The sequence below is a fragment of the Catharus ustulatus genome, chromosome 1 (genome assembly GCF_009819885.2).
Source record: "Catharus ustulatus isolate bCatUst1 chromosome 1, bCatUst1.pri.v2, whole genome shotgun sequence".
Classification (NCBI taxonomy): Eukaryota; Metazoa; Chordata; class Aves; order Passeriformes; family Turdidae; genus Catharus; species Catharus ustulatus.
This window is the reverse complement of record NC_046221.1, coordinates 105765078-105836323: the sequence shown is the minus strand read 5'-3', so window position 1 is coordinate 105836323 and position 71246 is coordinate 105765078. Positions and strand designations below refer to the sequence as shown.

The following is a 71246-nucleotide window of genomic DNA, read 5'->3' as shown; positions in this document are numbered from 1 at the left end:
AAAGAGCTTACCTTTTTATGTTGATCAATGACAAAAAAACAAAACTGCAACACAGATATACTTCCCCGTCCCTCTGACAGACGTGTGATTTGCTGCCAGAGATGATGCTATTTTCTTTGCTATATTGCTGCTGCTGCTGCTGTTGCTGCTGTTTTAAGTGGTTTGGTGTGTGAGCTTTCTGAAACAACATGGTGTGTGTAGGATCTTGTGGGTGACAAAGCTGTCTCTTTTCTTCCTTTCTCTCCTTGGTTTGTGCTTGTCTGCTGTGGTAGGTTTACTAATAAATTAAATATGTCCTTATTAGATATAATTTTGAGGAGGTTTGCATGTCCATAGTTTGTAAGCAACTAAGGTGCCTCATTTTCAAGTCTGAGCAGATAGGAATCCCCTTGCACTCAAGAGGGCCTGATCCAAAGCCTGCTGAAGTTGGTAGGAAGACTCTTGCCAACTTCAGGGGGCTTTGCATCAGGCCTTGCACTCCCACCTTTGTTGTGCCTCACTTATAATGGTGCTTTTTCAGTTGTCTGTCTTTTTTTCTGGTTTGGGTTGTTTTTGTTTTTTTTTTTTCTTTGTATGGTGCTGTGTATAACTTGAATATATTATGCACATATCCTACCCAATGGGTAGAACAAACAAACATACAAAATCAAATAGATGTTGTTAATACTGTAAGATAGTGTACAGATGATACCAATTTTAACATAAAAAATGGCATAGACTTTGTGAATGCCAATCTGTGCTTGGTCCTTTTTTTGTAAGAAAGTTTGCAAATTAATGCATACAAATGACAAAAAGTCTATGTATTTTATTTTCCTATTAAATATCAATATAATATCATAAGGGACAAAGGTTAAACAAATCCTTTTTGACAAGCCTGTGTATAGCAATTAGTCGTTTGATGCAACTTTGCTGTGAAGATTTCTTTTTTTTCTTTTTAATTTGTCACTTTAAAAAAAAGGAAAAAACCACAAAACAAACAAAACCTCCACAGCTTTAACCTTGCGACTAGATGCTTCTTGTTTTGGTTGTTGCTTTGCTATTGCTGAGTTGGACCAGTATTGAAGTCCAGTATATCTGCTGGACTTCTCCAGCAGATACATTATTTATTACTCTCCTTGCTTACCTTTTTTATTCCCTTAAACTTAGAAATGGGCTAAAACTTTTCAAACCTTTTTAATCACATCCTAGATTTGAAGTGAAGCTCAGACAGGTGGGAACTGACCCAAACCATCCCTGCAAAGTCAAAACTAGGCCAATGAGAGTTCTGTGACAGCAGCCAACCCTTGCTCTGTGCCCATGACTGGTGCACCATGCTGCCACTACAGACTGCCCATGGGCTTGGGGTGTGGATGGACTCACTGGTGACCTGTGCTCTGATTGCAGAGTGGTCAAGAATGGCTGCAGTTGCTGTGTGCAGGGTTTGAGTGGGAGCTTTGAGTAGGCAACTCTGCTGCTGTGTTGGCTTCTGACAGCAATGGCTTAACCCAGGTTCATATTTAAGATTACAGGGAAATGCTTAGACCTGTTCAAACCCTACCCGGGAAGTGGTGTGGGAAGTAATTTGACACTTCAGCTTCCTGCCAGGCTCCCTTGGCAGTTTGGTTCTCCCCCGGTGTCTCCCTGTGTTTGGCGTTCCATTCCCGTGCTCCTGCACACTCTTTGGTAAAGCAAATACCTCAGGAAAACTCAACATGAAGTTCTAGTGTAGGGACTTGCAGATGCTGTACTTATTTTTCTAAACTGTTTGTTCTAACTATCCCAGGACAGTAGGTGATAAAAAAGTTTATCAGTCCAAGACAGACTTGTCCTCACAGATGGATACCAACTAATCGTTCATAGATACTCCTGTCTGTATGTAGCTTTTTTATACTTGCCAGGCTTTAACCACAGATGTAAGGTAGCAAGGTGTTTGGAGATGTTTGAGATGGCGTTTTGGTTTGGTTTTTCAGATGATTAGCAAAGCGCTGTGCTAAAACTCAGGGGGCCTTACCCAGGGCCATTGAAGTCAGTGGTGGGGCTTCCTCTGGTTTGAGTGGGCTTTCAACCCAGTCCGTCATGCTGGGGGATGGTGCCTTGGGGCACACTCCTTCACTGCTTCTCTGTCAACCTGAAGCATCTACACCTTTGTCTGTAAATATCTTTTTAAAAGCCCTCACAGGAGTCCTGTGTCTGAATGTTGATCATGGTTGTTTTGGGTTTTTTTGTTTTGAAGAAGTGTGTTAAATTTTTTATGGCCAGTTCTGCATCATCATGCCCTTACAGGTAGCTTGTATCATCACATCCTTCTATATGTTGAGCTGTTCTGTCAGTAGGCGTGTACCGTAGGTATATATGCATATTTTCGTGGTTGTCACTTGTTAATTCATTTATTGTTTGTCAGGGCATGGAGTAATTGTTGTGGAAGTGTGCCTTGCCTGGCCACCTTCACATTTCTGTTTGCACTGCAGTACCACTTCTGTGCATGAAGGAAGAAAAGCATACAACCCCGGGCCTTCACTAGGAAGACTGTGAGAGTAAACCTCCTGCTAGAGGATTCTAGAGTAGGATTTATCATAACAAAACATGCATATTGAGTGGACCAAACACAAATATGTCTCCTTTTAGAACTTGCTTTGAAGCTGCAGTGGAAAGAGCAGACTATCTATTAGGTGTATTCACAGCTGTGTTCACGCTTTTCCATTTACCACAAAGCACAGCAGGCAGCCAAGATTTTCAAAGGACTATGAGCAGAAGTTACGAGAGCCTCAGGCATCATAGACCTGGACAGCAAAAATAATAATAACAGTAATTTTTAAAAAAATCACTTTAGTATTCTTTAACAAAGCTTTTCTACTCATAATATAAAGACTACATAAGTGTCGATAAGGGTTTTATCTTTGTATAACTCTCAACTGCCCAATGCTGCTGTGCTCAGAGCATTTCATGATGGTATGTACATCAGTCAGGCTGTTACACTCAAAATTAACCATCTAATGCCTGTTTTTAGAGTGTTACCCTTTCTTTGTTGTTTCTTGCTAGTTAATTTACAGTGTAAAATGCTTTATTGCTGTATGGATTTTAATTTTTTTTTTGTATTTCCAGCATAGTGACTTTCAAGATCACATTTTAAACACATCTCTTATTTTTGTCCATTTTCTTTCAAGCTATTCTGAAATATGTACAGCACTATCAACAATATTTAATCTTTCTTTTAAAATTTATTGTTGTAAAACAATGCTATTAAAAACAGTACGTCTTTTTACAACTGTATTGGAATTTCTCAATAGCTGTTCATGTGATGCTATGACAAACCTGGCTTGCTTTATTTTTTATTTTTTTAAATTTTATTTTCTGTTTAACACAATTAATTTGTTGCTTATTTTCCACTGTAACTCCCAGTTATATACAGAAAAAGATTTCAACTGTTGTGTATCTGACTCTTTTAATTGAGCAAATGGTGATGTCCTAGTTTTTAGACCTAAGGTCTGTTTATTGCAATACTTTTAAAGGAAGATGTTGCTCTAAGTGCTGTTGTTAGTTTTAAATACAGATTTTATGCTTGTTCTTAATATGCTGTGGTTAAACCATGGCACAAAATTATTAAAAATTATTAAATGCATTTGTCTCCTGTTGGATTTATTTTCCCTTTGAAGTGAAAAGAACAAAAAAGCATGGAACACTAGAGTGGCCTTGGTAAAATGAATACTTGTCTTTTTCCTTTGCTGTTTTGCTGCTGGCAGCCAGGTAGCAGATCTTTAAGGAATGTGAGTGGACTAAATGCTGGAAGCATCATGTGAGGACCCCGGGAAGTGGGTGTCTGGTGAGGGTTTAGGATCAGCGTTCTGACCCTCACACTGGTGATTAATGCTGGGATGGTTCTGGGCGTTTCTGCCCTGCCTCTGCAACAGGATGGGCTGTACAGGAGACAGCCTGCCACACGCTGCAGTTAAGTCTGGGCACTTAATCTGAGCCAGCTCGTGGTTTGAATTCCTTTAAGATAACAACCCCACCTCAATCTCATTTCAGGCCCTGCTGTTGGTGGTGGCCTCTGGCACAGCAGTGCTGACTAACCAGCGGGGGAATAAGCAGTGCCCCCAAAGCATTGAGCTGCAGAAACTCTTCAAAAAATGAAGATGCAAAATATGGCTTGTGGGAGGGAGATTCACAACCTATTTTAAGAAAGCTGGGATGTGCTTTGGCCAGTGCTTAAAACGAGCAGTTGTGGTCCAGTAATGGGGTGAAGAGAGGGATGTTACTGTTAATGAGAAACCAGATGGGAGGGTCCCGTGAAATGCTCAAAGACTCGTCTTTGGTGATACAGATCTTTGCAAGGCAGATCAAATTATTCCTGGCTGGCACCTGCCACTTTGCCATACTAAAGCTTAATAAAACTGGGAAAGAGCAGGTAATTTCTGTTCATAAGTGTATAAAGTGATGCTTTATTTAGCATGATTATTAATAACAGTTATCCTGTGCTTGCTGGAGTTTGATGTCTGTGTTGCTGCAATGTGGTGCTGAACTTGATACTTCAAACCTGGGGATTTCTTGCAGGTCTTTTCCAGGAAGATGTCTGCTGTGGGGTCCACCTCACTGCTGACACCCTGCTATGGAGCTGCCTTTATGTTCCACTCAGAGAGGAGCCAGGAGCATTCTCCTTGCTGCTGTTCTTTTCAAAAGCCTTAGTCCTTTAAATGTTACAGTACTTATTTTGAGGTCAAAAGTAACCATATTTTTTCCTATAACCACCCTGAGTTTGCTCTCCTCTATCTACAGCATTTTAATTCCTCTTTAGTATTTCGAAAATTGCTTGTTCCTTAGTCCTTATCTCCAAGCTTCTGCTCCTCCTCTACTGTCTGAACCCTGAATCCCTAGAAACTGCGTTTTTTGAGCCTGCTTTGATCTTTTACTTAATCTGATTTTAATTGTATTTCTATTTGGTTTATAATATGCCATTCTGTTTGATTGTGTTTTACTATCCCTGCCAATGGTTGCAACTCAGCTGTAAATGGGATGTCTCATCTCAGTAGGGTTACTTTTTTTCTGCTGAAAGATTAATACAGTGGCTGCTGCAGTCCTGTGAAACCTCTAGGTCTGGCTTGCAGGCTCCCAGCAGTATTGTGTCTCATTACAAACACCCTGTTTTTAACATTGCAAACCCTTTTCTTCCAAAGACCCCTCTGTAATGAGACTTCGTTACTTAGACAAAAATTAATTAGGCTTCTCTCATTATCACTGTTTTGATCAGTTGTGCTCTAAGTGAGTTCTAATTAAAATGCACATTTTAAAACCCTTATTGCTGAATCCTCTTCTAATAGCTCACTTCTACTGTGGCGATGCCCTGCTTTCTGTGCAGTTTGCATTGTGCTGCTTTTGCAGAACTCTGGCATTGACTAAGAAAGCTAAAAACTTGCATGATTTTTGTTTTTGCTTGTTTTCTACATTTTTTTTCAGACTCGCTGCCAAATGATTGCTCCTGAGAGCCTGAGAATGGGGATTAGAGCTGAAAAACTGAGTTCTTTACATGTGGTAAAATTGATGAGCTGAGTTTCTCAGTGTCCTGTATAGTCAGTAACCCTACTTGTCCCCACAATGTTCCAAAACATAACGGGGAAGCTATATACTGCAGTTGTTACTATTTAATTGCAAATTTCTGCTTGCCTTAGATGTTCCAAGTTGCCTTAAATACATTATTTATTTTGGCAGGACTGCATGATCCATCCCAGGGATACTCTCCACATCCTAAGCCAGTGGATGCTCTTCTATGGCTAGAGGGGGACATTTAAAGGCTGGTGCTCCTTAATAAAGGGGCTAATCTGTAAATCAGATAAAATATTTTGTATCCTTCAATGGTTTCCACTGTGAAGTGTGTTGGAGAACAGCAGCAGAAAGGTGCTAAAAGTATTTTAAAGATGAGGAAACACACATGAAGAAGTACATGCCAGGTTTCAGCGCAGCCTATGGCAATGCTGGGAATAACCTTTCCCTTGCCACCCTTCCCAGTTCTTCCACTTACGAGGTATAGTTTCCCTCTGCTCGCTTCCAACACATCCCACTGTCTTGTACAGAGCTATTTTCTGTTTGGCAGGGCTTTGAGCAAGCAGCCAGGACACGGCCACCCCTTGTTCAGAGAAAGAGGGCATCTTTTTCATGGAGGCCAAAATGCCACCCTCGAGCCTCCATCAGTGCCAACACCAGATCATTCCAGCTTAATTTAACATTTGCAGACATTATAGTGATTGACAGTTGAGTTGAGTGGAAAATTCCAGTTTAATCCTGCTCTGTGTGCCACAGACATGGGCTCAGACAGCTTGACCTACATTTAACCCTGGGCAGCAAGAAATTCTAAGGGGAAAAGAAAAAAGTAGTTTTCATCTCAAAGCAGTGAGAACATTCCCACTTATTACACATCCCTGTGTATATGCATACACGTGTAATTGTGTTACAGCACTGTGAATATTTCATGAGCTGAGCCAAGTTTGCCCTGGTTGGCTTTACTGGGTGAAGAAGACATGTAAGTCAAATGTAAAAGCACAAGTGTTCTTGCATAGCTGTTCAGCAGGGTTTATGGCAACAGCAAAAGGGATAGGAGCTAGTTATTTCCTGACAATGGGGTTAGGATTGTAAGTGCTATAAAATTTGCTTATGCTGCAAACTTTATATCTCTTGGGGGAAAAGTTGATGAGCTGGTAACTTCAACTATTGTATTGTCAGGAAAAGCCTAACAGGTAAGGCTTGACTGAGGGACTGCAGAGTCAGTCTGGTTTCTTTGAGCCCCCTCCTTCTGCAGATCAAAGGTGCTGATAGTGACTGACTGTATTTGTTTTGGGAAGTTAACTGGTGCAGTACTGGGTGTCACAGCTTTTCAGCGAGAGGTGCATTGGCAAACATGAAAAGCCCTGTGGCTGAGTGATAACTGCATTAACTACTCAGCATGCAAGCCCTCTCACCTTCTGCAGTCATGCTGTATATTATCCCTATAGATAATACGCATGCTATCTGCTAGGGCAAACAGGCACTTTACTATAAAATTGTGCTTTGTCAGGGAAATGGCATCAGGTGCACTAACATCACCATCTGACAGTCCCTGTCTGCAGTCAAATTGTACTCGAGAGTAAAGTATGCAGCTGTAGCTTGAGTGCTGCTTGTGCACTGGTACTTCTTTTTCTTGAAGGAGATTGCCTGTGTGTGGGTACATGCTGTGCAGAGGTGTGAGGGCTAGTGCACAGCAATAGAAAATACACTGTAAGTACATTAGGCAGAACTTTGAGTATAAAATGACACTGTGTTCTCTTTATTTTCATGGCTTTTCTAATCAAATCCAGGATAAAAATTAAATTCAGTTATTTGGCTAACCACACTAGTCATCAGTTAGCCAAGGCTGAGAATTTCCCTTTTTCCACTACAATGCAGCCATAGGTCTCCTTCTGCATTAAAACACAGCTGCCACATGTGAGAGGTATCGGGGGGCCACAGCTGTGTGCAGGCACCTGCTTTTGGGGGAAAGGTGCTCCAAGGCTGTTCTCAGGCAGTGCCTGGATGAAGAGTTCGTGCAAAAGCACTGGTGGAAGTGCTTGACAGGTCCAGCTGAGAGTACTTGGTGCCATTTACTGCAGAGTCTATTCAGCTGAAGGGTAAGTACAGCATCACTGCTCATCTCTGCCTTCTCATATCCTCTCAGATGCACGTCCTTACAAGGTCTGGCAACTCTTTCTGCACCTATGAACAAATCCATGTGAAATGGTAACAAAAAAAAAGAGATGTGTGGTAAACTTGGAGCTTGTGTCTTTAGAACCTAATGGTGGAGCTGGATTTTGTCTCCTCTGCTTTGTGACCCCAGAGGGGAGGCCAGATCAAGGCAGTGTTCACAAGGAACCTGTGCTGTCGCTCTGTGCCTGCTTCAGGTCATTAAGGCAGCCCACTGAAATTAGCAGTGCTGGATCTATTCCACTACCAGCCTCCCAGCAGTACAGTTTTGATTCATATTAAATGTAGGATCCCAACTGTATTCCTGATGGATTCAGCATAGCATTTCAAGTGGAAAACATCAGTTTTGTGACTTAATTGAGTTTGAGAGGAGGACACCAGGATATTCGATACTTGACTGGCAATGGAGTTGACTCAAGAACTGTAGCATGTTTGGGCATTATTCCTGAACAAGCCTGAATATCCTCCCCTGTGTTCCCTCCTCTGTGATTGTCCAATCAATTCATCAAACTCAAGCCCAAACTTAACACTACATGTTACCCTGCAGGCTTTTGAAATCAAGATGTATTCTTTCTACTTAAGAAGATCATAAAAATAGGCAGCTAATTGCCAGGGGATAATTACAATTCTCTAATTATTATTGTTGCTGATGGTAAGTGATGAACGAGGGTGAATGTGAAGCAATGCCCTAAGCTGACACCCTGAAGGGGACACAATCAGAGGAATTTGTTTCAAGTTTGGCTCCAGCACCATCTTGAGTCACTATTTTTGCTCTGGCCTGTTACTGGATCACAGCTTTGGCTCCAACCCTACTCAAAAGGCTCAGCTGCACCTTCAGCTTGGGCACCAATTTCTACTGTGACTGGCTCTGGTCCTTGTTCAGGCCACTATTTTGAATGGCCCCATTTTCACTATTGCTTCATTTCCAACCATTGCTTAAACCACGATTTCAGCTCCTCTTGGACTGAGACTTCAGCTGTTCCCCTGCTAGGCTCTGACTTTGGTTTTGGGCCCATCTTGGGCCATGATTTTGATTCTGGCTCCTGCTCAGGATGTGAATTCAGCTTTGGCCCAATATTGAGCTGCCATTTCTGCCCAGCTCCATCTTGGTCTACAGCTTTTTCTCCTGCCTGTTTCAGACCAATACTTGGGTGCCAGTCCAGCATTGGTTTGGCTCTGGCTGTATATCGCTCTTTGAGCTGGGTTCCAGTCCTTGCTCCTTAGCTCTGTCTCTTCATCTCCAGCTTGGTATCAGGCTTCAGCTCTGGATCCTGGCTGGGCTGTGATTTTGGCTCTGGTCCCATCAGGCTGTGACTGCAGGTTTGACCTCTGTTCAGGCTGTGAGTAGAGATCAGGAGCCATCCTGGGCCTCTGCCATGTCTCCAGCCCCATCTTTGGCAATGGTCACAGCTCCAGAACACATCCTGAGCCACAGCTTTGATTCTGGTCCCATCTTGGGTCATGAGCTTGTCCCCAGCCTGATACAGGGCTCTGACTCCAGCTCAGGCTCAGGTCTACTGCTCTGCCCCTGCTCTGTCCTTGACTCTGCTCTGCCCTTCTCTGTTGTGACTTTGGGTCCTGCCTGATATCAGGCAGCAACTTTGGCTCTGGTCCCTGCTTGGGCTGTGACTGGTGCCAGACTGAGCTGTCAACCTCAGCTTTCTAGAGATATTGGAGTGAGACTTTATCTTCTCCTATCTATGGCAGCAATTTGAGCTCTGTCTCACCTCAGGCTGCTACTGAAGCTCTGGCTCAATACTGGGTTGAGTTTTTTGCTTCAGCCTTATCTTTGGCCATACCTTTGGCTCTGGCCATTGTTCAGGTGGCTGCTTTGGGTCTGCCCAGGCTTTGGGTCTGACCTCTCCTCAGGAGGCTGCTCTGACTTGGCCACTGTTTGGGCCATGGCTTTGGCTCTGGCCCCATCTTGGCTTGTGACTTTGTCTCCAGCCACATTTTCATCTGCAACTTTGGCTTAAGCTGTTACTCAGGCCAAAAATTTGGCTTAACATCCATCTTGGGCTCCTACTTTGTCTCCAGCCTGATCTCTGATTGCAGTTTTGGTTCTGGATTTGTATTGGGCTCTGACATAATCTCTGGCCCGATATTGGCCAGATGCTTTGCCAACAGCTTGATGGAAGATCACAGCTTTGGCTCTAGCCCTGACTGGAGGCTATTACAGCTCTCATTTGGGCTGCTGCTTCAGCTTCAGTCCTGTGTCAAGCTGTGACTTTGGCCACCTCACCATCTGCATCTTTGTCTCTGCTTTGATGCTCAGTTGCAACTTTGCCTTTGGTTCCTGCTTGGTTCACGACTTCTGCTTTCGCCCATTCAACTTTTGCTTCTTGGGCAGTGATTTCAGCTCTGTTCCCTGTTCAATGACTGGTGGCTACTTTTGAGCCATGTCTTCAGCTCCTGTCCACTGTGAGGCCATGAGTTTGGCTCAGTTTTTGGATCAGGGCTGCAACTCTGGTCCCTGCTCCAGGCCCTGTGAGGATCATGGCTTCTGCTCCAGTCCCATATTGAGCTGTGCCTTTGGCTCTGGCCCCATTTCAAGGCATGAGTCTGGTTCCAGCCCTATATCAGACTGTGATTTTAGTTCCACCCCATCCTGAGCTGTAACATCAGTGGTGGTGCCATTTTTGCTGCATCTTTTTCTCTTGGTCAATCTCAGACCATGTCTGTGGCTCTGGTCCCTATTTGGGTTGCTGATTTGTTCCTTGTCATTTCTTGGGCTGTTAGTTTGCCTCTAGGGGAAATCTTGGGTCATGATTTCAGCTCTGGCCCCATCTCTAGATGTGACTTGAGCTCCATTGCAATTTCAGGCCATGGTTTCAGTTGCAGACACATCTTGGGTCTCTGAGATAAATCTGGCCTAATACCAGATTGCTACTTCAGCTTCAGACCTGTTTGGTCTGTGACTGTGGCTAGGGCTGGACAGCAGGTTGTGGCTGTGGTTGCAGCCCCATGCTGGTCTGTGGCTTCATCTCAGTGGCATTTCTGGGCAGGATTTCAACTCTGGCCCAATATTTGGCTGTGACTGATGGCTGGAGAGGCTACCTAGGACAGAAGCTAGACAGAGTAAGAGAAATAAAGTAGGTATTTATTAAAAGATGACCAAAGGATTCACCTTGGGCAGTACAAGAGCCTGGTTGAGGCCACACTCAATATGGATGATGGGTCACGAGTTTTCACACTTCAATAAGTTTGGTCCATTTACACGTTGGGGTTAATTGTCCAATTACAGCTTCAGGTTATGAAGTCTCATCCTTCCATTTTGCACTCCCCCTCCAATTCACTTTTGTTTATACATTTTGGGGCCTGAAGCTGCAATGGTGACCTTGGTTCACAGGCTGGAAAAGGATTGTTTTGTCTAACTAAACTGTGGAGAGAACTTGCTAACACTCTATATAAAGTTCAGCATTATATACTAATGCAGTGCAGAATCCGAAAGTTATGAGAGCTAAAACTTACAGCATCAGCCTCAGGTCTGGCCCTGTCGTGGACTACTACTTGCCTCCAACTCAACTTTGGCTCTGGTTCATGCTCAGACAGTGAGCACCACAGCACTCTGGGCAGAAATGTAGGCTCTGGCCCCTATCTCTGGGCACAGCTTTGGTTCCAGCCCATCTTGGGTTATGAATTTTTTGGCTCTGGCAGTACCTCAGCTGTTTTGTCCTGATACTGGGCCATGATTTTTGTTCCAGTTCCAGTAGGGATGTTATCTTGACTCTGGGCCCACCTTTAGCTACAATTCTGGCATTGGACAGTGCTTGGGCTTTGATTTTGTCTCTTCCCCATCTTGAGCCACAACTTAGGCCCCAGCCAAGTAGTAACTTGTTATGTTGGCTCTGGCTCTGCATTGGTTTGCAACTTCAGCTCCAGTCCCATCTTGGGATATGATTTCAGATCTGCCCCCTGCTTGGACCTTAACATCTACTCCAGTTCCATCCTGGGGCCCCAGTTTTGACACAGGTTCCTTGCTTTGATCACAGCATGTACAGTAATTTCACGACTATAAGGCACACCAGATTATAAGGCACACTTCCGTGTGTCGGCAAATTTCCAAACTTTTGCTGATATATAAGGTGCACTGAACTGTAAGGCGCACTTTTTTTCTTGCAGCAAGGATCCGCTGCTGGCTCCCCCCATGTGGTTGCTGGCTGCAGCCCCGCCTCCACCCGGCAGCCGCAGCACCGCGGGCCCCCCTGCACCCAGCAGCTGCGGCCCCACGGCCCCGCCCCCACCCAGCAGCCGTGGCACTGCCGGGTCCCCCTGCGACTCGCAGCTCACACTTCCGGGTTGGCAAATTTCCGAACTTTGTCCATATATAAGGCGCACCGGACTATAAGGTGCACTTCCGGGTTCGGGCCAAAATTTTAGTCAAAAGGGTGCGCCTTGTAGTCGTGAAATTACTGTACTCTTGACACATCCTGGGATGCCCAACTGTGGGCCCAGCCTGCTCAGGCTTTCAGCTGAGCACTGTCCCAGTTTCAGGTCCAGCCCCATTGCAGGTTGTGACTTGGGGATGCTGGGCAGCAGTGTTACATGTGGGGCAGGGAGCAGACAGCAGCTGGGGAGGTTGCCAAAGCAGCCATTTCCCTGCTGTACGTGTAGTGGTGGATGTCTTAGACCTGGTCTCACCAGATTTCTGAAGCTCTGCAGAGGTGGAGGGACCCACATCCCCACCCACCCTCTAATGCCTGAAGGGACAGCCCTTTCCCACGGGGATGTTGAGCTGTGAGAGGTGAAAAGGCAAGCAAGCCCTGTTAGCCTTGACTGAATGGTCCTGCGGGCAATGGAAGGTGCTGCTGGCACCAAGGCCTCCTGGCACTCACTGGGCACCGCCTTGCTGGGGTCACTCGTGGGCTGCCTCAGGGCCTCCTGGTGCTGTGGCCAAACTGCTTTCCCAGGCCATGGTACCTGCTCCCCTGTTCCTTCTCTGCTGCTGCAGGCACTCACTGATGCTGCTCCACCTTAAGGGACACTGCTGCCACATGAGTGTGCTGGCTTGGGTACCAGAAGGAGACCCTGTGCTGTCCCCAAGTGCCCCATGCTTGCCCCAGCCTGCCAGCACAGTGCAGGCACACTGCCTCTGCAAAGGGTGGTGGCCCCTGGCTTCCAGCCATGCAGACTCATGCTAAGTCAGACTCTCACTAAACAAGAACTTCACTTTAGTATCATGGCAAGAAATTTATGAAATACAGGATGAAAGTCAACTTTAGCCTAGTTAAAACTGCAGCGTAGCTGGGTACCTGCTGGGCACCAAGTGGCCTCACATTCATCCCCTGGGTGCCCCATGAACCTCCCCAGGTGCTCTCTGCACTAATGAGGCAGAGGTTCCATGTAGGGCCAGTTTGAGAAAAGGTTACCAGTACAACCAAGCATGTGACTAATTGTCACAAAAGCTCTCCAGGTCAGACTTCCAAAGTCTTGAAGATTTCCCCTCTTGATTTGTAAAAATTGATCCACATAACTCTGTACTTTGTTAAGTGACATGCTGGGTGGAGGATGTGGCTCTCCCAGAAACTCCTTAAGCTTCTCCATGCTGCAAAACTGACCACCTACACAGAGGAGGCACTTTGCAAGAGTCACTGTGAGCTGTTTCTGTAGCTGCAGAAATGATCACACTGGACAGTCAACTCCAAGTCAATCAGCTTTTGTACTTAGCATTAGCAGAGATGGATCATATAAACACTGGAGTGGTCACAGGTCAGCTGGACAAAGGGACGGGCAAGAAGAGGTGATGATAATGAACAAGTTCTAACATACCTAAGGACTAAAAATGCATCCTAGGACACCAAGGTGTCCCTGTGCAATCCCTGCCATGTGTAAAGAGATGGCTTCTGTGAGTCACACTGAAAGGGCCCCACATATGGCCCCCAGAAGACCCTCAGAAGAATGTGTGCATGAGGACAGTAAGTGAGGAAAAGTGCACTAAAATAGAAAAACAAAATAGCATCTATTAACTTAGTCCTACAGTAGTACTTAGCAAAATAAGAGTTCACAGAATTTTTTTTTTCATAATATTTATCAGAAACATGGCACTTAACATCTTCAGGTCACTGAATAGACAATGATTATTCCTCACAACATCCCTGTGAGGTAGGCATTAGATTGCAGTTACTACTTTACATGTGGGCAGAGGCAGAGAAGTATGCAATCAATCCTGCACAATTAAGTTAATGAAGTTCAACTCACTTAAACAGGGAGAAGCCCTCAGTGACTTGAATGAAAACAGGATAGTGGGGCAGAGCTGATACTTCATCAGCTATATTTTTTCACTCCAGTCAATTGCAATGCTCAGGGTCCAACTCTGTTGCTTTCCCATATCCCCCTGCAAAAAAGCACCTTTGTTAGACAACTTACACATGCTGAGTTGCTCCAAAGTGAGATCTGTAGTAGAAATAGGAAAAGCACACTTCAATTTAGCCTACGTTTGAATAAAACCGAGAGAACTTTGCCTGCCCAGCCAAATAGAAGAGTTTCGACTTTAGTTCTTTATGACATCTGAGAGAGCATTTCAGCCTTCAGGTATGAATAAGTGTTTGCTTGACTTCATCTGGGGAAAAAAAGTTTGGTAGACTGTGATCACTGTCTCAGAAATCATGCTTATTTTAGTCAAATTGTTTTACTGAGGTCTGAGGGAAGAGGAGGAACTTTGGGATTTAACTCTAACTTTCCATGTGTTTAAAAAGCCCCTTAGTATAGCAATTTCTCAAATAAACTTCTCTTTCAAATATGAAATAGAGCACGTTTGTAAACTTTAAAACAATGAACAAATCCTAGTGTTTAATATACAATTATTGATTAATTTCATTTAATGACTTTGTACTGTAAATCAACTTCAGGAAACAAAGTATACTTGACAGTATGGCTACTGTGATTAACTCATCTTCCTATAGCTTTCAGTTGAGATTTCTGAAGAGATGCACTGTCCAAGAAAGATTCATAGTCTCTGTAAACCTGTAAACCACTGCAGCCTGGCAGAAGCCAAGGAAACCATTGTAAATTAACTCCTGCTGAGTAGCTGATCCACCAGTTCCTTCATGTGCAGTATCAGTGACAATGGTCTGCTCCAAATTGAGAGATGATCACGATTGAAGAGGCTTGGGTCCACGTACTCTAAAAACCTAAACATGCTGCTCTTCCCAACAGAGAAATCTTCATTCTCATTTAATGGAAGGCTCAGTCTAGTGGAACCATGGCTGTGCACTGTGATGGGAGGAAAACAGGAGTAGTGGCTTTTGGCAGAAATTGCCTTCATTTCGAGGAGGAGGGTGTTGAAAGAAACAGAGAGAAGAGTAATTGTTAACATTATTACCAAGGGACATGTTAACTTCTACTCTGAGATTCACTTTTCCTTCTGTAAATTGAAACTTTGTCACAACCTCTTCCCCAAGGAACTTTAACCTTTAAATCCACTTAGCAATTGTAGTCTCCAGACAGAGGGCAAAAGAAAATAAAAGAAAAAAGCTCAGAAGTGCACTTTGCATATCCTGCCTCACAAAGGGTTAAAGTGCTAAGTTTGCATATCCAAAAATTAAGCATCTCTCCTACTCCTTTATTTTTTTAAATGAAACTTTATCTTTGGTTTCTTGTATCTTCTCTGTAATTTTATCCTTTGTTTCCCCCATCTTCTCCGTAATTTTATCCTTTGTTTCCCCCATCTTCTCCGTAATTTTATCCTTTGTTTCCCCCATCTTCTCCGTAATTTTATCCTTTGTTTCCTCCATCTTCTCCGTAATTTTATCCTTTGTTTCCCCCATCCTGTCTTGTAGGTATTCCTTTACTGGTGGTGGTGTGGACATGTAGCCATGCTTACGTAGGTATTTAACAGAGACGGATGTTCCTCCCAAAGTCACAGTGTATCTGGCAGGAGTTGCAATCTTAAAGAAACCAGAGAACACACCACATAGATAAAACAGGAAAATAACATCCAGCAAAAGACATTTTTTTAATGTTGAAAATTCATTTAGACCAATGTCAGATTCTAAAGATATCTTCAATTTATAAGGCAATAACCCAGCGTACAGCGCATCCCCTAGAAATGCACACCTTTTATTTAAAGTATGATTTTGTCAGAGCCAGCAAGAGCATTAGTCTTCCCTTAAAAAAACAGAACAACACACAAACCTTCCCTGGGCAGTTTGTAGGATGAGAATTTGGCATCTAGATGCAATTCAGAACAGACTTCTGAACACTGCCCAATCTCCCAGCTCTAACAACATCTTTATATTTAACCATATTTATTTATTGATCTCTTTCAGGTACAGGAAAAACTGGAAAGAGTTGTACTTTCACATTCTATTTGGGAAAGTAACCCCTTTGAAAACAGGCAAGAAGCACATCACTTTTGGAAACAAAACAAATGAGTGGCACGTACAGCAAATACTGTACCTTATTTTTGAATGACCTGACATGCTTCAAGTTTCCCTAACACAGACTTTGCACATATAAAGCAATAAAAGGAAACCCAAACCTGAATATAATTGATTTAAATGGACAATGAAAATACTTGAGAGTGATGTACAACTCAGGGGAAGACAAAAATCCATCGAGGATAAAAATAAACTGCACTTTTATCTGGAATTCAATGAGGTGTTTAGATTTTCCCTCTTTGTCCCTGCTAATTATGTCAGGGATACAGAAGAATAACTTAATAACTTAACTGTCATCTCAGAGGGCTGCAATAGCTCTGCAGCAAAAAAGTTATTTTAGAAATACAGATAGACTCTTGTAGGAACACAGAACACGTATCAACTTGCATGGGACTATTTTTATCACAAAATGAATTCTTAAGTACATGTAACTATCGAAGAAAACTGATTAATTCTTTCTGCTGTAAATAAGTAAACTCTGTTCAGTTCACCAGGCAAGACCTAGAGCTTATTTACAAACTATAATTATACTTACTTTATACAATGCATATGCAGTTAGTGCATTTCCACTCTGGGAATTTTTCAGGATGTCTACTACGCTGTCTGGTAAGCCAATCAACTCTAGGAATGGAACAACATTCACCCCACTATAAAAGAAAAAAACATTGGCAACTTGAATGGGAACTTGAAACCTGAACAGTAATTTGGAGAACTATTTCTTTATTACACAAACTTCGTAATTTGAGAACAAAATGTTTTTTACCTAAGCAATATACTTACAGGATTTATGTTTCTGACCATAGGAAAATTAATGTTCTTTGTAGCATTTCAAAAAGTGACCCATTTACATTATCCCTGTTAGGTGGAATAGTTTCTAACTTACCTGTATCCCAGTTTATGTTTGGAGGTAAGTAGAGGTAATGGTGGTAAGACAGCCACTCAGGCTCCAGTTGTGCACATTCAATTTCATGCTCTTTTGCCTAAAATTACCTTTTTTTTCCTTTTAAAATTTCAGACAGTGTTCATTCACTTCTAAATATATCAAACATGGAATGTGGCAAAAGAAAAGGAAGCAACATGTTACATGGACAAGATTTCAGGGGCTTTGTGTTCAGTGGTTCTACTGTGTCAATATAAGGCGTCAAGATGGGTGGAAGGACCTCCTATCACGATTTCTTTCTACTTGAAATCCAGGCAAACACCAAAGGAGGAAAGAATGCTCATCTTTATGTTACAGAAGAAAGCTACACACAGTTATAGAAGACCTGAGTTTCTAATATTTAGAGATTTTGGATTATCCATAACTAACACTTGCATTCTTCTGAGCATGCAATCACTTTAGCATCAGGAACATGAGCAGGCAGTGACGAACCAACAGTTACTAGAACCTGCAGTCTGAAGGCCTATTCCCAGAGTAGGAAATGGAGACCTAGTAGGAGCTGAAAAACAGCACTAACTGTGCCATTTCATAAACCACTGCTGTTTAGTCTTGTATGATCAGTCATTCTGAAAGTTATTTTTCCACTTCAAAAGGGTGCTGTTCCTGTGGCATAACAAACTGAAGCTTTGTTGTAATTAGTTTAATTAGTTTCTAGTTGAGTATTTCAGTTGTTTTCATCTGCCAAATACCTACTTTAGCAGCAGGCTTTAGAGTTTCAAGAAAAGTAATCTTCACTCAACCTGAAATGTCTGGATGTAAGCACCAACCTGAATTCATCCAAAGCAAAATATTTTTATAGCTCAAGACCTTTATTCCTCTGACATGAGCTAAATTTAGAATGACATTTGGATCTATAGCTCCCAGAAAGGGCAATTATGCCAGCTGGTTAGAGTAACTAAAACAAACACTTGTGCAGTAAGGCATTCTGATGTCAGAGTTCCACCCTTGCCACCACAAACCGTCGTTGTTTCATACCTTCTATTATTAAATATACAACACAAGCAGTCCAGAGATAAACATTTGCTCATATTTAGCAAACTATTTCCAGATAAATAAAACTTCTTTCATCTGAACTAGCAAACTAGCAGCTCATAACTGATGTAGCAGCTTTTTCTGATAAAAGGCATCTTCCAGAATGGTATTTAGCACATGCTATGACTAAAAGAAACTAAAATTAGAATACTTAGTTAATATATTTTTTTAACCACACAAATATTTAATTTCCAATTAAAAAGTATGGTCTACAGTAGCTTTTTCAGTGGATGGTAGGAAAGACAGGAAACAGAAACAAAAAAGGAAGGGATACACACAGACTGTGAACAGCTAAGTGAGTTAAATCCATGAAGTGAAAATCCAGTTATGAGGAAGGACTAGGGATGAAGCAGGGAGGAAGTGGTAAAATACCCTGAACTCCAAGGGCAAAAATAAAGAAAAGGCCTATAAAGATCTTAACTTGCCACTCATAATCAGGATTCCAAATCCCTATCTTTACCTTTTGAGAGGTTACTAATAATTTCAATGCTGTTTACATCCATGCATCATTTTGGAGAGATGAGCATTCCTTTAAATGTTAGCAACACACCCGGTACACAACAATAACTGCATAGTAACAGTATGTATATGACCCTCTCATGAATCCTATATACTTTCAGTATGAATCTTATGCTTTAGTCAAAAATGTATCCACGTTTCTCTTTTAAATATAAAGGCACTTTCTAACATGCAATAATAATTTATGTTCCTTTCACTAGCAGGTCTCAATTCTACTGCGGTATTGGACACTGCAACAAAATATCAACTTACTTCATGGCTGCATAGTAAAAGGATCCAAACCACACAGTGGAAGTCAGAAGGTGAACTGGAATCATGACTTTCCCATACTGCTTAAAAGTTTTCTTGAATCTCTGAACAAGACTAATTGATTTGTCTTGTAATGGATCTGGTTCTGAAGAATCTGACTCTGCAGGGCTCTGCTTGAGTGCATCAGTGGCCGAAGGCAAAGGACTTCTCTCTTCTGGTGCTTTGTGAGAAGCGTCTGCTGGTTGTGATGAAAAAGCAGTTTTCTTTGAGGCAAAGTGAGCTGCGCCTGCATGAAGACATCGTTTAGGAGGGTCCAGTGCCAGAATCACTTTGCATCCCGCATTAGACAACACAGACTGTCCTTTTAAGCACTGAAAGACACCGGTGCGAGGGAAGAACCAACATGTCCCATGTGCCAGCTGAGATGCCGAATGTAACAGATTCCGCTGCATTTTGATGAAGGTGGATGAAATTTCTATAAAGAAGAAACAAAGGTAAACGAACTGCATGTCAATGGTGTGATTTCTACTTGCTCCAATGCCACTTTAAATTCTCAAATTTTAAATGGCTTTCTATTCTACTTTAAAAAAGTTTTCCTCATCTTTCTTTGCAGAAATGGTTACTTTCCAGAATTAAGGAAATAATTCTCTAATTTCTTCAGCATTCTGAACTAAAACAGCCCCTTCACTTAACATACTCTGCTCCTCACTGCTAAAGTGATCACTCTAATCCCAGAAAACATTCTTAGGAGTTTGGTACTATCTGCTGCTTTTATCTACATAACCTGGCAAAGCCATTGAAAAGTTACCCTTAAACTTCACTTATAGTAGCATCTGATAACTTGAGCAATACTTTGAGCATACATAAATGCATTATAAATTCACTGAAGTACAGTAATTTCACGACCATAAGGCGCACCGGACTATAAGGCACACCCCCCAGGAGTCAGCAAAATTCGCAACTTTGTAGATCAGATAAGGTGCACCGGACTATAAGGCACACTTTTTTTTTGCCGCGAAGATCCGTGCCGCGTGCAACAAAGTAACGAATTAGTAACGGAATCCCGCCATGGTGGAGTTTACTGGCATGTGCTTAGATTGGAAACATTTTAACAGACTGGTGTAGCCTTTAAATGCAGTCCCAAGCGCCCTCCCCGTGCGCAGGGCCCGACACTCCCGCCCGCCCCTGGCTGGCGAGGCGGGGCTTGGGGCGGCAGTGGCTCGCGGCTGCTGCAGTTCGGGGCGGCCACGGCTCACATTTCGGGGTTGCTGCGGTTCAGGGCGGCTCAGGACTGTCTGTGGTTCGGGGCGGCACAGCACTGCCCGCTCCCTCTCTCCTTATGTGGCTGCTGCTGGCTGGGGGCTGGGCAGTGCCGCCCAGCCCGCACGGCGACTGCTGGCTGGGGGCTGCCTGCTCCTGCCCCCCCTTGCAGCTCGGCGCTCCCGTGGCACCGCCCCACCTCGCGGTTCGGCTCACGGCTCGTGCTTTTTTTTTGCAGCGAGGAACTGCGCTGCATGCAACAAAGTAAAAAATTACTGGCAGGGGCTCAGTTTGCAAACATTTTTCACAGATTGGTGTAGCCTTTAAACGCAGCCCCAGGTGCCCTCCCAGTGCTGCGTGTCCCGGCACTCTGGCCCGCCCCTGGCTGGTGGGGCTCCTGGCTCCCACTGCGCAGCGGCTGCAGCTGCTGCGGGCCCAGGCACTCCCACCTGGCACTGGTTGGCACAGTTTGACTTCTTCTTCCTCCTGCGCCTGGGCCAGGACTGGCGCCGGCCAGCTTCTCATTCCACCCAGCGCCAGCCGCCTTCGCATTCTGCCCGGCACTGCCCGGCTTCTGGTTCCTCCCCTGCCCCGCACCACCGGGCTTCTCATCCCTCCCCTGCCCGGCACTGCCCAGCTTCTAGTTCTGCCCTCGCCCGGGCTTCTCGTCCCTCCCCCGCCCGGCACTGCCCGGCTTCTGGTTCCTCCCCTGCCCGGCACCGCCGGGCTTCTTGTCCCTCCCCCGCCCGGCACTGCCCGGCTTCTGGTTCCGCCCTTGCCCGGGCTTCTCGTCCCTCCCGCACCCGGCACCACCGGGCTTCTCGTCCCTCCCCCGCCTGGCGCAGCCCAGCTTCTCGTTCCTCCCATGGCTGCAGCGGCCGCGCCGCCGTCGATTTCTCCCGGCCACAGGGGCCACACTGCCGCCACTCTCCCCCGGTCGCCCGAGTCACGCCACTGCTGCCCCGATGCCGCCGCCGGGCGGGCTCTGCTCAGCTAGGGGCTGTTGCGGGCTCGCACTTCTCGTTCCCCCCGCAACCGGGCCGGGGCCACCCGGTTTCTCATTTCCCCCACGCCCGGGCTGGGGCCAGCACTGCCCGGCTTCTCGTTCCCCTCGCGCCTGGGGTGGCGCCGCCCGGCTTCTTGTTCCGCCTGGGTCAGGGCCGGCGCCCCCTCCCTCTCTGCGTGGCTCCTGCTGGCTGCGGCCGCCCGCTCCCGTTCCCCCTCGCGACTCGGCGCTCCCGCAGCACCACCCCCTCATTGTGGCTCACACTTCCAGTTTGGCAAATTTCACAACTTTGTAGATCAGATAAGGCGCACTGGACTATAAGGCGCACTTCCGGGTTCGGGGAAAAATTTTAGTCAAAAGGGTGCGCCTTATAGTCGTGAAATTACTGTAATTGCAATTAAAATTTATTTTTGGTGTCAGTGCATTCTTAGTTTCGGTAAAATTTTTCATGTTCTATGCTATTTTCAGGAGAAGCTCATACAATTGAAAAAAAAACCCCAATATAAATTAATATTAATAATCAAGCAATAGCCCAAATAGTAACAAATGTAACTTAACAGTCTGCCAGTAACATCTGTCAGGACTAGGGAAGGCACTATTAAATGTCATATATTAACATGAGCAAAACTGAACTGCGATTTTCCAAATGTTGCAATGCAAAGAATATTTTAAAATGGTGGAATAACCCAGTTAACTTTATGATTTTGAATACTTACCAGTTACTCCTGAAAGTTTGAAATAACTATTGAGAGCTTCCCCACCAAGAAGAAAGGAACTTAATTTTGCATGCATAAACATCAAGAAGTAATTTTTATCCCCCCAAAATGTATGCTTTAAAATTATAAAATACTCTCTTCTTTCCTTTATTCAATGGTTACAAGTTATAGAACTAACAAACATTTATTCCTTTCAAAAAAAAAACCCTAATGCTAATTGATGTAACAACTGTCACTTCAGTTACATTAAAAGTTTTGTGTATTACTAAAGCTTTTCCATTTTTAATTGTCACAATTCTTTATCCAAACTAGAAATATTTCAAATTTAATTGAAGCATCATATCTACTTTCCCTTCACCTGTAGCCTTAGATATATGCCAGGTGCTTTAGCAGTTAATTTTTCTAGGCTGCAGAAAATGATCAATACTTCCCAACACAGGAAGAAGTTAAAAAAAACAAAAAAAAGTGAAACCATACATACCTTTTATTACTTTCTAGCTATAGTAAGGTTTGTATCTTCAAAAAGTTGCAACTCTTCCACTAGCTCCCCACGTTTCAAATACACGTCTTGAACACATTGATGCCCCTGCTAAAGTGAAAAAAGGGCATATTTAGAGAAATAGCAACAACAGCAAAATAGTCCTATGAAGATTTATTTCTGGTCAGCCTGAAACCTTGCAACTGAAGAAGTTATTGGTGTAAATTCCCTTTTGAATACTGACATGCTAATGGGAGATTATTTTCTGTGTAATTTTAGAAGTTCTTCAACTGTGAATTACTGTTCTCTTCTGAGAAAGTTTCACAATCCAACTGCATCTGTTGGAACATTCCTGTCTGTATGTTTTCTAGGTAGTTTGATGCTACTGTTGTACTTGAATTAATGGCAATTACTAGAATTACAATGTTTGATGTGGGGAAAAGAGGAATTCCCAAGTTTCAAACTCACTGGGAACCTCTGCACTATTTGCGACAAACAGACACACACTTTTGTTGAACTCCTACTAACAAGAGGTACTGCATCGACAGAGAAAAAGGAACTTGTGTCTCTGTATAGGGAAGCAGTTACTCCGTCCTGTTGAGTTACAAACTTGGTGGGAGTCAAGAAGTGCTGCTGCTGCTCATGGAGCATTAAATCAGCTACAGGTACTGGCCCTCTGTGGCTCAGTTTTCTGTAAGACTTCACTGGAAGCAGCAACTGCTTGTAATATCTCTGGTTTTACGAGAAGCAGAGATTCTTGCTTACTTCCGAAATCCAAATGCTTCTCAAAACAAGAAGCAGTGAAAACACTCAGCAAAACTCAAGTGTTCAGATGGCACTCTGTCATATGCCAACTACTCAACTGATTTACAGAAATTGTAACAACAAACTTGGAATACGACAACTGCATTCCTTGCCTGTTGCCACTTACAGTTCTTTCCTGAGGGGTAACATTCTCCACAGAGAACTGTTTTCCCCTCTCACTAACAGTACACAGCACTGAGCATCTGCCCTAAGTAGAGTTTCTCAATATCCAGCCACTAGACTCAGCAACAGGCATCCATCCATCTATGGGAATCTGGGGGCTCTTGAGTCAGACTTCTACTGTTCACCAGAACCCTATTGAAAAACTTCTGTTCCAAACAAGCTTTGCAAATTGCCACCATACAGCATGGGGGAAATCATAATTTTGAGTAATTTATATTATTAACAGGACACTGCATTCCAACACCCTTGGGAAGAGATAATTCTTCAGCACAGGACTAAGAAGCTGAACAATAATTTCTTATTTTTTCCATTGCTTGTATTTACAGTAGCACTTCTCAGAGCACCATTCCTACGTTTTACAGTCCAGCACTGTGCAAACACCTCTGACCCACTGCAGTGGCTGCAGAACACTGGGGAAGGAAATGGCTCCATTCTCCTAAGTGTGGATCACCACTGTGTCCAAAGCTCCTCAGGCAGCACATAACACTGTTGTGATCAGTAAACGAGTTTCAAGGCCTTTGCTCACCGAGTTACATGTACCATGTAAGACTGAAAAATAGAATGTCACCAATGGCTTTCGAGCAGAGAAAGTTTTGGGGCTATTACAAGACTTTCCATGCCACTTTTTGTTCCTATATCCTCAGATGGACTTGAAAGTCATTAATTAAATGACTTTCTCCATGACGCATGACCTGGCAGGTCAAAAGGAATGTTATCTAAACTGTGAAAAGGTTTTGCACCTTGTAAGCAGACAATATAGTTCTAGCTGATATTCTGCACAACTCCTTACTATTTATTCCTCCACTTTAAAATGTGGAGAACCACAATAGCTCAATAGATAAAGAAAGGCTAAGATATCACATTTAACATTTTCCTAATGACCGTACTGTATTTCACAGGTATGAGCTTTGCTTATTTAAACGAACAAAGGAGAGATCCTTTGAAGTGTTGGTACATTGAATATTACACTGCTATCCAGAAGCACTGGGATGAGAGAAGTATTATAATGGTTACAGCATGATGTAGGAAAGGCACAAGAATATACAGCATATACTTTGTAATTTCATTTTAAAGAAACAAATATTTTTAAAGGGGTGATGGATGTAGCCACTCAATTGTTATATTTTGGTTACTTGGCTCAATAATCCAAACAAATCTTTAACAGGACAGATAAACTGCACAGTAATTATGGTTGGAGGTCCAAACAAATATTAAACTAGTTGACATGAGATGAATACAGAGAAACTTGTCCCTTAAGACAATTAGTGAAAGGAAGTTCCTAATACCCTGTGTACTCAATAGGCAGCAGGAAGTGTGTCAGCCTATGGATCTGAGACACAAACTTCTTCTCTAAGCATAATATTTCTCAAAGAAATTACTGGAGCTATACAAGCCATACAATTACCTCTGTAACATTAGGTTGTTAAAACCACTCAGATTCTAAGGAAGTCAGGACAGTAACCTGAATGTAACCTGCAGCTAGTGACTTTGGAAAAGTTTCTTCTTCATTTTTCCTGCTCTTGCATCATGCTGCAAAGGTATAGAAAAGGATAAGAAGGTACAAGCTCCAGATACCAAGGTGGGAAAGCACTTGTCTGTGGGGTTAGGGCAGGGGGAAAGGCATTTTAAAGCATCTTAGATTTCTTCATTAGTTTTCTCTTAAAAATGCCACAAAGGAAAAAAATTCCGTCTAAGGACATATATAATAACTCCAAATTCTCTGCTCCAAGAATCCCATGTGGTCAGTGACTGAATAGGTATTACCTACAGAAACCATTAAATGCTACACAAACACTTGTGATACAGTCTCCTCTTTAGCACTATCACATCCCAGCTAACTATTTAGTAGGATCTCCAGTGGACTGTAAACTGAGCTGTAGAGATCTTGGCTGTTCAAGACAAAGTCCTGGCTGGGATTCCAGGACATCCATTTAATTCCTGAAGGCACCCCTGTTTCATGGTGACTGTTAACAAGGCCTCTGACATAAAGGTAGTGCTCTAGGGGCCTCTTAAGGAGCAGTATAGATTAGCTTCTCATTGCAGTGCTGGAGGTTTTGTTTAGGAAACCTCTGCACTTTCTTATAATTCAGATCAGCTTTGGCATAAATCTGATATACTGCAAGAGCATCCTAGCTCTTGCGTTTACTCTACTTTCCAGAGATAATAAGGAAGTAGATATCAGATTTGCTTTTTGTTCCCAAGGGTAACAAAAGTTCAGGAATTTTAAATGCCACAGAGCTGGTTTATGTGACTGTCACAAAGCCATTGGCCTTGGATGTGTGCTAACATTCTATGCCAAAACACTCCAGAGGATCTTCGGAAAACACAGAAGTAACAAACCTGGCCAATGTAGGTATGGTAAAGGTTGCTGTGGATATTTACTGTTGGAAAGAGAAAACATGCCAGAGATAGTGTCAGATGAAACTTTCATCAGGATCATTTACAGAAAAATGGTTGCCCTGTTACAATTAATGTTTTTTGAGTTATCAGGAAAATTAAAATATGAGAAGGAGGGGTCCATAAAAGATGGCAAGAACTTTAGTGTTAAAATAATGGAGAAAACTTTAGTGTTAAGTTCCTTTGTAAAAGAGGTCAGAAAGCATCTGAGGGAATTGAGGGTATAGTGTATGTAGAGAACACTGGATTATTTTCTCAGTTATACCAGAAACACTCTGGACACAATATGTAAATATGGATGATTTTAAAGCATTTTCACTGTTTAAAAAAAGAACATTAATTATACCACAGGAGAGTTCCCAATGAAAATCTATGAGCTTTTTCTTGTCCCAAGGCACCTTTCTATGGAAACAGAGAATTAATTTACATTCTTGTCAGATTTAGTGTAAAATCTAGAAAACTTTGAGGATTGTGTGTGGCAGACAGAGAATTTTGAAAGGAAACAAACAAAAGTTTTCAGAAATACTTTTCAACTCATCTTTCAGATTGCCTAAAAAGCAAATACAGAGATCTCATCCAAGCAGCTCAGTTTAATAAGCACCACCACCATATTGCTTGCTTGTCTTCAGATTTAAATAGTTATTTTCAAGAACTCATTGACAGTATATTAAAAAAAACCCAAACAACCAAAACCAACAGATTTTGCCAAGCTTATACGCCAAAATAAGAAAATAAGAAAACCACAATGAACTGAAAACATATATGGGTGTCCTAAAAATTTGGGAACATATTTTAAAACCATTGTAAGACTAATGAAATACACACAAAGTATTGTTTTTCTTAAATCCAGTGTAAAATAAAACTATAAACCTCTTGGTAACTGCAAAGGGTCGGCACAGCATGGAATCACTAACCACAGATGGGAAAGAGGCAGTGCATAGGGACTTCTTATTCTTTGTATGCACCTTGAGTGCACGAATGAACATTTAGAATTTCTATTTTGACCTTCACTACTTTTGCAGTGTCACTCAAACTCTCTGTTACTCATTCCAAACTAAGAAACTTGCTTATAATTTGAAGTTTGGACATCATTAGCTCTGTAGTTTGATCTACCATTCAGAACTGTCTAAAAATCTAACACTACATTTTAGCTTAAAGTAAGTATTACAAAATAAATCACACTGGAATTTATTTAAAACCTGGTAAAATCATGTTAAAACAAATAAAAAGAGTAAACCCTTGCAGACAAACAACCCTAAAGCATTAGCCCCATCCTACCCCTACACTATTTTTACTTAGTAAATGCTATGCTATAATTTTTTAAATTGATCATATTATTACAATTCAATACTGCTAAGCGGAGATAAGCCAACAACTTCGTTATCCTTATTTTACCTAAACTACTCTTCTTGCTAAAACACCCTGAGCAAAATCAACAGTCCTTACACACCAAGTAATCTACACTGCTACAATCTTCTAATACTCAAATATTAAAAAAGACACAAAGAAGTAGTTTTAGGAAGAATAAAAGATATTGCAGACGTATAAAGTATGCACACTGATTCAGAAGACAAATAAAGCAGGAGAATGTAATGCAATGCCTGTGTGTTGAATTATACATCTGGAATGCTAAACAGGAGCCTTAACAGCTGATCTGCACAGAGTCAGTATGTCCATGGCAACTCCATTTTCCTCTCTGATGGAAAGTATCAGATCTTAAGACTGCATGTAGCTGACCATTATATGAAAATGTGAATGTTCTCTCTCAAATGTTTCTAAAAGAAAGGATCACAATCAGCTGTAGTGCTTTCTGCTCTTCAGAACTGTTTTTAATAACTGATGCTATTCCATCTGTTAGCACTGGTTTCCTCTTTCCCAAGTTTCGTTCTGCCCTCTACTGAATTTTTCCATAAGTACAACTCATACTAGTACTACAAAAGGTTTCTGCTCTCTGATTCCATCAAACAAGTGTGCAGGATCATCCTCTATATTAGTTCCAGAGCCTCTCAGATTATAGACACATGCCAAAGAAAAATTTGGCTTTTAAAGTGATAACTGGATTGTTTTTTTTGTCCATTTGTCACTCTGCAATGTGACATGTCTGCAATAAGCAAGATAGAGGAGTTATGCCTATGGATTTTAACTAAGCTTAAAAATAGGTATATTATATGTCTATGCTAAAAAAACGGTAAAAAATGGCTTACGTTAGTTCAAAGCAGGGTTGTATTCAACTGCTTTTTCACACTACCTTCCACTTTAAGCTAATTATCAAAATAAGATCCAATTCTCTTTCTCTTCCACTTAGGTAATAACTTTCTGAATCCTAATAGCTTCTTCTGTCCTTTTATCTTCCAAGGTATCATTAGTTCATTCTCCTAAAACACTTGTGGTTTTCAGCCACAGGGCCCTTGACGTGCAGGCGTGGGGGATGTAGGGGTATGTGTGTAGTGGTATGTTTACAAAGAAGTGGAAAGCTTCTACTGGGTAACTAACAGGGGCAGGAAAGGGACTCCACATAAGCAAGCCTCAGGTCTGAAGTTTCCTGCATGACTCTGAACTCCCTCAGGAAAAAAACCAACCCACAATTGAACTGATGATGGGTTAGATGCTAAAACATGAACAAATACAGAGATCAGTTTTCTACACTTCATCAAAACACTGTTTGAGAATCTCTTAGCATCTTCCCTCTTAATAGTACATTGTATTTTATTTAACAAATTCCTCGCCTCTTTCAACTGCCACTGAGCATCTCAAGTGTTCTGACTCTACACTTTAACACATGCTGAAACACATTGGAAATACGTTCAGAACTCAGATATTTCTTTTATGATGAAATTCAGAGCTGCAGTGCACATATCTTTTCACTAATAGAGTCATCAATAAAAGTCAAGAGGTTGCCGCCAAAAATTGAACTCTTCTTCAAGACTTCCTGGTACTCACAACTTGGATTCTAGTGGCCAAGCTCACTTTTTAATTAATAGTTTTTTCTGGTCACTCTGCACTTCACTGATACAGACAATGTGGATTTTAATAATTAATTTTTAAAGTCTCTGGAATTGTAATTAAATATTTATTCATGAAAAATGTAATGAAACAATTAGAGACACACTGCAGATACAGTGACTTTTACTAAAACAGATGGTGCTAACACAAATAAAGTTCAGCCTTTTTACCCAGATCTGTTGGGTTTGTGTAGCAAGGTTCTGGTGGAGGTGGGCTATGGGGGTGGTTTCTTTGAGAAGCTGCCAAAAGCTTCCCCCATATTTAAGGCAGCCAATGCCAGCCAGCTCCAAGAGAGATTCACCACTGGCCAAGACTGATTCCATCAGTGATGGTGGTAGAGCTTCTGGGACAACATGGCTAAGAAGGAAAAAAAAGTTGTTGCACAGATGTTATTGAGGCCAGAGAAAAGCAGAATGAGAACATGTGAGAGGAACAGCCCTGCAGACACCAAAGTCAGTGAAGATGGAGGGAGAGGTGCTCCAGGCACAGGAGCTGAGACAAGCCACGGCCTGGGATGCAGACCATGCAGAGGGAGCTGTGTCCCTACAGCCCATGGAGGTCCAGAGAGGAACAGAGATCCACCTGCAGCCTGTGGAGGACCCCTCGTCAGAGCAAGTGGATGCCAGGAGAAGAGTGCGACCCTGTAGGAAACCCACACTGGAGAAAGTCCTGTAAGGAACTGGGGCAAGAGGACTCCATGCCAGAGCACGTTGCCTGGGAGGACTTATGATTTCATGGGGGATCCATCCTGGAACAGGCTGCTCCTGGAGGACTGCACCCAGTGAAAAATGATCCATCCTGGAGCAGATCATGAAGAACTGCAGCTCATGGGAAGGATTCATGTTGGAGAAGTTTGTGGAAGACTGTCTGCCATGGGAGAGAGAAGCAGGGGAAGGAGTCCTCCCCCTGTGGAGGAAGCAGTGGTAGAGACGTGTGATGAATTGATTGTAACCCCCAAGCCCTGACCTGTGCCACCGAGAGGAAGAGCAGGGAGAGAAATGGGAGTACAGTTAAGCGCGGTAAGGAAGGAGTGTCAGGAAGAAATTTTTAGGATTTGTTTTGCCTCTCATTTCCATACTCTGATTTGATTGGTAATAAATTCAATTAATTTCCCCACATTGAGTCTGTTTTGTTCATGACAGCAAGCAGTGACTGATCTCTCCCTGCCCTTACCTCAACTCAAGAGCCTTTCATTGTATTTTCCTTTCCCTGTCCAGTTGAGGAGGTGAAGAGATAGAGCAGCTTTGGTGGACACCTGACATCCAGCCAGAGTCAAACTACCACACCAAACCACAGAATATGACCTTAGATATTCAAATATTTTATCTTGACTAATTATGAAAGGAATTTATTAGGAATATGCTTAAACTTAGATCTTAGAATCAGCTTTGTACAGCCTACTGCCTCACTTTCCACACTGACTACCATACCTGTTTCCTTTCTAGCCTTGATAACTGTGATTTTTCTACCTTGGATCTTTACAGGTCTTTCCTCATTGTGTTTCTTCTTTCCATAACCCAACAACAAGCAACAGTACCATCTGTAATAATACATTGTGTGCAAATTATACTATGTAATAATTTTATAAGACATTTAAAACAACCTTGAAGTACCAAGTCTTTTACGCCTCAAATTTACCCAAAATGCTTCTAAAGATGTCCAAAACACACTCTCAAGGACGAACTCTGAAACCTATTCCTGAAGTAGGAATAAAAGTAAACCAGCATGAAACTGGAAAAAAAATTATCCCAGCTTCCATAAAAACAAAATTCACAGTGGAAGCATTGGGTTCAAGATTTTTTCTTTTATTCTCTCACCACATTTATTTCACACTTTCAAAAACTGAAAAGCTGTCATTTTTCCCAGCAAAAAATACAGAACGTTCATCTTTCAGCAGAATTACTGTTGGCAGACATTCACTTTCACTATAAATTTTTTCTAAATATTCAAAGTAAGTGTTGAATTCTCTGTTGTGAATTCAAATTTCTCCATATGGGGAAATATGTGCAGTATCAATCAGAAGATCTTGAAAAATTATGTGTGAAGAGGTTGATCATAACATTTACAGAACACACACACACTCTCAAACCCAGAGTCTTCATCTAATTTCAGTAAAAAATCCTTACAATCCAACATCTCTACAAATGAATGTGAACAGTTCTTATGACAGAAGTATTATTTTTGTTAAGGTCTTGATAGCTGAGCGGCTAAACCTTCTTGCCCACTATTAAATTTACTGCCTTACACACAATTTCTTGCACAGAGGACATGCAAACAACAAAATGACACCATCTACAAGTGTCTGAAAGTGCATCAGATTCAGAGAGTTGTGTCTTTACACCAGAAGGAGCTCCAACGAGACTTCAGGATAGAAGTCTAATACCATTCCCATTCACAGTCTGAAGCAGCAGCATTACAACACTGCTGTATTCAGATTGAGAAAGGAATCCTGTGATTGCAACACTGCAACCTTTGCAGCAAGCACACTGCTTTCTGCCAGCTGTCACCAACAAGGCCCAAGGCTTGTGGTTCAGTACAGAAACACTCCTCATCAGAAAGTATTATCCTACGGCCTGAGACAGCAAGAAGCAAAGGATGCCATCTAATTTTAACATCAGCAAAGCCCGTTTTTAAATCCACAAAATATTAAGAGTGAATAGTTATCTGTCTGGTACACACTGGGGCTAAGCACTACCATTGCAGTTAAAGGTAAGTGCTTTTTACTAAAATCTTTCACCAGCCACTTTTGGAAGAGACTCACTGAATTCTTCTGAAGCCACTCATGCATTTTTATTTCAAACCAACAAAATACGTCCATTGGGAAAAAAGCTACTGATTTGTTTTATAATTTGTTTATGAGCAACTGACTGTATCAACTACCACTCCCTTCCCCCATCTCCCTCCTCAAGGACAAACTCGGCAAGTCCTAAAGAGCAGCAGGGGGATCATCTGCTACAACATTCTACAAAGCCACAATCACAGCCACACAACTTCTTGTTTTGTTCACACAAGAACTGTTACAGAGGGTCAAGGTCAATACTTGGGATAAGATAAAACAGTAGATGCAGGAAATTAAAATTTATAGCCCAGCTAAGTGTCACCTTTCATTTTCTGATGTGCACAAACAGAGCTTTACCATTCAGATGAACTTGCTTAGAAGGGGCACGGTCATGTCTTGAAACATAACAAAACACCTGGCTAGTTTGAAGAGAATGAGAGGAAAACTGCGTGATGGAAACTTGTAGCCCAGTGGACTGGGCTACAAAGGGATGGAGATTTTTAGAGGAAGCACAAAATTCCTGCCTAAGAGCAAACCCTCTGACATAATGCCAATGCCTAAAATACGTGCCTTCAGTCCTTAACAGACAAAAGGTCCCAAGTAGGCACACCACTGTGGCCTGACAGCATCTGCTTAAATCACAATTTTCTGGACAAGATTTAATATGGACAAAGTATGTCGGACTTAACACACCTGTACTGGTACCTTCAAAACTCAACTAAATTTGGGAAAGCAGAATCACAGTAGATCATAAGGATTTTTGAACTGAATAATAATGCTTTACTCTCACTGGAATTTTATTACAGCAACAGGGACACAAAGGATGATGTGTGTTTTTCAGAGGTGCCATGATTCAAGACTCAAAAATAAAGAAAAAGTTCTGTAACTTGAACAATGCTCTTTTTTGTTGTTATTGTCACACTACACAATCCATTCATCTCAAGTCAAAAAATCTACTAGGGGCACATAGTAGCCATTAAGAATCTCTGACCTCGAGTTTGATCCTTGATCTAAAGTGATGGAACTACATAGTTACCTATCAGAATATCAAGGTGAAATCCTTATGATCCATTCTGATGACACCTGGCTTACAGGAAGATTTCTGTCAGGTTTTGGGCCCAGGTCTCAGTCCTTTCAGTGATTTTATTCCATTCCTAATACTATTGATGATGACGAATTTGCTTCAGCATGTAATTTTGAAAATAAGTTCAACTATCTGATTTGACACCAAAAAGAAGTACGTTGGATTGTCTTTCCCATCTGCAGAACTGAACTGATTACAAGGAATTTGCTGAGATTCCATTAGCAGTTTTACATTTTTAAAAATCAGTGTTCTTCCTCTCTTGTTGTTGAAATTCTCATGCCCTTGTCTTCAAGACTAGACAAAACTCCCTACAGATCCAGAAATGTGCCAAGAGGCAAACAGAGGGCTCTTATCTGACATTAGGGGACATCAAAAACTCCCTGTCTTGCAAAAACAGACTTCAGTTTCTAAGTGATACCTAGGAGCATACACACAGAGCTAGGTCACTTTACCTGCAGAAAAGACCATCTACAGCAGGAGAACTACACAGAATCTTTCAAAAACCAAACCAGATCAAAACTTTTCTTACAGCTGCTACAGCCTGCTAAGCAGACCTGCAGACAGTCACACCAGTCAAGGAATGTAACTTCTTACATTCCTTACATACCCCTTAACCTACTCAGTTTTTGCCATGTGCAAGCCACCTGATATCCACCTACCCAAATCAAATTTTTTTTTCATTCCCTGATGGAAGTGCCTCTTAGGCAGTGAGTGCAATTCAGCAACGCTGCCACAAGGGTCAGTCATACCCTTTTTACCTCAAACAGCCATTGAATAGAAAAGGAGATAAACACCTGCTGTCACCTCCATAGGAGATGGATGGTGGGGACATCTGTGTATGCAATCCCCACACTGAAGCAGCTGCAAGTCATATAAACACAAGCAGCAAAACACATTCCAAATGAGGAACTTGCACCCTCTCTCTTCCCAAAGCAGCAAAACTTTGGCAAACCGTTTCATGTTTATACTTGTAACAGCAATGACATCTTGGGGTAAAACTGAGGAATACTTTCAGTTTAAGAACTGGCTTTGCTAAGGGATTCTAGGACATTTCATGTACTACTGTCCAAAGTAAAGTTTTCTTTTTCAGGACAGTTCGCAGAGGAAATAGACATTAGTGAGGCTGAAGTATAGTTTGTAATAGCTGACATAGATCCACGTTTCAGTTAACAGCCTTAACAAAAATTCTGATGATTTCCCTGTTTGACTCCCTGGATCTCCTTAATTAAGAGGAGTGGATTACTAATGAGAAACATAACATTAGACAATAAAACATTCGTACAGCCACCTCAAGCTTTCTAAAAAGACAGGACATAGGCAGGTCTGGGAAGAGAACCCCCTTAAGGGGCATAAGCCACGTGTGGTCCTTCAGTGGTAATGGAATATCCTCGGAAGGGATCCATCAGGATCATCGATTCCATGGACCATCGACTCCTAGCCCTGCACAGGACATTCCAAGAATTACACCTTGTGATTGAGACTATTGCCAAACGCTTCTTGAACTCTGTCAGGTTGGTGCTGCGACCACTTCCCTAGGGAGCCTGTTCCAGTGCCCAGCCATCCTCGGGGTTGGAACCTTTGCCTAATATCCAGCCTAAACTTCCTCAGACACAGTTTCGAGCCGTTCCCTTGGGTCCTGTCACTGGGCACTAGGGAGCCGGGATCGGCGCTGCCCTTCTTGAGGAAGTCACAGCCTGAGACCCCATTCCCAAATCCCTTCCTTTCCACCAGATGCTGCACCAGCCCACCACGGAACATCAGGCCCACCCAGCCTCATCTCCCCAACCAAGAAACAAGTCTCCGACCCCGCTTTCTTGTGTGGCGGTGGATATGCTTCAACGCCGGACAAGGCGTTGTCCAGAGCAGCCCAATGCCCCACAAGCCGGGGCGGTGCGGGATCCGTCCCGATCCCGCGGCTCCCGCCGCTCCCGCCCCCGCCGCGCGGGTACCTCGTGCCGGGCCCGCGCCGCTCCTCAGGGCCCCGCGAGCCGCGGGCACGCGCCGGTGTCACCAACGGCCGCTCTCGTCACACCCCCCCCGCTCCCCGCCCGCCCTGCGCAACGTGCGACGGCGCCCGTCCCCACCATCACCTTCAGGCCCGGGGGCGCTCTCCCACTGCGCAGGCGCCAGCACCGCCCCCTTCTCGCGCGGCCCCCTGGGACTCGTAGTCCCTGTGCCGCGGCTCGGACTCGGCCACCTTTCACCGAGCACAGCTGGAAGGGACCTTTAAGACCTCCCTGTGCAATCGTCACTGCCACTGTGACCCCCTAATCCAAATCACCCAGCGCCAGATCCAGACGTGTCTTAAGCACCTCCAGGGAGGGTGACCCCACTACCTCCCTGGGCAACCTATTCCAGCGCCTGAGCATCCTAACGGTGAAAAAGTTGTTCGAGTATCTAATCGGAGTCTCCGCTCTCTCAGATTAAGGCCATTTCCTCCGGTCCACTCAGTGCAGGCGCGGTGGAAGACACCGGTCCCAGCTCACTACAACCTTCTTTCAGGCAGCTGCAGAGAACGATGATGTTCCTCCGAGCCTCCTTTTCTGCGGGATAAACAACCCCAGCTCCCCAGCCGCTCCTCACAACACACCGCGCACGCCGCCGCGCTTTCCCGCTCCCTTCCCAGGCGGTCCATCCCCGGAAGTGACGCCCACAGACGGGGTTCGTCACTTCCGCAAACAGGGATGGCGGAGCGCTGAGCCGGGTGAGTGCCGGGCTGGGTGAGTGCTGGGCCTCCCTCTGTGCCCCTTTCTCTGCCCCGGGCGCACCGCCGGCGGAAGGGGGGCCCTCGGCCTCGCCGGACGGTGGGGCCGGGCGGGGCCGCAAAGAAGCGACGGGCGCCGCCGTCCGGTTAACGGGAGCGGAGGCCATGAGGCCTCCCAACCGCGTCACGGGGGAAGGGAAGGAGGGAAGGAGGGAAGGAAGAAAGAAGGGGGCGGGAGCGTCCCGAGCCTGGCGGGGCCATTCCCACATCGCTCCAACGTTTTCAGCTCTCCGACTGAAGGAGCTGCTGCTTCTGCTGGGCGCTTGGTTGCCATCGCTAGTTGCGAAAGTCAGATCGTTTCACAGTTTAGGCTTTCAAAACATCTGCTTGGGACAGCTGGGTGAGGATAAGGAAGGGTCTGCTGTCACTGCTGCTGCTTCGCAAACCAAGTGAGGTGCTGTGCAGTAGTGGAAGAATTATTTTTATAAGTCGTACTTTGAGGCTGTTTGTTTTGAGGAAAGCTGCTTTGGTGCCTCTGTGTAATGGCCCACTCAGTGGATGTGTTCTGGCCCTCATTAGGAGGTGAGCTTGGATACGGTGGATTTGAATAGAATTTAGAATTTTTGCCTTTTTTTTTTTTTTGTTCTGATTTAGGCCACTGTTTCAGAAGAAGAATTGCCAAATCACCCTCTCCCATGCCTTGTTAAAAAGTAGGTGCTCTGCTTCCCAGCAGTGATGTACAGAAGGCTGGGATATACTGGAGACCAAGTGAGCTTTTTTGCATTGGCACTTTTTTGCAGTCCTGCAGCCTGTGTGGGTATTTGTGAGGTAGAGATGAGGAAATGCAGGTGTAGCTGAATATTCTACATATTACTTAAGCTCACAGCATAGTGGATGTTCTTGGTAAACTGGAAAATCCACAACTGGTAAGAAAATTTCCTCATAAAGACCCATCTTGATCTTTTATTTGAAGACATCCATTTCAGAGCATCTCAGTTTAAATAACAAATTTACTAATTTGAGAGAACCTGTCTGCTTGTGTTTCTAAACAGAAGTTGAGTTGTAGGCTACCTTTTATGGGAAAGGAAAGAGAAAAAACCAACATTTGGCAGTTGAGTCAATAAGGATACGTAGGAATGACTCTAAAATGAGAAGTAACAATTTATCATAATTCGAACTTATTTAATGATTACTTTGAAGTTCCACATATTTTATTGAGCTATCTTTATTAAACAGCTAGTCAAATTTCAAGTCTGTATGTTGCCTAGGGTGAAATGCCAATATTATGTTTGAAAGTCACAATCGTAACCATGGGTAAGTGAAATTCAGCACTGAAAATTCTTGGTTTGTGTCTTTTCCCTCTAGATTTCCCTTCTGATCAGTGGACCAGTCAAAATGGCTGAAGTAACCAAGACAGAAGAACAGCAAGCAGAGAAGAGTTTGGATGAAGAAGTGGAGAAAGCACCTCATGCTTTAGAGTCAACTTTGGGTGTCGGGGCTGAAGGCAATAGTTCTGCTTCAGGTACAGATCAGTCCACTGAAAATGAAAAACAAGTTGATAGTGGTGATCAGGATAACAGAGCGAAGAGGAAGAATTTAGACTCTGAAGATGAGCCTTCTAAGAAAGTAGTGAGTATCATTTGTTATGAACTGTTTTCAAATCCTTGTTTTGACACCTTAGCTCAAGAAAACTTTGAAAATATTTGTGCTAGACATGTGTGAGCCAGCATGCAACACCAAGTATGGAAATGTTTCCTAGGAAAGTAACAGGTGCACTAGTGATGTTGGGCTTCACAGAGGAGACAGAGGGCTGGCAATTAGAATGATAATCTCAACACATACTTAGATTAGTCTGATTCTAAGACTGTTCCATCATCCATGGGGTAACAATTTGATAGTGTAGTGTAGGGTTTTCTGGCATTTGTCCAAGTTCCATATCTTGAACTCAGATCTCATATATGTTGTTTATCTGTGTGTTAGTATAGTTACCTGTGCTTGGGAAGTTCTTCCATAAGGTAATTTTGTCTTTTTGTTTCCTGGCTAAGGTATTGTATAGTTTGCAAAACTCTACAGACTGCATCCTCTATGATATAATTTCAGTATGATTTGTTGGCAAAATGAAGTAGTGAAAGACTTACAGGTGCTTCTTCATGTTTTAAGACTATAAAAGCAGCAGAAAACATATGTCCTTTTATATGTCCACCTGGGAGGGTGAAAAGGGTAATGTTTTACATGATTCTGTCCTTTATTATGCATGAGCCTGTAGAAACTGATGCTTTAACATCCAATCTAGTTCATCCTTTTGGGATATTTAAATATAATTTGAAAATGTCTGACCTAATGTTTTGTTTCTTTGCCCATAATTTTCCCAGGTTGTTAATATATGACTTAGCAAAATAGAGTGCCCTTTGTTGGGGTAGAAACATTATTAACCCTTTCATCCTTTTAATAAGGGGGAATAAGGCTTAGATGAACAAGAACTACGTTGAGTTTGTATAGCCTAAGGGTATAGAGACATGACTGAACGTAGTTGCCACCATCTGAATGTTGTTGCTGATGGCTGTTTGCAGCTGAGATGTGTTAATGGTTTGTATGAATATGTCCCCCACACTTGTCTGAGTCAGCTGTTCTAGCTTCTGTCACTTTCAGTAGCCATTCAGGGAACCATCTGTGCTTACCCTGAAAAAGAATAGAGGTCGTCAAAATATGTTAGTATTGGTCAGCCCAGTGTGGTAACAAACAGATGATGAGGTTATAGAGATTTCAGACAAGTAAGACTGTGTTCATTCTGGATGTTACCAAAAGTATATGAAACACTGAAGAATTCACATATTCGCGTATCTCAGCCAAACCTTCTTTTCCCTTGAGGAACTGCTATTTGAATAGTAAGATGCAGGGATATTGACTTCTGTAGTGAACTGTTAGGAATGCTTTTAATGGCTTCTGGTTTGTACTGTTATTTCAAATGCTTTTGTACCTCACATAGTTCATGCTGGTTGTCTCTGTTTTGTTACTTTGGATTTTATTTATAATTTACTTTCACTTCATGTATATATTTGAAGATTATTTTCAAGGTGGTGAAGTGTTGGGAGCATAATATCTGGAGTATGCATAACAGGAAAGAGAAGTTTTAAAGCGAAGGCTGGACAGAAGTCTCTTGGAGTGTTTTGAGTTAAGGCTAAATCAGAGACATTTCTGCAGCTAACTCTTAAGCTTTAGATGGAATATGTTGTCAAATGATTTCTGTCATTCCTTTATCGTGATGTATTTAAAGCTCTGTCAGTAGGGTCCACTTGGACTGCAGTGTGACATCAGCCAGTTGGCATTTTCGTTAAATTGGCAGTTTATACACTTCTGTCAGATGAAAACACTGAATTTCTGAAACAGGCTCTTTGAAGAGGCTTAAAGTTCCTTGAGAAGGAACATCCTCTTCTTTGGTCCCAGACTTAAAAAGAATAAAATGAGTTCTTTGAGAGTGGTTGAGAATATTAGAGAAAGAAAGTATTTCTGTGAAGGAAAGATGCCAGGCAATATCTATCTTCCAAAAATTGCTTGAATGAACTGAAAAGGGGATTAAATTTGTGAGTATTAATGTGCTAATTGAAATATTGGCATCCATACCAGATACAGATAAGGGAAATCTCTTTGTAATGATGTTGCTCTTCATAGTATTGCTTGGTTGCTTTCTTAAATACTTGAACACGTCTTTTGATTAAATGACAAAATAATAAGAAGAATTCACTGCTTGAATCTGTTCCTTCTGTGGTGTGATTTCCTTTCTGCAGCATGTGATTGGCCATGGGCAAGCTGTAGCTGCACATTATAATGAGCTTCAAGAAGTTGGATTGGAAAAACGTAGCCAGTCTCGCATATTCTACCTCCGAAACTTTAATAATTGGACCAAAAGTGTCCTCATTGGTAAGCTTCCTTAATTGATTGTTCAGACATGATTAAAATGTAACTAATTTTTGCACTAAAATGTAACTTTTTCTGTTTTCTGATGTTGAGTATGACACTTTGTCTCCTAGTACGCAGTAAGTTTTCCAGCCGCAATAAAATGTCTATATTTCTTTTGAATCTCTGTGATAGTGTTTTGTATTGTTGGAATGCCAAGCATATGCTTAAGTTTTAAAAGTCAAGTGACTTAAAAAGTTCATACTGGAAACTGTTCTTCTCCATGACATTTTTAAAGAGAAAAGTACAGTTTTAAATAAATTATTTAAGTGTTCTTAGATTCAAACAAGAGCAGCTTAATCTATCTCAAATAATTTTTGAGGCATTTTCCCAAAGCAGTCTCTACTCAGATCCTAGTGGAGCAGATCTGCTGGAAGGTTGGATGCATACATATTTTTTTATTAGCCATAGTCAGTGATTGAAAAGATGGAAAACTAAAGGATGTAGTTCTTTAAGAATCAGCGGGTTTTTATTTAAAGGCAAAGTCTGCTGTTCCACAAATTAATTCCAAATTGAGGAAACAAAGCCATCAGATATCTGCCAACAAAGAAGAGAATCATCAGCACAGCACCACAGGTTCATGAAGAGGGATCTGTGCCAGGAGATGTTGGCACCATTTGTCTTAGCATGCTGCTTTTTGTTGTGTTGTATCAGAACAGTTAGAAACAATATTTAGGTTTCTATAAAGCTGTTGCTGAAGTGTGTGTTGAAGCCTTTCTGTCATAAAGAATTTGAGCAGTGTGGCTTTATAGCAGTTGTATCAAAACATATTTCATGTCTCCTACTGTGAAGAAAAGTTGCTAGCATGCTGATACGTTTTACATAATATGCCAACATCAGTCAGAGCAGAGACAATCTAGACAGCGCTGAGAGAAGAAAAAATGTAACCGGTGTATGTAGGGTAGAAAGACAGCAAAAGAGTAGCTACTGTTATTGCAAGGCCTGGGAGCGTGAGTGAAAAACATTATGCATTTTTGTGAGGTGACTGGAAGGAGATGTTGTGGCTGATGCATTTAATTGGCTTTTACTACTTGCAAAAGGCTGTCCCATACTTTCAAATAACATCTGCCTTCATTATAATGCTAATGAAGAGAACCCTGTTTCCCTCATCATGTACAGGGTGGTTGTTTAGCCATGTGCATTTTTGCCTTAACCAGGGAAACAGTTCAGAGCCTCAGTCAAGTTACATGCAGAGCACACTTAGCACAGAAAATATTCATCTCCACAGTTTTGAAAGCATACAGTTCCCTTCATCCTTCTACAAAGAAAAGAGATTTAAGTTTGTAACATTAAGAAGGTTTATAGGCAAAGTAAGGTCTGAGGTGTTTTAAAATTCTTAACTTTTTTTGGTTTTTTAGTGTTTTAGGTGCAATACAAGTACAGAGATTAGGTGCAGAGATGTGGTTATATGCTCCTGGTGTTTTCTTTCCCTAGGTGAATTTATAGACCGGGTACGACAGAAGAAGAGTGATATAACTGTTCTGGATCTAGGATGTGGGAAAGGTGGAGACTTACTGAAGTGGAAAAAAGGCAGAATTAAAAAACTCGTCTGTACTGGTAAGATTACTTTCTAGGGGAGGTGCATCAGGTTTTATGGGAAACCAAGTACATCTCCAGTATTTTTTCTTTTTTTCCAGTCAATTAAAGAATGTAATGAACACCTTTTGTGCAAGAAGTTATGTTTTGTCTTTTAATCTGAAGATACAGCTTGACTGCCAGCAGAAATATAAGAATCATCAATATTTAGCTTTCAGTTCAACTCCTAAATAAAAACTGGTATCACTAAAGAAAAACACCATTGCCTCAGGTTGCCTTGGGCAAAAAGGGGGCCTGGGGAAAAGACTGACATTTTCTATTTTACATCTTTTCTCCCACATGTAGTCTCTCATAGTATTTTTCATTGTTCTGAAACACATACAGGAGAGTTGCATTTAAAAAAACAAATAACCCCCCCAATGTTGTGAGCAAAAATGGTCGTGTGTGTTACAATTAACTAAAGATTTTCAGTCTCAGAAACAGGGAAGAGCTGAAAGCTGATTAAAAAAAATTCTTGTCTGAATAGTTGGCTTAGGTGTTGGGAGAATGATACCATCTTCCCTTTTCTCAAAAAGTATGCTAAGGATAATTAGAGGAAGTATTATTTAACTCCAAATTTAAATAGGTACTAAAATTCCCTAAAACCCTTTCAGTGGGAATTGTTTTGGATGCTTCACATTTTACAGTTCTTTCTTGCGTTATTCAGTGGGCAGTATTCAAATACACTTAATCAATCTAATTACAAAGTTCTTAGGCAAATTTATTGCATATTGTTAGGAACTCAATGGCTGAGAAAGAAGCAATCTTAGAATTAAAAAAATTCCTATGATGTGACATATCAGAAATACAGGAATTTCACGATTATAAGCTGCACCATTTTGACTAAAATTTTGGTCCGAACCTGAAGTGCGGCTTATAATCAGGTGAGGCTTATATATTGACAAAGAACGAAAAGTTGCTGTTTTAGTTTGGAGGACAGGTGTCTACTGAGAAAGGGAGGAGCTTCTCTTTGAAATGGAGAATGTAAACCCCCTCCCTCCAAATTATTATCATTTTGAAATCAAGGGGCTTTCAGACAAAGATATGGGAATTAGGAATAACAGTTCTTTACTAGGCAAATTAAAATAGAAATACAATACTACAAAGAAACAAACTCCAAACCCTGACAAAGTCAGAGTACAACCTGACACCCCGTCAGGCAGGGTGTTGGTAGCAGTCCCATTAAATGGTGGCTGCATCCTCCTGCAGTGACAGATGTGATTCAGTTGAAGCAGTGCTCCTGTAGAAGGTGCAGTTTCCCTCTGGAGGTCCAGTGGTGATGTGGAGAAATCCAGCTTCCCTCTGGAGTCCAGTGGAGAAAGGGGCTCCCTTAGTGTCCCAAAACCTCTGTTTTTATCTTGGTAAGAAATGTTGGGCTCTTCCCCCTGGCTGGAACAACTTCCAATGGGATGCAGTAATTTTATCAGTCACACAGTGGGACTCAATGGGCCATTAGCTGAAAATGATTCGCTGGAGGAAGGATGGGGTGTGAAAAGATAAAGAACAATGCCTTGCCTGGTTTCAATGGATGACCTATTAGCAGAGTATCTGCGGTGGAGATAAGGATCACTGCCCCCACCCTCAACAGATGGTGATAGAATAGATACCTTTTATCACTCTCTGTATTGTAATGTAGGGCTTATAATCAGGTGCGGCTTATGTATGGACAAAGAACAAAAAGTTGCTGACAACCGGAAGTACGTCTTGTAATCGTGAAATTACTGTAATTGCATTTCAATATCTTTTATATTTTTAAGAATATTAAGAATCCCAGGGAACTGAGCTGTTTTAATGGAACTGAAGATAATTTTTTTTTAATCCTGCCATATTGTACCGTCTGTGTTCCAGTAATTATTCCAGTTTTCTTTCCTGGGGAGCAGTGTGCACACTTTTAAAAATTTAATTTATTGTATTTATTTTTCCATATATAGATATTGCTGACATTTCTGTGCAACAGTGCAAGCACCGCTATGAAGAAATGAAATCCCGATGTCGGTATAATGAACATATTTTTGATGCAGAATTCATACAAGCAGATAGCACCAAGGTACAGTTCCTGTGCTTTGTAATATTTTGGAGATTTAGTGTTCTTTCTGGCAGTGCTGTGACATTTTGGGTATATGTTTTTTCAAGATTGGATTATTGTACTACCAGGAGAATCAGCTGTAGGGGTTACTGGAAGGTTGCTTAAGATGTGCTTAGGTGCATTTTGCTGCTGTTGTATAATGTCTCATTGCTGAAGCCTGAATGTCTTTTCCAGGTAGTAAATCTGGTACTTTCACTATCTTTTGCTTGACAAGGGGAACAGAATGACTGTTTAGCTTTGGAGTTCTGTAAGACAACAGGGGATATTGGAAACTATTTTGGTGAATACTGGAATAAATAAATGGCCTTTTCTGATTTGACTTGTACACTTAGAATTTTTCCTTTCTAGTGGCATTTTGGTTACTGTAATAGATACCTTTAAAACTAGTGTGATAGAGCAGGTTTCTTAGACTGTCTGGAGGCAGTGATGAATACATGGCTGAGGCTTAGGAGACAGTGTTGTAGCTAGAACAGCTTTTGCTCTCTGGAAGGGCTGAGAGTACTCTGCTGATGGAGACTGAGAGACAAAACCTACTTGTTTCCAGTGTATCTGTGGAAAAGCTGAACCTGTTCTCAACCTTGCGTAAAGGGTTGTTTGCTTGAATTCTTGGTTGCCTTTTCTTCTTCTGAGAAATAGTCTGTTGCAGATTCATGTCATCTCTCAACTTGGGGGAGAGAGAAGAGAAACTTGACCAGGAAGGAAAGGGATATTTTCATGTTGCTTTTACAGCTTAGTCTTACATGCATATGTATTTTCTATTGCGTGCTTTGTTCTGTGTGTCCTTGCACACAAAAGTTAATTTCCCTGACTTTGGGTCTCTATGATGAATGTTGTATATTCTGCAAAATCTAATTCTTCCCACCTTTTTTTCTCACTTTCCTGTCTTTCTGTATGTTTGCTGAGTACAGTGTCAAAGTAAGCTTTAACTTGACAAATTCCAAGGCCTTCAAGTTCTTCAGATTTTAATTACTTGGTCTGGGATGGAGAGCAGTGTGCTGGTGATAAACATGGGTGAGAATACAGATGAATACAGACAAGTGCAACTCATTGGACAGGGCAAACTACCACATTTGAAACAATCCCTTCTCTCAAGTGCATGTTTAATGGATTCAGTTTTCATTACAGAGACTTAGTGAATTAAAATTCATTTTATTGCAGAAATTTTTTTTCCAGGCAAACAGTGGCTAGTTATAAAACACCAGCAGTAAAGTACTTCTGGAAACTATAAGTTTTGGTCTTTCAGGTGTACCAGTGTTACTTGACAACACCAAAAAAAATTGAGGACATTATAACTTTGAAATATGTGTGCATTCTTGTTTTTAAATGTTGTGTATGGCTTTTTGTGTAGGGGAGAGCTTATTCTTATTCTTTTTCATCTTGTCTTTGTTGAATTTGTAAAGGAATGGGAGCTGAAAGAAGGAACTTCAGAGAATTCAATGAAAGAATTATGGAAGTAGTATATTTGTTAGAAGATTTAAATGGATCATACTTGTTTCTGTATTTTTTTTCTTTTTTATCTGTTTCAGGATCTCTTGTCTTCTAAGTACAGTGATCCAGATATGCGTTTTGACATTTGCAGCTGTCAATTTGTTTACCACTATTCATTTGAGACGTATGAGCAGGCTGACATGATGCTTAAAAATGCTTGTGGGAACCTCTCTCCTGGAGGTTATTTCATTGGCACAACTCCAAATAGCTTTGAACTTGTGTAAGTACTCTTATGTCCTGTTAGTCTTCCAAAACTTTGTGAAACATTGTTAAGTGATAGGTGTTCTTGCAGTGCTCCAATATGTTTGTGCAAACAAAAGCAATTTTTTGGCAACAATTTTGTATTCTAGTAAAAAAAAATCTCATTTGTGAATTTGACTCAAACAGGTAAAGCAATTCTAACCCTTGTCTCTTGTCCTCATGACTCTTCTGATAAAGAGTATAGGTCTCCATACACTTCATCCCTCTGTCAATAGTAATAGTGTCAAAATGACCACAGCCTGGGGAAAAACTGTCGAGGTTTCGTGGTTGTTTCCAGAAACCTGTCTTGTCCATGTAGGTTGTCCATGTGACTGGGCTAAATGTTCATCTTCTAGGTCCAATTACTCCTTCATATGTTGTATGGAAATGATAGCATGTTGAAACCCAGTATGCTGCTTAATTTCATTGTTTCGCTGCCTTATGAGATAAGGGAAGTGGCAAACTAGAGAGATCACTGAGTATTACTGGGAGAAACACTTTCAGGCTTCCTATGTGTCATTTTCTCTGCCTGTTAAATACTGGTCAATAAATGTTTGTTTATATCTCATTCTATAGAAAGAGACTCGAAGCTTCAGAAACAAATTCATTTGGGAATGATGTGTACAATGTGAAATTTGAAAAGAAGGGAGACTACCCCTTATTTGGCTGCAAGTATGATTTTCACTTGGAAGAAGTGGTTGATGTCCCTGAGTTTTTGGTATACTTTCCCTTACTGGAAGAGTAAGTTAAGTTTTAAATTCATTATACAATAAAAGCTGTGGAACATAATAAACATTTGTTTAGTTTGTGTCATTGCATAATGTTTGCAGAAAATTATGGTTTGGCTTTCTTACTATATTTTTCAGTTCTTAATTTTTTGTTGTTGCTTCAAATGCAGAGGTTTCTTGCATTTCCATCCACAACTGTAATCTGTCCTTTGAACTCTGAAGATACTCTGGTCAGAAGCTGTGAGGACTTAAACTCTGTCTCACAAGGGAACATCTGATCTGATGTATTGGATCTGTCAGCAGACCTTTAGAATTGTCAGCTTTTTCTTCTTTAATTGCAACTTTTTGAGGGATTTCTTTCCTTTTTTAGTCTTTTTGTAAGCTTTCTTGTGTATCTTCTTCATCATGGTGCCTCTTTCTTTTCCACCTTTCCTTAGATGTTCATAGGATTTTTGCTATGATGAATTTTCTTCTTCATCTAAATGATCTTCATCTGTAAGCATGTATTTTTCTGTTACCTCTCTGTGACCTCAGATTTGGTTTTGCCAGCTGTATCCTGAGGTACTGAAAAATCTTTCCATACTGGGTTTTTTCTGACCATTGAAGCTCAATATGGTTAAACAGTACTAAACTTTCCTTCTGAGTCTGTTCAACAACTTCGTTTGTAGTTGTCTGTGAAAAATAACAGCATCTGTCACTGACAGCTGTAACTTCAGTGTTGCATGTTCACGGTGTCTACATATAATTTGATGTTAGCCACTAAATACAATAGAAAGAAGTTCTCTATGTATATTTATAATATCTGACATGATATATGCTCCAGGGAAAAGTGTAATCTTTCTGGAAGTCCACATGAAACTTTTGTATTTTAGAAGAGACCTTTTCAGTTCAGATGTTTGTAAAATACTTCTGTGTAGATTTTTGTTGTCCTAATTTTAAGAAAATAAATACAGTTTGTGGTGGAACTGCAGCTATTTTCATTTAAATGTCTTTACTAAGAGAAAAAAGTTGTAAAAAAAATGTAATCCTAGTGAATACCATAAGATGTCACTGTAGCTTAAAATTGTTCCTTTGGAAATAAAACTACAGTAATTTTGTGGCTTACCTAATAAAGCTGATTATTTTGACAGAATGGCAAAGAAGCATGGTATGAAATTAGTCTACAAAATGACATTTCGGGAATTCTATGAAGAAAAAATCAAGAACGATGAGCATAAAATGCTGTTAAGGAGAATGCAGGCCTTGGAGGTAAATTGAGTTGATTTGTTTGATTTTAATAGCATTTTATGTATGTTAATTTTTGTGCAATCACTGAATTCCCTTTGTGAATGTCTTGCAATTAATTAAGGGCTACCAATAGAAAGCATTAGTTCCTAGGACTGAGTTTGACTCTGGTTGTTGACCTTGACTGGCTGCCAGACACCCACTGACCTGCACTCTTGTTCCCTCTTCCCAGCAGGATGGGGGGAGAAAAAAGAAAAAAAAAAAAAAAGTATGGGTCAAGATAAATACGAGGAGATTGCTTAGCAATTACTGTCACAGACAAAACAGACTGAACTTGCGGAAGGCTAATTTAATTAATTGCAAAAAAAAAATGCTGTAGAAAGGTGAGAAACATGAAAGCCTAAAAACACACCTTTGTCTCACCCGCTCCTTGTTCCCAGGCTCAGCTTCATTTGTTCACTCATGACCTTTCTACCTCCTCTCCCTTCCTCTGCAGGGGAAGGGAGAATTGTGGTCTGTTCATAACTCTGCCTCTCCTTCCTCCTCACACTCTTGTCTTGGTCCAGCATAGGTCCAACCCAATAGATTATTGAAATATTATCTTCAAAACTTGAATCTTGAGGCAAGTTTCTGTTCTTGTGAAGTAGCAAACAGAAGCCCAAGAACCATGGCAAGTGTTAGATGGTGGTGACTGTAATCCATTTCTTCCTCAGCTGAGACTGAAAGCTGGATCTTTGTGCAAGGAATATTGACTGAAAAGACAGAAAGGAGTCTTTGTAGGAATAAAAGGACAGTCTGCATTCCTAGAAGAAAATGGTACTTAATTGTAACTGAGCATATGGTTTTGCCCAATGTTTTTGCATTTTTTTTTATCCTCAGGCTCTTACCCTTGATAACTTTAGCAGCTTCAGAGAAACTTTTCCAGGCCACTTCTGAGGCTTTTGTTTTACTTGCAGTTCTCTGTGCTTCCCTCCTCCCTGAAACAGTAGAATTCTTCAGCAGAAAGCTCTCAAATCAAGTAATTGGTGACTGTTCAGCTGAGTCACAGACTGCAACTTGACTGCATTTGTTGAAAGTGATGGTCCTGTGTATGGGCTCACACTTGCAGTAGCACAGAGACAACTTTTGACTTACCATCTTCCTTCTTAGGAAAGTGAGAATTGTTTTAAGGTAGTGGCCACTTACAGCTGAGGACTGAATTTTTACAAGCAGATTTATTTGCACAGATCACTAGTAACTGGGATCCTTAAGTGAATCTTAGTTTTGACGAACCCGTTGTATCCTTCTTTTACAACTTGTGTGTTATTGAAGCATTTTAATTGTTCTACTTGTAATTGTAGTTGTCCATTTCTTAGTACTTCTGCTGAAGAGATGGTGGTATAGTTGCTCTTCTAAAAGAAGGTATATCTGGGTAATGCTGTTAATGAATTGTACATGAAGGACAGTGTTTAAAGTTACTCTGTTTCCCCTGCTTTAGAGACATAAAATAAAACTTAATTTATAATTCTTGGGTGTCAGCTTTTCTGGTAAGTAGGGAACATCAGACCTGTTCCTGAGGATGCTGTAAAGGAACAACCTAAATTTAAAATATTTTTAAGACTTACTGACCTCTGTTGTGGACTGTGTTGTGACAAACCCTTTACTTGATGTGGTTAATGTATCTCACTGCTCAATGTTTTGTTCTGTGTTCTCCAGCCATATTCTACACTTGGTGATTCTAGGCTTGTTTCTGATAAACCTGATGATTATGAGCATGCAAACGAGTTTATCAAAGATGGCAAAGCAAAGTTACCATTGGTAAGTTTCTTTATACTTCATTGGAGATAATGGTGTTTTAAAATTGAGGTCCTGATCTTTCAAACTGTGATGCCTGCTTTATTTCAACTGCAGTGAAGAGGGTATGAGTCTTATGAAAAATTGTAGAGCTGCAGGGCTGAGGGGTTCATTTAATTTATATCCCATACTCAGGGATTCATTTAATTTGTTAAGAAAGTTGTAATAATGCAGAAGGGAAAGGATATTTTTTCTGTCTTACTTGACAACTGTATTTTCTAACTGTTCTGAATTTGAGGAATCTTCTTATATTTCTGGATCTTCACAATACTGATTTAAAGCTTTAGTTCCAATCCTATGATGGGAGATTTCAAAGCTTTCTTCATAACACTGTATATATTTGAAATCATTCTTTTCATTTTCATCAATACAGCATGAGGGTGATCAGCTTAAAGTTTTTCCACTTGGTTTTGTCGTTTGGTTTTTTTTTTTTTTTGAATCATTGATTCATCTACTGTTCGTGTTCTGAATTCTTGAAGATGTAGTCCTCTTACTGCATGTATCCTGCATCAAGAGAGAAAAAAACCCTGCTCTCCACATTTGAAATTAAAATATTTTTGAAAAGAAAAGAAAAAATGCCTGTTTTAAGAAGTAGGCTTAAGAACATGACATAAGAACATTGGCTTTGACCAAGTCAGACCAAAGACATTTGTTACCAAGTGCTGTTTTAAAAGGTGAACTATTTGGTCAGTGGGTAGCATATGGACTAAATTATGGCCCTGGTGAGGACTCCTTGGATAGGGATGGAGTGGGCAGAGCAGAAAATCAGCTTCTTGTCATTGCCTTATGTTTCTTAAGTGGTGGGGTAAATGACAGCAACTTTTTATTTGTGGCTTACCCTGCTTTCATCTGATCAGCTGAGCTGGGAGTTTCGTAGGCTGGAAGGCAGGCTGTTTTTCCAGGATGTGTCAGGGAAGGTGAGAGTCTCTTGCAAACAGCCTTTCTGTGCCTGTGGGATGTTGTTAGGTGGAGGCAGGCAGTGTTCCTGAGGAAGGTGGCAGCACCATAGTATAGGGCCTTTTCTGTACTATGGGACCTTTTCCTGACTTCTGCACAAATACTGGACATCTTGGTCTGAACAGCAGCTGGAGCCAGGTCAGGTCACACTGTGTGTGGTAATGGACACAGGCATGCTCTGCATTGCAGAGGCATCCAGACCAACAGACTGTTCATGCATTCTCCTCTACCTGTTTAATGTAGGTGTGTTCCATTATCTGGGTCTTCCAGTTCCAGACCATCATAGTTGAGTTATAAATATCTGTGGTCCACAGTAATGCTTTTCTTGCCCTTAAATAGCCTGTCATTGTGGATGGTTAGACATTGGTCAGTGAAAGATGGAGCTAAATCAGTGTTTTATTGTTTCCTTATTTTTTGTTGAAACTGTGGGTTTTTTTGTCCCCTTCTAGGGAACCTTGAGTAAGTCTGAATGGGAAGCAACAAGTAAGTCATGATTTTGAAAACAGTATTGACGGAATGACTGCTTTGAAAAGTGTGTAGAATAGCCTGTTAGTCATGGAAGAAAATCCAGATTTTAAATATAATAAGATGTGGTTATTTGTGTAATTCAAAATGTCTGTGTATAGATTATGTAGTGTGCACATCTCAGAAAATTGGGAGGGAAATGCCTAAGTGCAGCCAACCAGGATTTGCATTTTTGCAGACCATTACACTGGTTCTGTTAATAGCTTAAAAACAAAAAAATACTATTTACTGCACAGGTGAGAAAAATCTTCACTTTGCTTTCTTAAATTATTACTTAATTTTTGAATCTATGAATTATAAGGTAGACATAAATTCCAGCAATCTAGAAGTATTATCTCAATTATGTGAGAGGGACTTTTAATATCATTTTATACCTTTTCATACCTAAAATAAAGATTTATACCTTTAAAAGGTCTTTGATTACTGTGTTTCCTAAGTGGTCTATTTTTCCAGAAACATTTGGAGTATTGAGCTTCTGATAAGAGTATAAGCACACCTTGTTCCTTACATGGAACTTTGCATTGTTGGTGAGGAATGTCTGATAAACTTGTCTTGAAAGATTTGCAAGTAACTATGGCACCTCATTCGTTAAAATAAAATTTGAATTCAAGAGGAAATCTGTGAATGTTTAATTAGACCTGTGGTCTCAAGTAACTGGTTTAACATATCTGTCTGGCATAGAGCACAGGAACCTCTGGCATACCTAACATAGATTACAGTAATTTCACGAATACAAGCCGCAGCAATTAGACAAAAATTTTGGTGGAAACCCGGAAGTGCGGCTAATATTTGGGTGCGGCTAATTTATGAACAAAAATGTGATATCTGCCCTTACCTAGTATCATACCAGTCCAGTCCCAAGCTGAAACACTTTGAAATCCATGGTTTCCCGTTGTTCCGATGATGAACCAATCAGAGAACAGCTTATTGCCTGCCTGTGGATGGCGGCGTTACTGAGGGGCGGGGGTTGTTATCGGGGTGAGTTACCTCGGCGAGTTACCTCGGCAGTTCAATAAAAGTGTGTGATATTTCTCTGTACTTTTTAAAGTGTTTTCAGTCTTGTGCGGCTGCGGGGCTGGCTGGGCTCACAGGGAGAGGGCTGGGGGAGCCGCTCAGCCCGCAGGGAGAGGACCAGAGCGGCCGCTCCTGTGCCAGCACGGAGATGTGGCTCCGCTCGGAGCTCAGCTGCCTGCCTGCGCGGCTGAGCGGCTGTTTAAAGGCAACGCGGATCCATTGGGAATGCTCGCAAAATGACCATACTATTGTTCCTGTCTTTTTCGGCTTGTAAATAAAGGGTGTGTCTTTTTTCACTTGGAAACAATGTTTCTGAGGTCGGCAGTAAGCCAGTAAGCCCCGGCGATCCCGCGATTGTGTTACTAAATGACGACTTTGTGAAAGTTCGCGGCGAACTAAAGTGCGGCTAATATTCCGGGTGCGGCTTATTTATTGACAAAGACATCAATGTTGCCAACACACCGGATATGCGGCTTATACTCCGTGCGGCTTGTATTCGTGAATTTACTGTATATGCCAGCTAAGAGTTTTCTGAAGGTGCTAGTATGGACTGTACAAGTATCCATTAATAGAATCATACTGTTCTGGACTTGGAAAAATGCTATAATTTCATCTTTGTCCATCAAAATTTAAAAGAGCAAAATTGATAATATGTATAATTAATTCATTTACTTTTCAATTAAAAAATGAAGTTAATAGTTACAATCCTGATAGTCTATTGCTGCATGTGTGAAGGAGTCCTTAAGCTTAACTTGCATTTGACTTTTTATGTACTAGTGAATGTTCATTATATGTAGAATGGCACAGTAATTTATGAATTTCATTCATATTTCCGAAAACATGTAAACTATACTAGAGTGGAATGCTAGAGTTACTAACTGGAAAACCATAAGACATTTTTTAATTTCAATAATCTGCTAAGAGGTTGTTTGGGCATAAGATCAACCTGGTTACATGTTTTAAACTTAGTTGAGTCACCAAGAAACCTGAAACTTTAAATACTATTTTCTTTTTTAGGTATTTACTTGGTATTTGCATTTGAGAAGCAGCCATGAAACTCCACATACTGGATGCAGCAAGAAGAGATCATATCCATGTGCAAGTTGGAATGATCAGAAATCCATTGTGGCAACTATTTTTTTATTTTTTATTTTTTAATTGTCAGACGTGTGCAGGACACTACCAAAAACTAGAGCAAGCTCGTGATTCAGAGTTACATTGCCTGTCTGTGACAGATGGACTTGTGTGTGTGTATATAAGAAAGATTCTGAACCAGTCTTTTTAAGCATTTGTAAGCAATCTGCATACTCTCAAAACCTGTGTTTGAGCTCACATAACTTTGTTAGAAACAAATGTTTTGTTTGTAGAAGTATGTTTGTGATTACAAGCCTGACCCTGCACTTTCTGAAGTTGATGGAAGAATGTTGACTTCGATAATGCAAAATGAGGGCCTAAATACTGTTCTGCAGAGATCAGTTAATTCATAATGAGACCTGTTCAGCATAGAGGGTATGTCTACATTGCATGCAGAACAAAAAATTACTCAGTTTGAGAACCTCTGTGCTGTGCTCAAGCCTGCATTGTAAATCTACCTTAGTGGCATTCATGGTGTAGTTTACATGATAGAATCCCATGATGTTCTTGTTTTTCCTGCTTGCTGATATGTAGTGTCACTTCATGGTGCTTTTAAGATTAAAGGAGTTTGTTCTGTACAAAACTGCTCTGAAAGTACTCAATTTCTAACGTTTTAAATTTCTACTTTCTTTTCCAAATATGGATGTGGTAATCAGTAGCAGCTGATTAAGTTAGATCTTAAGTTAGATTACTGAACATTTTTTATTCTATTAAAGACTCTTCTGACTTTTCAATAGTTTTAGTGTTTCTTGAAACTTACTAGACAGATCTTAGGATGTCTTTGTTTTTTGTTTCATAAAATTCCAAATGGGCTCGGCAATAGGATGAGCTGTTGGTGGTGATGAGAACCTCATTGCAGTATTAAGGCATTGAAAACATGGTCATGTCATGGATCATGAACCAAAAGGGGAGCTTGTGTAATATTTGAGGATACTAGCAGTTCCGTCTGGAGAGGAGGGCTGTGTATATGCATATACACTCTGGTACCTATGGGTAACAATCCCCAGATTAGAACCACATATTTTGTTTGGGAATGTAATCAGATGATACCAGTAGGCAGAACTGTGCCAAACTACCATCATAACTGCTTGTTAGTATCTTTGAGCTGGCTTAGGGATTTCTGTGCAGTGTTTGCTCAACTTTCCATGTGCTTGTAGCCACCTATTACTCAGAAGGTCTGAATACTTCATGTTGTTTCTCTCCAATTTTGGGCTAACAGTACTGATGGCTGCTGTTGCCTAATAAATTGAACATAGATCTGAAATGATGTTGGTACATGAGTATTTTGAAAAGCTATAGCAAACCTAGAAAAGAACATTTCTTTTAAGACTTAAATGTTCAAATTATAAGTTTTTCCCCCTGTTATTAGGTTGTACTTTCCTCCATGACTTCTACTTTTTATCGTCTAGAACACCTGTAACCTTCAGTGAAGTAGTAGAATCTGTCAGTTCTGCTGAAATTAAGACAAGATGTTCTTGTCTGCTAGAATAAGTACTTATGAAAGTAGCTAAAAATTATGGCACTTTAGAAGTGCTGAAATGTTTCTTTGAAATTTGTGTGCATCAAAGCTGGTTTTGTTGGATTTCTTGTATTAAATTTCATTTGGAAATACATTGTTATGCTATTTTTGGAAGAAATAATAATAAAAACAGAGGGAGTACGGTGGCGTGTCTTTCCTCTTTTAAGTGAATCTTAACATGTCAGTCACATAATCACATAAAGATTTAGTATGGAGGAATCTCTGGAGGTTATTTGGTCCAACCCCCACCCCTGCCCAAGCATGTTCACCCAGAACTGGTTGCCCAAAACTTTATCCAGACAGCTTTTGAACAGCTCCAATGGTGAGGACTCCACAACCTCATTGGGCAACCTGTGCCAGTGCTTGTTCACTGTCACAGTAAAAGTTTCCTGGTGTTCACAGGGAACTTCCTGTGTTTCAGTGTATGCCCACTGCATCTTGTCCTGTCACTGGGCACACAGAAAAGGCCCTGGACCCGTCTTTACGAGCTCCCTGTGGGTATTTGAATGCATTGATAAGATTACTGCCTGTGGACTTAGACATGTTTAACTTGCTTAAGTATGTCCTGATCTAATCCTTTGCAACTGAGCACACATCTTCATTGTTCCAATCTTTGGTTTTGGTCTCCAGGCCTGAGATTCCTGAAAGGAATTGTTCTGTGTAAAGACAGAGGTATGAAAGCATTTGAGATGTTTGCGTTTTCCATGCTCTGTGGCACAGGTGTCCCTGTCCCATTCTGCACTTTTTCTCCAGTCTTCCTTTTTTTTAATCCATACACTTATAGAAGCTCTTGTTGTCTTGTAAATCTCTGACCTGATTTAATTCCGGGTGGGCTTTTGTCGGTTACCTGACTGTCCTTCCACCCTCTGTGTGCTTTCCTCTTGTGTCCGAATTTAGTCAGTGGCTCCTTGTTCATCCACATGGGTCTCCTGGCATTTTTGCCTAACTTCCAATTCATGGGGACAGACCTTTCTTGATATTGGAGGAGGTGATCTTGGAATAATTATCAGGTTTATTGAATTCCTTTCTTCCAGGACATTATCCCGTCAGATTCCACAGTGCAGACCTTTGAAGAGGCAAATATCTGCTCTTCTGAGGACCAGTGTTGTGCTTGGTTTTTGCTCTGCTAATGCATCCCAGGATCCTAAACTCCATTATCTCATGCTCACTGCAACCAAGGTAGCCTTTGACCTTCACATCCTCAACAAACTACTTGTTGGTGGCATGAGGTCCCGCAGAGCATCTCTGGTTCCTCTATCACTTTGGTCAGGAAGTCATTGATGCTCTTCTGGAACCTTCTTAATTTCTTTTATCTTGCTGTGTTACCCCTCCTGTAGCTGTTGAGGACCAGGGCTTTAGATGTGAAGCTGCTTGTAGAGAACTTCATCCACTTCTCTCTGTTCAGGTGTCTTGTAGCCAACAGCCACTATGATATCACCTGTACTTGTCATCTCTTTAGTCCTTATTCTGTAAAAAAATCTCTCCAATGCAGGACTCCAGTCATACAAGTAATTTCACCATTTCTCCATGACTCCAGCAAGACCATAGCCCTGCAACGTTTCCTGGTAAGTATGTGTCTTTCCAGGAGCACCATATGACTTTAGAGAAGCAATTAAAGGCGAGCAGAGCATTTAGGTTCTCAGGACTGCTGATGAGACATTGAAGATGGGGAGTGCTAAAATCATCTGAGTTGGATGAATTTTTGCAATGGAAGGAATTTTGGTAATCTCCTGAATTAAGAAGTTGGAGAAGTGATAGGGGATGCTGCACCAATTAAGTGGTTCCATTTTCAAATTCGCTTTATACATTAAGGGAAATCAGAAAGGGCAACTGAACTTTGTAGGTCATTTTGTCTTCCCTCAGCTAGGTGGTGAAATGCATGAGCTGGGAATAGAAGCCAGAAAACATGTACAGTAATTTCATGACTATAAAATTTTTCCCTGAACCCGGAAGTGTGCCTTATAGTCTGGTGTGCCTTATATAATGGACAAAGTTGTGAAATTTGCCAACCCAGAAGTGTGAGCCCGCAACAGTCCTGAGCAGAGCCTGCCCGGCGGCAGCAGTGGGCCAACGCCGGGCTAGGGTGAGCCCGGCAACATCGGGGCAGCACCAGCATGGGGGGAAAGCTGGAGGCAGTGGCACAGCCTGGGCAGGGAGGGAAAGCTGGTGGCATCAGGGCAGTGGCGGCGCAGCGCGAGCCCGCTGGCATCAGGGCAGTGGCGGCGCGGCGCGAGCCCGCTGGCATCGGGGCTGCACCGGCGCGGGGGAAGAGCCCAGGGGGGCGCGGGGCTCCCGGTGCGGCACAGGGCACCCAGAGCACCGGGGCACTGTGAGGAGGGAGGGAGCAGGTTGCGCAGAAGCCGTGAGCCGAGGACACTCTGAGCTGCCGCGAGCCGCGGGCGCTCCGAGCCGCTGCAGCCCCGGTGCCGCGGGAGCCCTGTGCCGTGAGGGGGAGGTGGCACCACGGCACCGCGGAGCCGTGAGGGGGAACAGCATGATGGTACCAAGAGCCATGAGGGGGAATGGCATGGTGGCAGCGCCAAGCCGAGTGAGGGACAGGCGGCAGGGCAGAGCTGTGAGGGAGAACAGCATGGTGGCACAATGGAGCCACGATGGGGAACAGCACAGCAGGAACACCAAGCCGAGCGAGGGAACAGGACGGCGTCTCCGCGGAGCCGCGAGGGGGAACAGCATGGCAGCACCACAGAGCCACGAGGGGGAACAGCATGGCAGCTGGAGCAGCGCTAGCAGAGAGACGGGGACTGGAGCAGCGCAGGCAGGGAGGCATTACTACTTTGTTACTTCGTTGCGCACAGCACGGATCCTCGCTGCAAAAAAAAGTGCGCCTTATAGTCCGGTGCGCCTTATGGTCGTGAAATTACTGTAACCTTTCCCTCTAGTTTCTTCCCTAATGGCAAACGGTTGAGAACTGTGCTGGAACTGAGTGGGTCAGCGTGTAGTTGCTGGGGAGGGCCAGCAGAGCTGAGAAACTGTTTTGTGCTCAGGTTGAGTAGATTCCTTGCTGCAGGAAACACCTCACTTTGCCATGAAAATGTAGGTATGAAAACCCTGTGGTAAAGAAGAGGTAATTATTCCTTATTTAGATACTCTGAAATATTATAGCAAAACCAATGAAATGAGGCACTGCATTTGTGGAGGAAATGTGTGATATCAGTGCTATATTGTAGAAGTTTGCTTTTGTGACTTACACACTAGAGTGGAGAAATTGCTGCAAAACACTTGAGCATGTGGTGTGTTTCATGCTTAAGTTTCAAAGCTTAAGCAACTGTATTGCCTGGTGGAAGGTGTTTGATTGACTTAAGAGACTTTGAGAATGGTTTTGGTTGGAAGGGACTTTAAAAATACAGTAATTTCACGATTATAAGCCGCACCATTTTGACTAAAATTTTGGTCTGAACCTAAAGTGCGGCTTATAATCAGGTGCGGCTTATATATGGACAAAGAACAAAAAGTTGCTGTTTTAGTTTGGAGGACAGGTGTCTGCTGAGAAAGGCAGAAACTTCTCCAAATTATTATTCTAATTTTGAAATCAAGGGGGTTTCAGGTAAAAATATGGGAATTAGGAATAATAGTTCTTTTCTAGGGAAATTAAAATAGAAATACAGTACTACAAAGAAACAAACTCCAAACCTTGACAATGTCAGAGTGCAACCTGACACCCCATCAGGCAGGGTGTTGGTAGCAGTCCCATTAAATGGTGGCTGCATCCTCCTGCAGTGACAGATGTGATTCAGTTGGAGCAGTGCTCCTGCAGAAGGTGCAGTTTCCCTCTAAAGGTCCAGTGGCGATGTGGAGAAATCCGGTTTTCCTCTGGAGTCCAGTGGAGAAAGGGGCTCCCTTAGTGTCCCAAAGCCTCTGTTTTTATTTTGGTGAGAAATGTTGGGCTCTTCCCCCTGGCTGGAACAACTTCCAATGGGATGCAGTAATTTTATCAGTCACACAGTGGGACTCAATGGGCCATTAGCAGAAAATAACTCGCTGGAGGAAGGATGGGTTGTGAAAAGATAAAGAACAATGCCCTGCCTGGTTTCAATGAATGGCCCATTAGCAGAATATCTGCCATTGAGATAAGGATCACTGCCCCCACCCTCAACAGATGGTGATAGAATAGATACCTTTTATCACTCTCTGTATTGTAATGTAGGGCTTATAATCAGGTGCGGCTTATATATGGACAAAGAAGGATAAGTTGCTGACACATGGAAGTGCGTCTTATACCCAGTGCGGCTTATAATCGTGAAATTTCTGTAATCTAGTTCTACCTTATCTGCTGTGACCAGGAGCACCTTTCACTAGAACAGGTTGTGCAGACTTCCATCCAACCTGGCCTTGAGCACTTCCAAGGATGAGGCACCCACAAATGCTTTGGGCAGCGTGTTCAGTGTCACATCACACTCAAAGTAAAGAATATCTTTCTTATATCTAATTCAAATCTACTCTCAGTTTGAAGGCATTTTCCCTTGTTCTGTCACTACATACCCTTGTAAAAAGTCCCCCTCCAGCTTTCTTGTCGACTCCTTTTGGGTGCTGGAAGGCTGCTCTAGGTCACACCAAAGACTCTTTTCTAGGCTGAACAATCTCAATTCTATCAGCCATTCCTCACAGGAGAGGTGCTCTATCCCTGTAGTCAACTTGGTGACCCTTCCCTGGACTCACACCAACAGGTCCATGGTCCATGTGCTTCCTGTGCAGGGTACCCCAGAGCTGGATGCAGCACTGCAGGTGGGGTCTCACCAGAGCAGAGCAGAGGGGCAGAATCCTCTCCCCGCTGGTCACATTGGCTTGAATGCAGCCCAGGATTCTATTGGCTTTCTGGGCTCCTAGCACACATTGCTGGTTCATGCCCAGCCTCTGATCCAGCAGAATCCCCAAGTGCTTCTTGGCAGGGCTGCTCTCAATTTGTTCAACTCCCAGTCTGTATTGATACTGGGGGTTATCCTGACCCAGGGGCAGGACTTTGCCCTGGGTCTTGACCCTCAGGAAATTCTCATGGGCCCACTTCTCAAGCTTGTCCAGATTACTCTTGATGGCATCCCATCCTTCAGGTGTGCTGCAAATCTTACTCGTTCTCCTGTTACAACACTTGAATAGCTAAATTTACATAAGGAACATTTCAGTCCTCTATGAGTGTTTTCCTTTGAAGTCATAGTCTATTTAATAAGGCACTCTCTTGTATAATATCTATTTTTATGGAAAAGAGTAATTATATGTTGTGTCCTAATTGCTAAACTGTGTTTTTAAAGACATTGAAAAATGTTAATTTCAGGAACATTTGGCTGAAGGGCAACAAGTTTCGAACATCTGCAGGGTAATCAAAGGGCTAATAATAAATCCACTTTTGCAATACACTCATTGCCAGAGTAATGATGCTTCTGGAGGAAGCAGGGTCTAATATCAAGCAGGATTAACAGTAATCTTGTCATCTCAGTTACTGGTGTTCCTTGTATTCCACAAATCAGAACCTCTGTTTGTATGCAAATGAGGAAATGGACGTCTGTTTTGTTACTTGTGAATGTAAATAAACATCCTGATTTGTCAGGAATTTGAAGCACAAAAATCAGGTAATTTCAATGCCAAAAAACATGGAGACAAATGTTTGAGTGGTTTTTGAAAAAGAAACCTCACCTGAGATTTAAAGAAAAGGTCTGAAATCCTTGTGCTGCTGACATTATAAATGCTGTGTACTGAACTGACAGCTGTCACTATTGTGGTTGGTGGTGTCTCTGGAACTTGAGCCGACCACCTATGTATGTTTTAGAGTCTCTGTGTTCCAGCCCGTGCACCAGAGAAAGAGTCAGGAGGCATCTTCTGTTGTTTCCAGAGGTGGTTTATTTTTTCTAATCTAAAAGTTACTTCCCTGACTAGCCGCAGTCCTTCCAGCTAGTCAGCCCAGGCACACTCTGCCTGCTCCTGGGATGGCACTATCTTTTTATACTATAAACTACGTAAACATTATTTACAATTATCTTCCAATACCTATCACTTATATTGTACAGTCTGGTTCTATTCTAAACCGATCCAAATGTGCCAACATCACCTAAAAGATGGATGCTTGGAGGAAGGAGAAAGAAGGACAGAACATGCCCAAGTTCCTCCATCTTGACCCCAGACCCTTATTATAAACAATCTTAAAAACCTACTTTTTCACCTTATAATAATCTAACTTACACTCTACTTATTTTTTGTGACTTGTAATTCTTCATGTAAGGGTGTTAATTCTTCCCAGGGAGAGAAATCAAAGGCACAGGGGTTTTTGGACACTGTGCCAAGGTTCCTGAGCCCCCTGCCTGGGTCTTGAACTGTCCAGGGAAGCCAGAGGGATGTCTTGGGTTCCCACAACTATAGTTTAGTTTTTTGCAGTTTCATTTTACATGGATGTACTACTGGTGAAATGGCTTTCCCTTAACCTCTCTTACAGCATACCCCATTGCAAATTTGTGTACTGCCGTGCATGTTTCTGTTACTTAGAGAGCAGATATAAGGGGAATAAAAGAGCTAACTTGATCAATGAGGTTTTGCTAAGTTAAAGGTTTTCCAATGCCATTTTAATGGAAGCTGTCATTTTTTCTTCATTTTATTAAAGTTGGTTCTCAATATTGTTGTCTTTTTATTTGGGTTAATGTGTCTCCCAGCAACTGAGGTCCATTTGCAGGATAAGATGTTTGAACATTTCAGATCTGACTGAACTGTGCTGTTATTAGTTTAAGCCCAAGGAAAGGATTTTTTTTTTAGTTCATAGGCCGTGTTGTTTCAATGGGCAGCTCTCTCCCTCTGCATCTCACAGTATTGTATGAATTCACTGAAGCTGTGTTTCTGAAAGTCTGATTTAATCACTAATTGTGATTAAACTAGAAATTCATGCTCTTAGCAGTGGCATGAACCATGGGATTTAGAGTAAGAATACTGATGCTGCTGGAGTCATACTTTCTCACTTGGTTCTTAACTTTTATGGCACTCTCACAGTCTTGGAATAAGACTACTCAGCTGGTGACTTCCTAGCTCCCAACCAGTAACAGCTTCCTTCTCAGTTTGCACTCACTTCCAACTGGACAGTGATGGAATTACAGTAATTTCACAACTATAAGGCGCACCCTTTTGACTAAAATTTTGGCCCGAAGCTGGAAGTGCGCCTTATAGTTTGCTGCGCCTTATATATGGGCAAAAATTCGGAAATTTGTCAACCCAGAAGTGTGAGCCACAAGCCTTGGGGGAAGCTGGCAGAGCCGCTGCTGCCGGGTGGAGGCGGGGCTGTGGGGCGGGGGCTGCCGAGTGCAGGGGAGCCCGGGGGCCCGCGGTGCCCCGGCAGGCATGCCCCGGCCCTGGGGAGGCGGCACGGAGTGGCGGCGGGCATAGCCCGGCCCTGCCGGGTACAGGCGGGCCCGGGGGCCCACGGCTGCCGGGTTGAGGCGGGGCCTCGGCCAGAAACCGCGCAGGGGGTAGCTGGGGGTGGATCCCCTCCACAAAAAAAAAGTGCGCCTTATAGTCCAGAGCACCTTATGGTTGTAAATTACCGTATTCTGACTTAATGGTTAGTCTCTGTAGGTTTTAAACTACAAAAAGCTACATGAAATAATAAGCACAAAGAAAGCCTTTGTTTATAAAAAAATACAGCTTTTAAATCTCTAATTTTTATAGTCCAAGGACATATCTTGGTGGAGCAGTAATTTTCTGGTAGCAGAATTATCCCAAATGCTTTGGTTCAAGTAGTCCTTTTCTTTCTTTAGTTCACATTGACACCTGCAGTGTACATCTCTGCAACAGACAGCTGGAACTGAACCCTGCTTCTTTATAAAAGAGCTGCGAGCTGAACAAATAACAATAATTACAGGGTTGGAAAGTTTTGGCTTCTTTGTATAATTTATAAAAAGATTTAATTAAGTATTTCTTCAGCTAGAAGCAAACCACTGCTTCCTCTCAACAGCAGCCTGAAGGAAGAAACGGGCTGCTGTTGAGTGTGCAGGGCACCCTGCACCTTCATTGTAGTGGTGTAGTGTTGTATCTCTCAGAAACTGGGGGATCTGGGCTGGCTACCAAGAGTCTGAGCCCACAGGAAGCTTTTAGGCAAAACCATGGAATCCCAGCTGTGGTAATCAAGAGGCTGATTACACAATTTGCCCATTTAAGATGAATTTTATATGAAATGTAGCAAAAATTGAGCAGGGGATGGGGCGGGTGGGGGGACGGACGACACTCCTAAGGTACCTTAGACATACCTCTCAATGATTAAACGAAATGTTTCTTTTTGCTTGTGGGTTGTATCACTACCTTGTGATGAGATAACACTTGCATATTTGACTCTGTGCAGACAGGTGCGAGAATGGATTATTCTCTAAAGACCTGCCCTTAAATCAGAAGAAAATGGTTTTCTATGTTGGCCTTCCTGGATGGACATTGCCTTCAGTAGTACTATGATTTTGAGCCTGAATAAAGATGAATTTATGTTTTATTTTGATTCTGTGAGAATATTTTGGCCATTTCATAGGTACATAGATTGGTTCATGTTAGAAGGGACCAGTAAAGATCACCTAGTCCAAGTCCCCTGCTGTGGGCAGGGACACCTTCACTTGACCAGGTTGCTTAGTTAAAAACTGTTACGCCTTGTCCTTTTGCTGTAGACCTTAATAAAAAACTAATTTCACCTATTTTATAAGCCCTCTTTAAATATTGAAAGACCTAATAATATCTGCCTGGAGCCTTCTCTTCTCTGGGCTAAAGGATCTCAAGCATTTCTCATTTATAATGAGAAATACTAAATCTTTAAAGAATTTCCCACCTTTTTCCTGGGTTCGACTTCACTCCTGAATTCTCTACTTCCTCCCAGCCAGCAATAAGGGAAAGGGGATAGAGATATATGGAAATACATATTATAAAATTACTGTTGCTTTATGAAATTGTTCTCATTATGAAGATGGGGTTGCTCTTTTCCTAATCACTTGCATCATATTAGGAAAAAAATGGCAAAAAGAGCAAGTTTTATGTTTTTTCGCTTCAGAGGTCTCTGTCAGGTCCTGAAATAAATGGGAATGATATGTGTAATTTGGCCACTGCCTTCAATATTTTCATACATTAAGCAAAACTGTGCCCATCTTTTCTAAGGAGGGAAGAGAAGAGAGGGAAGAATGTCCTGCTGATACTTGTCCATTAATTCTGCTGCATTGTAACTTGTCATTCTTGTGGCATTATTTAGGAATCTCAAGACAAAACAGCAGAGCTTTATAGTGATGTCACTTTTAAAAGACTGTCCAAAATGTTGGTTTCTTAGCTGACTTTCAACCAACCTGACAGAAGAGCCAGTATCTGAAATGATTTTCTTCTATTCCAACATTAATTTGTAGTGCAATTTTTAATTTTAGTCATCATTGCTGTTGTTAATTAGTGCTAACTTCAAAGATGACGTGGGTGCACTGATGAAGAGCGTGTGTAGTGTCTGTGCACCTGTGCATGAGTCACAGCTGGAGCCTGCTGTAGAATTTTTCTGTCTCAGCAACTCATTTCATTAGGTTTTGCCTGAAAAATGGTTTGTGCAGGGTGGGCCAGTACACTTTACAATAAATAGAAGATAAGAAATTTTTTTTAAAAATTTTTTAATTTTTCTGTTTCCTTTTCCCTCATTGTTCCCTATTTTTCTATAAAATGCTATGCTGAAAGAATGTTTTTCAAGTTTCCTTTGTGTGTTGATCAGTTCAATTTTTGTAACTAAGACTTTTATATTGAGAATATTTTGGGGAGAAAAACATTTATTAATAAAATGCATTTTCCAGCTTTGCAGGAGTTCCTTCAAATTGTAATGCAGAATAAGCAGTGACAATTTCTCTGTTTTACTCAAAATGAATTTCCGTCTTTGCTGGTCATTGCCTTGAATAATCAATTCCTATTGTGTGAAACACATCCATTTCACATGGGAAAATACCATGGATCCTGCAGTACAAATAAGATTTTGATGGAAATATGCATGACAAAGCAAAGTAAACATTCTGGGTCTAGCAGGCAAGGAATCTTCCATAAATTGTCCACAGTGGGAAAAATATGACATTCTGCTTTCAGATTCAAGACCAGAGGCAGTTAATGGCACAGAGAACATTACCTCATTGCACTCTGAGTAGTAATTTCCTCTAAAACTTAATGTCTTAAATCAGGTGAATATTATCTTTCTTCCCTTCTTGAAGATGTATTTCTCTCCAGACAGTATCAGGTTTTGCTTATCATGTTATTTCTTCTAACAGCTGCCCTTTCTAGAAGCAATCTCTCTAAAGTATGGCTTACAAAAAGAAAAATGAATCTTTCACAAGGTCACCTTTCAGCCATTTGGTGTGCTGAACCTCCTATGTGGGCATGAAACCAAATCCTGCTTGATTGAGGGTGTTAATATTGCCCACTTCATCCAGTATAAAGATGACTGTGCTCAATCTGGTGGAAAAAAACCAACTCATAGTCTGGATTTCTGTACTCAGCTAGTGGGGCTAACCCCATTTCTCCTTAGCTTAAATGAAAAATGGCATTTATTCCCTAGAGGACATAGTAATTTTTCTTTCATTCATTAACAAAACAACCTGACTAATCTCAACTTTGCACTTACACAGTAAAATACTTGTTTTACTTTTGTCACCTTGAAGCTATTTTTAGACTTAAGCATATTAGATGTAAAAACATAATTTGCTTTGATCAACTAAGGTGATGACATTTATGTAGACACCAATGACAGGGGTGCTTGTAGATCAATCACTAAGACCAAGAAAATTTCTGCAATTCAGCCTTGTGCTTTGAGGTGAAACTTTCTTCTGTTATTTGGATGGCTTGGCACAGGATTCTACAAACGGCAGGTAATACAGATGTTTTAGATTTCTGAAACTGGACAGAGGAGGAGTTTTAAGTATTTGGCTTTGAAGTCCTGATTCCCATGCATCTGCTCAGTAGAGTCTGAATTCTTATAGAAACCATTCCTCTTTTTTAACTCTCCCGTTTTTCTTACTTTCCCCACATTTTACCTCTTCTGTGCCTGACTCCTTGAGAAACCTGATCTAGGGGGTTTGCTCAGACTATGTTGAGCAGAGTAAGTATAGTATTCTTTTTTCCAGAGTTATTTCATTACTATCATTCTCTGCAAGGGGAAGGGACAACATGAGAGCTCGGACTTACATAACTCCAGCTGAAATGCAAACTTCCTTTTACACACTGGAATCAGAAAGTAGGAACTAAGACAAGTAGCTCAAATTAGCATGAACATTTACTTACTAGTCAAATAAGCAATAAAAGAATTTCCCAGCTCCTTGTTTACCCTATGCTTAATAAAGTGTGAGATAATGAATTAGAACAAATTGCTTATTAACAGGCAACAGCTTTGTCAGGGGGATGTGTTGTCATGAACTACCAGAATGAGGTATAGATGTCTGTAAAAATGTCAGGTCCAAGTTGAAGCCAGAGCTTAGAGATTAGCTTATAATCACTTTTGTATTATACAGTGAATAGTTTTTACAAGTAAATGACATGCCATTCAGTCCTGCTGTAATTAAAGAATGCTAATGAGACGTGCCAGGCAGTGCTCTGATGGGCGATTACACCAATTTGTAAAATGATGTATGACAGGCAGCAGAATGAATGCAGGGTGGACATTCAGACCACCAGCAAGAGCTCAGGAGTCTGGGAAATCCTGAGCTACTACAAATACATGAACAAGTAATTGAATTCTGATATCAATTGGTATGCTGATAAAGAAAGAGAAAAATGACTCAGCAAAGGCTTTGTGTGGTGTTGCACACAAAAATATTTCTGCTCTCCTGTCAAGATGACTGATTTAACCAGAAAATAATTTGTAAGGAGCAACAGGGCTACTCTGTAGTGTTTTAGCACTGTCAGAGATCACTTAAAACCCATTTGATTCAGCTGTAACTGCTGGTTGTTAGCTTTCATGCCTATAAAATCACTTTTTTTTTCTGCTTGTACCATAAAGCAGGAAACATTTTTTGTAGCATAGCATTTTGTTCTGCCTGTAGCTGTTATTATTTCACTGGTAAGTCCAGGTCAGTTCTTGTATTGCTGTCCTATTCCTGTGCATTTTAGTTGCATTCATATACAGAGCTCATCTGATAATGTGTCTCTAAAATTTTCTCTTACTTCTTTGCTACAATGAGTTGTTCTCAGATCCAGTTCTGCATGGAATATAATTGCAGCATGCCTTAGCTCTCGTTTTCCCGAGGCCATCGGTTTCTGACTTAGCTCTTTGGGCAGTGCCTGTACAGATTCAGGCCAAGAGAGCCATTCTTCAGCCCAAATGCTAGCTTTTGACTAGAGCCTTCCTTGCATTAAAAGGTGCTGGCAAACCATATTCCCTGTTGATAGAAATAGGAGCAGGGTGGGAAAGGGAAAAAGGAAATCACCAAAATTTTATTTCATACTTTCACAAAATTTTATTTCCAGTCCTCCTCAAAGTCTATTCATTTGTTTACAGAAACCAGAAAAGAGGAAATGGTCAGTAACTTTAAATTATATTTTGGTTTGAATTATGATTCATTAATCTATTCTGTTGATTAACATTTTATTAAATTAAGAACATAAGATGTTTATAATTTTTACTCTGCTTGGGAAAAAAATAAATCCAGGAGAGGTGCTTCATGGAGCAGAAGCTACTTTGTCTGAAGGTGAAGCTTATATGCAGATCTCCAGCTTGTTACTGAAAAGTAGAGTAACTGCAGCAGGGCAGTCTTCTCTTGCTGCAGGCTCGCTGGTACTTGGAAAGAAAATCCCTTATTTAGGCAAGATATCCTCAAATGGCAGAAGTGAAGGTAGCAAGATCAGATAGAAATAAGAGGAGAGGGTGTTTCCTTGATTTTTAATATGTGACTTTTTCTTTTCAGGCTCGAAGGCAGCACTTCCCATGCCATGTAGTGACCACCATGAGAGTTGTGTGAAGCTGAAGTAAATGTGCTCAGTGTCACGGTTGTGCCTGGTACTCAGCACTGTGGAAAATTGGGGTGAAGCTTCAGTTTTACAGAGGGAAGGAGTGTAAGCCTGTAGGTAGTAGATCTGTGCCAATATAGAAGTCCACTTGTTTTCAGTTCTGAAAGTATTGCATCTGTCAACAACTTACTTTTCCCAAAGTCTGTGAACCCATTTAAGCTTGAGTCCCCTCAAACTTGCTGAAGACCTTTGTTTAGCACATGCTATTGGGACGAAAAGCCACATGAAATGAAGGCTAAGCTTCATTCTGACCTACACTGCAGTCAGGAAGTTTTCCAGTGTGTTCTGTAACTTGCCCCTCTTTTGCTATGCAGGAGAACCCGGATATATCCATGTTGGGTGCATTGTGCCTGATTCCAAACTGAAAACATATACAGTAATTTCACGATTATAAGCCTCACCATTTTGACTAAAATTTTGCTCCCAACCCAGAAATGTGACTTACACTCAGGAGTGGCCAATATATGAAAAAAGATCAGAAACTTCCAAACCCAGAAGTGCCAGCCAGGGTGTCGAGCCGAGCACCTGCCAGTAAAACCTGGGATTGCGTGATTGTTACAAATTGGTTACTCTGTTGCGCGGCAGGTGGAGGAGAACTCTGTGCCGGCAGCGCGAGGGGGAGGCGAGGGGCTTTGTACCCGCCTGCCGCTGTGGGGCAGCGCCGGGCCAGGGCGAGCGAGCCCGGCGGCAGCGGCGGCCAGCCCTGAGCGGCCCCGCCGAGTGGCCCCACCGAGCTGGGCCACCTGGCCCCATTGGCAGCTCCGAGCAGGCTGAGCCCGCACGGCCCCGAGCCGAGCCAGTAAACCCCGCCATGCCGCGATTCTGTTACTATTTGGCAACTTTGTTGCATGCAGGTCCTCCCTGCGAATGACAGAGCGGCTTATGTATGGCGGCTTATGTATGGACAAAGAACGAAATGTTGCCAACACCCAGAGATGCGGCTTATAATCAGGTGCGGCTTGTAATCGTGAAATTACTGTACATTGGAAAGTTCGTTTTATACTGTTAGCTGTCTTCTTCTAGAAGTCAGTTGATCCCTTGCCTTGATGATTTCAGCACTAACTTTCCTTGCCATTGCTAGAAACCAGATGATACCTCAGCACTTGGAAAACATTTCCATAAATCACGTGGGATTTTCAGGCAAATTCAGAAGCAGAATTTGCTAGGAACTGTAATTCACAAACAAACCCATTAGTGATAGAGACAAATTGCATTCTGACAGAGGAAAATAAGTCAAACATAAAATAACAGATAGTTCCTTAATCACATCGGAACACTGACATAACTGGAAAAACACAATAACAGTATGTTGTAAGTTTTATTAGTAGAAGACATACGTGGCTGTTGCAGCTCTTAAAATCATGTTCAGTATATATTTAAATTCTGTTTCTTGCATTAACCATTTGCATTTGGTGATACAATTATTTTTGGGGATCCTCATTACTTGAAAACCTTTAATCATTTTTCAAGTGGTCCATGTATCATATAACCTCTGTTCTGAAGCATACTTAACTCAAAAGGTTTCAGAGCCTCATATTTGTTGTTTTCCTTTTCATAGCAACAGGAACACTGTGAGTATTTATATTTAGGCTGTGTATGTCTACTCTGTTGTATTGTAAGTACAGTAGTTTTAAATACAATAATGTAAAGACTCTAAAGTAAGAACCCTCTATCTTCTTTAACACCTCTCTTCAGCTCCCAAAATAGCAAGGGCTGGAATTTCCAAGGAGACTACAGAGATCTAGGGTGATTTTTTTCATTCCTAGCCTTTCTAGGCTCCTTTTAAGATTTTAACTTCTGACTGTTTACAGTAGGGTCCAGGGTAGAAAATACTGTAAAAAGAATAAAGGTGTTTTTATGGACCTCTGGGAAACAGGAGCAGATGGCAATTGGGACTCATTGTATGCTGTGTTTAGAGGAGTCACTGCCCTTTCCAGTTTCTGATGCTACCAAAGAAGCACTTGTGAAATACTGATGCAATCAAGACTTCTTGTGCTGGAGGTGACCTATTTTTGCTACTCTCAGTGTGTTTAGCTTTTTAGTGGAGCCATTATACCTTCTTTCAGGAGGGAGGTTTACAATCTAAGGAAGTGGTTTGTAGCTGTGCATTTTTTTAAAATCAGCCTGCACAATCATTCTGCCAAGCTAGTTCACAGTTCAACTTGTTCCTTGGTGTTGATTTTGCCCGGATGGCATGCAATCAGAATGCAGGTTCATCACATGGTCCTATTAATTCTGAGGAGCCTGATGGTTACTCTGATGTGAATCTTGAACAGGTCCTTTTTTGGTACTTGTCTTTTTCCCTTTTCTGAGTGGTATCATGTGTGGGAAGATTTGTGGAGGTAAAACTAGTGATGCTTGTCTTGGGGGCACCAGGACAGAAGATATTCTTTTTACTCAGTCCCCTCTTTGTCAACCCAAGACCAGGGCCCGGTTTCCTCATAGCAGCTTTTCATTGGAGTTCCACACTGCTCAAATCCAAGGCTGCACTCTCCTAGGACAGGGTAATTTTTTTCTTGTCTCTAGGGTCATCCTGACAAAAACCACTGAGCAATCCAGAGCACTAACAGTTGTAGCATACTTTTCCAAGACTGTATATTAAGTGAGGGAAAAAAAGTGCTTTGTAACCTGTGTGAAGCTTTGCAAGGTGCTAATGCCCATCCTAGTAAAATTTAGGCACTCTATTTTTCACCCAAATTATTATTTTTATTGGGCTCTTTAAAAAAAATAAAATGAAAGGTGTGTGTTTTATGATGCTGACTACACAATCAAATGCAGAGTTTTAGACATCTGCAGTCTCACTCTTAAAACTGAAGTAATGCTGAGGAATACCTTTAAAAGTATAGCTGTCCTTTGCTACCAGAAAGAGGAAAGTCCTGGGTACAAGGTCTGGCTGGGATGGAGTTCCTATCAGCCTGAATGGTGACAGAAAAGGTGGACAAAAGAGTAATGGAATTAAGGTGTACTAAAATCTAATAGTTTAGATTTTTCTTAAAGGTAGAAATCCAATGTCTGGTTGCACAATTAAGCTGTGATATTTAAGCATTATAATATTTATTCTAGTTTGGATGAGGGTATTTTCCAAGTACAATATTGTAATACTTCTGGCATTCTAAATTATTTTACTATAATTACTCTTCTGCACAGGCTGAACTCTGAGGGCATTATCTTACCACTTATTATAAAAGAGTTATTCGCAATCAGCATACATGCCAAAAAAAGAGATGAAATAGTATGAAGAGTACCTAGACAAAGCAGTACTGCCAAAGTCTACAGGAATTCTGGAGAAATCAAATATGGAAAGTATTTGTACAGGGTGACATTGGTGTGTGTGACAATTTTCTGGGTAGGACAGATTGGTAGGGAGAAGACTCTTGGTCAGGTGTGAGATGTATGGCGTTGATTATGTGGATGATCATGACCAGGTTTATTGCTTATACAGTATCGAAGCATTGCCAGTGCAGTATCTGATACCAGCAGGTCTAGAAGATTATAACATGATCAGGTTTGGCTAGAAATGTACAGTTGTACAGTCCTTGGCCTTGCAGAATACACAAACAAAAGCACCTAAGGAGCTGCTTTAGGATTTTATCTATGATGTGATCAGACCTCAGAACGTTTACTCATCCATCTAAAACCGAGTGTTCTGCGTGTTCAGGATGGGTGTACCCTGCAGACATCGCTGTCAAGGGAAGTATCCACCAGAAGCTGCCTGCAACCTCGTATACCAGTTTGCCCAGTTGTCCAAGTGTCCAGTATCACTTTATAACCCGTTCAGGCAGATGTGTACCAAAGACAATCACCACAGCTCCTCCGTTTCTGATTTGTATTCATTATGCAACTGTCCATACAATTCCTTCTGTAATTCTCACCTGATGTTCTTATTTTAGGATGAATCAGACTGCCCATCAGAGACAGTGAGTTGGGGGGTGTGTAGGACAAACAAAAAGACCTGATTGTCTTTCCTCGCTGTCACACTGGAATGCAGCTGGTATCAGTGAAGCTGTGCTTTGCATTTGTGACAAAAACAGTGTTGATAACACACCATTGTTTTGGCCACTGCTGTGGTGCTATCCCAGCACCAAGGTTTTCTTCCCAAACCACTCCTGCAAAGGCCAGTAGGCTGGGGATAGGCAAGAGGGGCGAGGGGACAGCTGACCCAAGCTGATCAAAGGGATGTCCCACATCATACGATGTCAAGCTCAGCAGTAAAAGCTGGGGGAAAGGAAGAAGAAAGGAGGACACTTGTGGTTGTCCTGATTGTTATGGTGGTTGTTTTCCCAAATAATCACTGTGGATGCTGGGACCATCTTTCCTGTAAGAGGCTGAAAATCTGGCTGCCAATGGGAAGTGATGAATGAATTATTTTTGCTTTACCTGTGTGCAACACTTTTGCTTTTCTTATTAAAATGTCATTATCTTGATCCATCTAACCTCCCTGTTTTCTTCAGATACCACAACAGGGGGATGTAGGGCAAATGTCAGGCTGGATTTTTGGTTGTTAGTCAGGCTCAACCCACCATGGCACAACAAAGCTGAATTTTAAGAAGCTATTGATTTTAGAAATTATGTTTTAAGGAGCCTTACTAAAGCAAATATTAACAGATCTGATTTTTAAAAGACGACCTGATTGGCAGTCCTTGAAAATCAGATCCTTCTTAAAATCCTGCAAGTATTAATGAGTATAGAAAGCCACTTCCATTAGCTGCTAAATTTATTTGCGCACGTGGATATTTAAGCAGCAGTGTGTACCACAAAACAAGAAGTAACATGATAGCA

The 71246-nt window shown here is 41.7% G+C and overlaps 2 protein-coding genes across 7 annotated transcripts; one reads left to right on the top strand and one right to left on the bottom strand.

Annotated features, from left to right (window-relative positions):
- Nucleotides 1–13323: 13323 nt before the first annotated feature.
- FAM210A (family with sequence similarity 210 member A) lies at nt 13324–35119 on the bottom strand. Of its 5 annotated transcripts, none has more exons than XM_033054573.2 (5): nt 35102–35119; nt 22265–22372; nt 18805–19276; nt 16597–16708; nt 13324–15569 (listed from the first exon to the last, which is right to left on the bottom strand). In XM_033054573.2, exons 3-5 carry the CDS (start codon nt 19251–19253, stop codon nt 15237–15239), a joined length of 894 nt encoding a protein of 297 aa, XP_032910464.1. In that variant the 5' UTR covers nt 19254–19276; nt 22265–22372; nt 35102–35119; the 3' UTR covers nt 13324–15236. The 5 variants fall into 5 exon arrangements, with proteins under 5 accessions (XP_032910464.1, XP_032910457.1, XP_032910448.1 ...); XM_033054566.2 differs by lacking the exon at nt 35102–35119 and adding an exon at nt 35004–35093; XM_033054557.2 differs by lacking the exon at nt 35102–35119 and adding an exon at nt 34602–34624.
- A 1-nt stretch (nt 35120) lies between these two features.
- Nucleotides 35121–53635, top strand: RNMT (RNA guanine-7 methyltransferase). Of its 2 annotated transcripts, none has more exons than XM_033054524.1 (11): nt 35121–35215; nt 36581–36844; nt 39001–39133; nt 40604–40726; nt 42676–42791; nt 44357–44538; nt 45135–45299; nt 46417–46534; nt 48206–48307; nt 49750–49783; nt 51857–53635. In XM_033054524.1, the coding sequence occupies exons 2-11, from the start codon at nt 36611–36613 to the stop codon at nt 51892–51894; spliced, it is 1245 nt and encodes a 414-aa protein (XP_032910415.1). In that variant the 5' UTR covers nt 35121–35215; nt 36581–36610; the 3' UTR covers nt 51895–53635. The 2 variants fall into 2 exon arrangements, with proteins under 2 accessions (XP_032910415.1, XP_032910425.1); XM_033054534.2 differs by having other exon boundaries at nt 35162–35231.
- The last annotated feature ends 17611 nt before the right edge of the window (nt 53636–71246 follow it).

Excerpts from the sequence above, each read along its gene's own strand:
- FAM210A (XM_033054573.2), bottom strand. The coding sequence starts at position 19,253 with ATGCAGCGGAATCTGTTACATTCGGCATCTCAGCTGGCACATGGGACA. Across the intron at positions 16,709-18,804 it reads TTTTACTATGCAGCCATGAA|TGGGGTGAATGTTGTTCCAT; the intron begins GTAAGTTGATAT and ends TTTCTTTTATAG. Across the intron at positions 15,570-16,596 it reads CTGCATATGCATTGTATAAA|ATTGCAACTCCTGCCAGATA; the intron begins GTAAGTATAATT and ends GGTTTCTTTAAG.
- RNMT (XM_033054524.1), top strand. The coding sequence starts at position 36,611 with ATGGCTGAAGTAACCAAGACAGAAGAACAGCAAGCAGAGAAGAGTTTG. Across the intron at positions 42,792-44,356 it reads TACAAGCAGATAGCACCAAG|GATCTCTTGTCTTCTAAGTA; the intron begins GTACAGTTCCTG and ends TATCTGTTTCAG. Across the intron at positions 44,539-45,134 it reads CCAAATAGCTTTGAACTTGT|AAAGAGACTCGAAGCTTCAG; the intron begins GTAAGTACTCTT and ends CTCATTCTATAG.